The following is a 72,089-nucleotide window of genomic DNA, read 5'->3' as shown; positions in this document are numbered from 1 at the left end:
ACAGGTCTCCTACCTGGCATAGCCATACTCCCTGTGAGCCCCCCCCCCAAGAAATTTTTGGGGCTGACTCTCGGGCTTCCATCCGCTCTGCCGTGCTAGTTCCTCATAATGCCGCCTCTCTGCTTTTGCTGCCTCCAGCTCGGCCTTGGGGCGGCAATATTCTCCTGGCTCTGCCCAGGGTCCTTTACCGTCTAGAATCTCCTCCCAAGTCCATCTCTCCAAATAGTGCAGCCTCTCCCACTGCTGCTGCTCCTGCTGCTGCTGCCTCTGTTGCTTCTCCTGCTGCTGCTTTTGCCGTTGCCCGTTACCACGCCGCTTGGTCCTTGGTTGGTGGGTGATTCTGTAATGGTTCTCTTCATCTGAAGGAGAGGCGGACCAAAGCGCAGCGTGGTGGTTATTCATATTCTTTAATTGATAAAGAAACTACACATGAGATAACTAACAAAAAATGTGAGAAAACCTAAAACAGTCCCATCTGGTGCAAACACAAAGACACAGTGAAACCCAGGCTACCTAAGTATGATTCTCAATCAGAGACAACTAATGACACCTGCCTCTGATTGAGAACCATACTAGGCCGAAACATAGAAATACCCAAATGATAGAAAAACAAACATAGACTGCCCACCCAACTCACGCCCTGACCATACTAAATAAATACAAAACAAAGGAAATAAAGGTCAGAACGTGACACATTCAACCTTTCTAAGTTAACTTTTGAAAGCACAAGTGTGGTAATTCAACCAGGGTGATACACTGGCAGACAATCTATTATTGGTTTTAACTGGTGCCACTGAATCTAAAGTAGCCTGACATATGTCATTGGAACTGTTCAACAAATCATTGTTGTGAAGACAAAGAACAGGATCAGTGGTAGGGGATAGAAAAGCATTCATACATTTACTAGCAGTTGTCGAGTTAATGATGCGAGAGTGAGTGGGGACAGACACATTTTTAGGAGATAGAGGAAGGAGAAAGCATTTTAAAAACAATACTGAGATGGTCAGAGACACACGCGTCAATGATTTCCAAGTTATCAATATTCAGACTATAGGACAGCATGAGATCAAGAGTATGGTCTTTGTTGTGTGTAAGCCCTGTGGCATGTAGCACAAAGTTAAAGGATTCTAACAGGTTAATAAACTCCCCAGCTGGTAGCATTGTTTGGGCAACACATTGTTTAGATCTCCAAGAATAACAACCCTGTTATATTCAGGAGTAACCAAAGAAATCAGGTCAGAAAATTCTGCAAATAACAAAATATTAGGTTTAGGAGGGTGGAACACAACAATATACAATGTGGGCTGTTTCTTGTTCAAGCTAAACATAAGGCTCTCAAATTAGGAAAATTCACAACATGACACAGGGCCACATATAAACTTGTCTCTATGATTGACGGCTACCCCACCACCATGGCCAGACGGTCTGGATTCCTGTAGATAAGAAAAGGCTGGAGGGATAGTTTAATTTAGAGAACTAAAATCCTCGGTTTTAAGGCAAGTCTCATTTAGCATGAAAATATCAATGTCACTGGAAATAATAAAATCACTGCATATGAACAACTTATTTTTTATAGATCTTACATTCAATAAACCAAACTTGGATAGCTGCTGTATTTACAGAGGTATTCAGGGGAGGTAAAGGAACAGAAATTAACCGCACCACGGAAAACAAAATATGCATTCCATGTCCTCTGTTGCTAATTATGACAGGGAGGACTGGAACACTACCAGACCCAGGTTGTTTATGTCTTTCATTTCCCCCCAAAAACACCCTGTTTTGCTTTTTACTTTTAGATATTGATGAATGCAAGAACAGCCAAATCTGTGGACCATTTTCACGTTGCCACAATACAAATGGTTCTTTCTTTTGCAGCTGCCAAATATATTTTTATCTCTACTTGAGGCACTAAGAATGGAATGGAAGAATGGAATATATGTCAAAGTAAGCATCTGGATGCAAATCTGCATGAACTATCGGTGAATTGATAATGGGAGGATACAATATGCTAATTATTTGATGTTACCATATAATATAAAATATTTTCTGAGAGTTAATAAAAAATTGTGAGGAGTGTTATCATAATTATCTTTTAAAACTTAAATATGTAACAATTTTAGTATGTCCTGGTGATATAGGAAAAAAAACTGCAGTTTTGAGGTTACTCTGGTCGACTGTCAAATTAGTATGTTGATTCATATGTTTTCCAGAGCATCCCAGAAAAATTACCATGACAATATTGTGTGCATAACACAAAGTGTCAACAATATGTAGGTACTCCAAAACATGAACTAGGGAAGTCGTACCACTTATACAATTATTTATAGGAGGACACTGCCCTCTGATGGTCACTGTCAAGGCATAGATGTATTTTCTTTATAGATATGGTATTCAATTGGTACATAGGTTTGTCAATCAGGATTTCCAGGCATTGGCCTGAACATTTTGTGTGGGAAAATCTGTAATAAGCGTAATGCGCTTATTAAATTGTCAGCTTTGCCTTTAGAACACAATTTTAAATGGACCATCCTATTTCTCCTCTTAGGAGCTTACTAAAACTTGGTCTTCCAATTGTATATCAGCAACCTTACGGATCCTCAGAGCCTGCTGGTGGAGAATGAGACAGATGTCAGGGGAGCTGTCCTCAGTGGATGTGATCTCCTATCTGAAGGCCCTCTCTCTGGCCGTGATCAAAACAAGTCTCAGAGTAATCTTTATTTCCACTAGCATTGCTTATACTCTTTTATTAAACTTAATTACATTTGTTATAAAAAAAAGTCAAAAACGGGGAGCCGAACCTGCGATCCATCAGCCACCGGCACAAGCTCCCAACCTCCAGGCCACCAGCCCTCCAAGATCCCCCCCACAGTTCCCCAAAAGCTGCCCCTCAACTATCCAAGACCCCCCCACAGTGACCCCCCAGAAAAGATAAATAACTAAAATAATAATAATTCCCCACACCCAATACCCCCCCCCCCCAACCCAATGCACCAACAACCAACAAAAAACAATAATGCAAAAAACATCAAGGAGAACAAAAATCATAACAGCAAGTCCAACTGAGTATGTTTGAGTGCATGTATTGCACTATTTACACGTGTGTGTGTCCGTGTATGTGCACATCAAAATCAAATCAAACTTTAACCAACAGTGCAGTTCAAGACTAAAATGAAAAGTAATAATGAAAAGTTACTCAATAAGAATAACAATAACGAGACCATATACAGGGGGCACCGGTACCATGTCAGTGTACATGCTAGTTGAGGTAATCTGTACATGTAGGTGCAGCAGTGTACAAAAGGAAGGGGGGAGTCAATGTAAATTGTCCGGTTGCGAATGAATTGTTCAGCCGTTTTATGGCTTGGGGGTAGAAGCTGTTGAGAAACCTTTTGGTCCTGGATTTGGCACTCCAGTACCGCTTGCCGTGCGGTAGCAGAGAAAACAGTCTTTAACTTGGGTGACTGGAGAATCTGACAATTTTACGGGCTTTCCTCTGACACCGCCTATTATATAGGTCCTGCGCCATTCGCACTACCCTCTGTAGCGCCTTACGTTCAGATGCCGAGCAGTTGCCATACCAGGCGGTGATGCAACCAATGCTCTCGATGGTGCAGCTGTAGAACCTTTTGAGGATCTGGTGACCCAAATCTTTTCAGTCTCCTGAGGGGGGAAAGGTTTTGTCGTGCCCTCTTCACGACTGCCTTGGTATGTTTGGACCATGATAGTTCGTTGGTGATGTGGACACCAAGGAACTTGAAACTCTCGACCTGCTCCACTACAGCCCCGTCGATGTTAATAGGGGCCTGTTCGGCCCGCCTTTTCCTGTAGTCCATGATCAGCTCCTTCATCTTGCTCATGTTGAGGAAGAGGTTGTTGTCCTGGCACCAAATCAAATCAAATCAAATTTATTTATATAGCCCTTCGTACACCAGCTGATATCTCAAAGTGCTGTACAGAAACCCAGCCTAAAACCCAAAACAGCAAGCAATGCAGGTGTAGAAACACTGCCAGTACTCTGACCTCCTCCCTATAGGCCGTCTCATCATTGTCGGTGATCAGGCCTACCACTGTTCTGTTGTCAGCCTAATGTTTACAAACACCTGCACGGCCGCATCAGCCTCAGGCAAACCGGCATTAGCTGTAACAACAGTGCCCCTTAGTGTCATTCAAACGAACTTTCTATTATGTTTTATTTTTTATACTTTTATCTTTTACCATCATTCTATCCCCTCCCAGCAACTCTACTCTCCAATTCCACATCCCAACTCTCAGCTTCACTTCCCTCAGCTATTACTATTTTTAGGAGTAGGATACTAAATGTTCTAGGCCTAGGAGTATGTACAGTATATGTCATCATTGTCATCATCACAATATGCATTGTATTGTTCCCTCATAAATGATGTTGTTCTGCCTTCCTTTAGTTTCCACAGTCATTTTTAAATGTGGCAAACAATTTGATTGAGAAGGATGAGTTTGTGTCATTAAACATAATAAAAGTGGAGCACTGGGGCTACACAATCACCAAACTCTTATACACATTGGAGGAAAGTAATCTGACCTTGGCCAGGAATTATAGAATGACAACTGAGATTGAGATCAGAGAGAGTGAAATTGGTAAGAAGAGCGCAATCGTGTCTCTAACATCTGACTCCAACACCCAAAGCTATTCAATTACCCATTTTGATTTTATACAATATGTTTTGCAGATACTTCCTGTACACTGAATTGTTAGACAAGGTCAATTATTGATTTTGTAACGTATGACACTATATAGATTTATTATTTGTATTTTATTCTTCATTATGAAATTCCTCTGTCCACACTCTAAACTGCCCCAGGGACACAAAGGCATCTATGTGTACTGTTTTTTTTGGTGATTATTCCAAAGATATGGAGCAGAAAAAACAAGCATTTGATTTACCTAACTCTGAAGACACTAAAGGAGTCTCCAGAGTTAACAAACCCTGTGAACTGGTTTTGATAACTTGTCATTTCAAATCTTAATAGTGAAGTTAGGTAAGTAGGAAGCTTGTGGAGCAGAGCTTTGTAAAAAAAAGAGCGTAATGATGTGATCTACGTGACTTCAAAGAGGTCCAGCGACCTTTTGGTAAATAATACAGTGATGAGTAATAAAACTGTCTCCTGTCATAAAACGGAGGCCACTGTGTTCTAAGGGATCTTCAATGCTGCAGAAATGTTTTGATACCCTTCCCCAGATCTGTGCCTCGACACAATCCTGTCTCGGAGCTCTACGGACAATTCCTTTTTCCTTTTTGTTCTGACATGCACTGTCAACTGTGTGACTGGTGTGTGTCTTTCCAAATAGTGTTAGCACTGAGCACAAAACTTTTGACTTGTACTTGCTGGGATGGAAAATGACGGTCGGCAGTACAGTACTGGGCTATTTACGAGGATGGAGTAGGCTGTTCTTGTAAATAAGAATTTGTTCTTAACTGATTTGCCTAGTTAAATCAAGGTTACACTAAGAGCATAACATTTCTGCACTCTAATTTTCTAATTCTTGTCTAACCAATATCCAAATGGGGATTAAACATCGAATACATTTCAAGTTGAGGGATTTTCAAAACAGTAGCCGGGTACTAAAAAGTATATTGTGCCAATAATTACATTTAGAGGATTGGAGGACTCTATATTAATTTCTAAGGGGCATTTTCCGTTAGGATCTGTGAGAATATCTAACAGGCTTTTATATAATTCTAAATTCATTAATAATAATAATCGCTATGTTTAAAAAGTAACAATATTTTGGAGATTTCGTTTTCATTTAACCTAGAGTGAGAAAAAGAAAATTCTTGAACATGGGGTGAGACATTCTTACTAATTTGTAAATAAAGCCAGTTGTTCAGAATGCTTTATTTCTGGAGAAACCTAACTTTATTATATCACATTATATTCGTTAATCAAGAAGATTAACGAAAGCATAAAGATGTTGATGAAGAAATGCTGTTTTGAGTTAGAAATGTAACACTTTAGAGTACCTAAGCATCGAATACATTGCAAGTTGAGGGATTTTCACAACAGTAGCCGTCTGTAAAAAGTATATTGTCCTGCTAATAGGAATCATTTGCATGATGGGCTACATTCTTCATTGTAACACAGTGTCACACATTTGTATCTACCTTTCCAATTACATTTAGAGTATGGGAATTACAAATGTGCGCTTTCTTTTTAGTTACATTGTTTTAGTTCAAACGTGCACACTTTTTTCTTTGAATTATTGTTTTATGTGGGATGCTACATTTTTGACCAGTTGCAATTGTAAGTAGGGCTAATAAAAAAAATCATACTTCTATTAGGCTGTTAAGCCTCACAGCCTACTTCAGCCAGTTAAGTTATTTTATATAGGTCTAGGCTCCGAAGAAATAGACTCCAATTAAGCCCTGGCTGTTAAGCCTCACAGCCTACTTCAGCCAGTTAAGTTATTTTATATAGGTCTAGGCTCCGAAGAAATAGACTCCAATTAAGCCCTCTTTCAAAAGGCACTCGCACATCTGAGCTATATTCTTTGCAGGTGCATGGCAACAGCCGGATAAGATGAGGAAAAAGATGAAGGAACCCGAACACTGCCCTTGATCGTATCACTGATCTTTAATAAGCTTAATGTATCGGCATCACGGCCGTCAGAGCTTTTGTGAGTTTTTTTACTTCTTAGGGATAGGCCCCTTTTTTCTACACTTCCTGTCTGAATGACATGCCCAAAGTACACTGCCTGGCCCTAGCTCAGGCCCTGATGCCAGGATATGCATATAATTGGTACCATTGGAAAGAAAACACTCTGAAGTTTGTAGAAATGTTAAAATAATGTAGGAGAATATAACACAATAGATATGGTTGGAGACAATCTAAAGACAAAACAACCAGAATCTTTTTTTTGGAGAGACCATCCTCGTAGAAAGGCAAGTAAAAGGTCATATTGAAAATTAGCTCCCTGGATGCAATTCCTATGGTTTCCACAGGGTGTCAGCAGTCCATGTTCAAGGTTTCAGGCTTGTAACTTCAAAACCGAATAAGAAATAGTTTTAGCAGAAGGACACAGTCTTGGAAATTCGTGTTTGAGCACGCACTGAAGAAATTACGCACCTGCTAAAATCAGTTTCCTATTGAACATACTTATTTCCATAAGAAATATTATAGTTTGATTACATTATAGGGTATCTTAGGAGTGAATAAAAACGTATTTTGACTTGTTGAAACAAAGTTTAGAGGTAGATTTTTGGAACCCTTTCTCTGCATTTTGAACGAGTGGATTACTCAAATCGATAGCGCCAACTAAACTGACGTTTTGGTATATAAAGAAGGCTTTTATCTAACAAAACGACACTACATGTTATAGCTGGGACCTCTTGGTTGACAAATCAGAGGAAGATAAGTATGAAATATTTTGATGTGGGGCGCCGTCCTCAAACAATCGCATGGCATGTTTTTGCTGTAATAGCTACTGTAAATTGGACAGTGCAGTTATTTTAACAATAATTTAAGGTTTCATCCGATATACATATACATTAATATTTAAAATCCATATTATTTATGATTATTTATTTCAATTGTGCACCATCCAGTTTTACTGGAAGTTGTCCCGCTTGCGGGACCACTAGCCCATGGGGACCCTTATGTAGACTTAGCCACACTCACATTTGTTCCACGCATCGAAAGGGGTTGGAGGCGAAGGAAAAAAAAATCTGTGTTACCAAATATAATAATATGCATTTTTTTTTTTTTACCTCAGTCATGGGAAGCACAAATAAAACATCAATCAACCAGCAAAACGGATACATACCTCAAAAAATAAATCCCCAATAAATGCTTGAAATGACCCGAACGGCACAAGAACATCAAGAGGAAATACGTTTTGAATTTTGTTTGAGCAATACGGTGCATTAAAACTAAAAGTGTCACACCCTGATCTGTTTCACTTGTCCTTGTGGTTGTCTCCACCCTCCTCCAGGTGTCACCCATCTTCCCCATTATCCCCTGGGTATTTATACCTGTGATTCAGTCTGTGCCAGTTCGTCTTGTTTGCCAGGTCAACCAATGGTTTTCTCTTAGCTCCTGTTTTTTCCCGTCTCTCTTTTTCTCATCCTCCTGGTTTTGATCCTTGCCTGCCTGATCACTCTGCCTGCCACTGACCTCAAGCATGCCAGCCACCCTGTACCATTTTGGACTCTGCCCTGGTTATGAATTCTTGCCTGTCCCTGACCTGCCTTTTGTTTATCCCTTGGATTATAATAAATACCAGAGCTCAAACCATCTGACTCCTGTGTCTGCATCTGGGTCTCGCCTTGTGTCGTTATAAAAAGCAGATTTACCTAGCTCGGTGGAGACCCTAGGAACCTCACGAGTTAACCAATCCTGTGAATGGGTTAGGCAACTCAGATATCTATACGTCAACAGCAAAGTTAGATCAGATGGGAGTTTATAAACAAAAAGAGATTAATGTAGAGATCTACAGGTCCTTAGCAAATCCAGCCAACCTTTTGATACAGGATGCAGAGGTGGGTATCAAAACTGTTATCTGTAACAAAACAAAGTGCACTATGATAGATGGCATCCAAAGGTTTAAGAATAGTAGCAGCTGCTCTTTGATAAATAATATCACCATAATCAAGAACATATAAAAAAGTAGACTGAATAATCTGCTTCCTACTGCTTAGAGAGAGGCACGATCTGTTACTGTAGACAAATACAACTTTAAATCTTAGCTTCTTAACCATGGTTTTTAAATGCCAAATCCACATCAATCCAAATGCCTAAGACATACACTGTGTCTACAATACATTAGGAACACCTTCCTAATATTGAGTTGAACCCCCTTTTGCCATCAGACTCAATTTGTCGAGTATGGACTCTAAAAGGTGTCGAAAGCGTTCCACTGTGATACTGGCCCATGTTGAGTCCGATGCTTCCCACAGCCACAAATTGGCTGGTAGTGGGTCTCTAAGTTAGCTTGTTCCATCTCATCCCACAGATGCTCAATTGGATTGAGTAGGCCACTGCAGTAAGCTGAATTCACTGTCATGTTCATGGAACCATTCCTGGACAATCCTAGCCTTCTGGCATTATCCTGCTGAAAAAAGTATAAATTGCAGATGGATACACTGCTGCCATGATGGGATGCACCTGATTGGCAATGATGTTCAGATATCCTGTGGCATTCAAATGTTGCTCAACTTTTAACAAGGGGCCCAATGTGGCCTTGAAAACAAGGCATGATGGATGCATGTACTCATGGGGTTTTCTCCATACCCTAGTCCTCCCATCAGCGTGAAAAAGCAGGAACTGGGATTTATCAGACCAGTCAATGTTTTTCGAATTCTCCCGTGTCCACTGGTTTCATTCCTTAGCCCATTGTAACTGTTGTTTTTTGCTGAAAGAAGTGGAACACTGTAAGGTTGAATGCTGCCATACCCTATTCGTGTCAATGTGCGACTAGTTGTGCATTCTTTTATTGGTCTTTGGCCACCAATGTTGTACACAAAATGACGCCGGAGAGGATGGCTGACGTTTTACATGCTCCAAACCAACTGTGCTATTTTGTTAGGTTTTTTTTGCGTTGTTTGTAACTTATTTTGTACATAATGTTGCTGCTACCGTCTCTTATGACCGAAAGGAACTTCTGGATCAAAACAGCAATTACTCACCTCGAACTGGAAGAAGCTTTTTCCTTAACGAGTTTGACGCAAAGGATATACTGCTTTCACGGGAACAGGCCAACATCCTGTCATTACTTGAAGAAAATACGGAGAAAAAGAGGGCGGAGGTCGGGCTGCCTTCTGAGAATTTGTAGGAGAGCGAGTAAACTCCCACTGCCATCCGTTCTATTGGCCAATAAGCAATCATTGGAAAATAAAATTGATGACCTACGATCAAGATTATTAATCTTTATTAAAAACTGTAAGATCTTGTGTTTCACTGAGTCGTGGCTGGACGATGACATGGATAATATAGAGCTGGCGGGATTTTCCATGCACTGGCTGAACAGAGAAGCTAAGACGAGGGGTAAGACGAGGGGTGGGGGTGTGTTTATTTGTCGAATAACAGCTGGTGCGCAATGTCTAATATTAAAGAAGTCTTGAGGTATTGCTTGCCTGAGGTAGAGTACCTTACGATAAGCTGTAGACCACACTGTCTACCAAGAAAGTTCTCATCTATATTATTCATAGCCATCTATATACCAACTCAAACCGATGCTTGCACTAAGACCAACTCTATAAGGCCATAAGCAAACAAAAAAATGCTCATCTGAAAGCGGCGCTCTTAGTGGCCGGGGACTTTAATGCAGGCAAACTTAAAACAGTTTCACCTCACATTTCTACCAGCATGTTAAATGTGCAACCAGAGGAAAGAAAACTCTATACCACCATAACTCCACACACAGAGATGCATACAAAGCTCTCCCCGTTCTCATTTGGCAAATCTGACCATAATTCTAACCTCCTGATTCCTGCTTACAAGCAAAAACTAAAGCAGGAAGTACCAGTGACTCGCTCAATACGGAAATGGTCAGATGACCTGGATGCCATGCTACAAGACTGTTTTGCAAGCACAGACTGGAAAATGTTCCAGGATTCATCCAATGTCATAGAGGAGTATACCACCTCAGTCATTAGCTTCATCAATAAGTGCATCGACGACTTCGTCCCCACAGTGACCGTACGTACATATCCCAACTAGAAGCCATGGATTACAGGCAACGTCCGCATCGAGCTAAATGCTAGAACTGCCACTTTCAAGGAGCTGGACACTAATCCGGACGCATATAAGAAATCCCACTAGGCCCTCAGATGTACCATCAAACAAGCAAAGTGTCAATACACGATTGATATTGAATCTTACTACACCGGCTCTGACACTCGTCGGATGTGGCAGGGCTTAAAAACTATTATGGACTACAAAGGGAAACCCGGACGCAAGCTGCCCAGTGACGCGAGCCTACCTGCTAAATGCATTTTTTGCTCGCTTCGAGGAAAGCAACACTGAAGCATGCACGAGAGCACCAGCTGTTCTAGACGAGAGTGTGATAAGTCCTTTAACCTCTCTAGGGTACGTGAGACGGTAGCGTCCCATCTCTTCAACAGCCAGTGAACCTGCAGGGCGCCAAATTCAAAACAACCAAAATCCCATCATTAAAATTCCTCAAACATACATGTATTTTACCCCATTGTAAAGATACACTTGTTGTAAATCCAGCCACAGTTTTCGATTTCAAAAAGGCTTTACGACGAAAGCAAACCAAACTAAGTGAGTGCCTATTCACAGAATAACACAGCCATTTTTCCAGCCAAAGAGAGGATTCACAAAAAGCAGAAATATAGATAAAATGAATCACTAACCTTTGAGATCTTCATCAGATGACACTCATAAGACTTCATGTTACACAATATATGTATGTTTTGTTCGGTAAAGTTCATATTTATATCCAACAATCTGAGTTTACATTGGCGCCTTACGTTCAGAAGTTCCAAAACATCCTTTGATTTTGCAGCAAGCCACATCAATTTACAGAAATACTCATAATAAACATTGCTAAAAGATACAAGTGTTATGCATGGAATTTTAGATGCACTTCACCTTAATGCAACTGCTGTGTCAGATTTCAAAAAAGCTTTACAGAAAAATCAAACCATGCAATAATCTGAGTCGGCGCTCAGAGCCCAATCAAGACACAAATATATCTGCCATATTATGCAGTCAACAAAAGTCATAAATAGCATAATAAATATTCACTTACCTTTGCTGATCTTCATCGGAATGCACTCCCAGGACTCCCACTTCCACAAGAAATGTTGTTTTGTTCGGTAATGTCCATCATTTATGTCCAAATAGTTACTTTTGTTAGCGCATTTGGTAAACAAATCCAAAGTCACGAAGTGCGTTCACTAAAAGAAGACGAAATGTCAAAAAGTTTCGTAACAGTCAGTAGAAGCATGTCAAACAATGTATTAAATCAATCTTTAGGATGTTTTTAACATAAATCTTCAATAATATTCCAACCGGAGAATTCCATTGTCTTCAGAAGTGCGATGGAACAGAGCTCCCTCTCATGTGAACGCGCATGGTCAGAGCATGGTCAGCTCATGGCAGACCTTACTCATTCCCTTCTCCTTCGGCCCCACTTCACAGTAGAAGCATCAGACAAGGTTCTGAAGACTGTTGACATCTAGTGGAAGCCTTAGGAAGTGCAACATTAATATATCCCACTGTATCTTCAATTGGAGCTCAGTTGAAAATCAACCAACCTCAGATTTCCCAGATTTCCTGGTTGGATTTGTTTCTCAGGTTTTTGCCTGCCGTATGAGTTCTGTTATACTCACAGACATCATTCAAACAGTTTTAGAAACTTCAGAGTGTTTTCTATCCAAATCTACTTATAATATGCTTTATGACTTTGTAGCAGGCCATTTACTCTGGGCATGCTTTTCATCCGGACGTGAAAATACTGCCCCCTACCCCAAAGTTAAACAGGTCAACATCACAAAGCCGCGGGGCCAGACAGATTACCAGGACATGTACTCAAAGCATGTGCTGACCAACTGGCATGTGTATTCACTGACTTTTTTAACCTCTCTCTGACCGAGTCTGCAATACGTACAGGTTTAAGCAGACCACCATAGTCCCTGTGGCTAAGGAAGCGAAGGTAACCTACCAAAATAATTACCGCACCATAGCACTCACGTATGTAGCCATGAAGTGCTTTGAAAGGCTAATCATGGATCATATCAATACCATTATCCCAGAAACCCCAGACCCAGCGTTCAACACCATAGGGCCCACAAAGCTAGTCACTAAGCTAAGTACCATGGAACTAAACACCTCCTTCTGCAACTGGATCCTGGACTGGCTGACGGGCCACCCCCAGGGGGTAAGGGTAGGCAACAACATGTCTGCCACGCTGATCCTCAACTGTGGGGACATCAGGGGTGTGTACCTAGTCCCCTCCTGTACTCCCTGATCACCCATGACTGCGTAGCCAAACACGACTCCAACACCATCATTAAGTTGGTAAACCTGATCACCAACAATGATGAGACAGCTTATAGGGAGGAGGGCAGAGACCTGGCAGTGTGGTGCCAGGACAACAACCTCTTCCCCAATGTGAGCAAGACAAAGGAGCTTATTGTGGACTACAGGAAAAGGCGGGCTGAACATGCCCCCATTAACATCGACAGGGATGTAGTTTCAAGTTCATTGGTGTCCACATCTCCAACAGACGATCACAGTTGAAACACACTAAGACAGTCATGAAGAGAGCACGACACCACCACCTCAGGAGACTGAAAATATTTGACATAGGTTCCCAGATCCCCAAAACCTTCTACAGCTGCAACATCGAGAGCATCCTGATCGGTTGCATCACTGCCTGGTGTGGCAACTGCTCGGCATCTGACCATAAGGCGTTACAGAGGGTAGTGCGTATGGCTCTGCTACCACACAGCAAGTGGTACCAGAGCGCCAAGTCTTGGACCAAAAGGCTCCTTAACAGCTTCTACCCCCAAGCCATAAGACTGCTTAACAATTAAACAAATGGCCACTGGACTATTTACATTGACCCCCCTCCAATTGTTTTGTACACTGCTGCTACTCAATGTTTATTATCTATGCATAGTCACTTCACCCCCACCTACATGTATAAATTACCTCGACTAACCTGTACCCCCGCACATTGACTCGGTACCGGTACACCTTGTATATAGCCTCATTATTGTTATTTAATTTAGTTACTTTTTATTTATTTTTTACTTTAGTTTATTTGGTAAATATTTTCTTAACTCTTCTTCAACTGCACTGATGGTTAAGGGCTTGTGAGTAAGCATGTAAGGTCTACACTTGTTGTATTTGGTGCATGTGACAAATAGAGTTTGATTTGATTTGATTTTGACTGTCAGTTGAGTAACTGTAGCCCGTCTGTTGCTCTGCAAAACTTGTGTCAGTCTTTTATCCTCTTTCATCAATGACCCGTTTTCGACAACTGACCTGAAATTGTCTGGATGTCCTTTGGATGGTGGACCATTCTTGATACAAAGAGGAAACTGTTGAGCTTTGAAAAACGCTGCACCTGGTATCTACCAGCATATCCTGTTCAAATGCATATTAAATATTTAGTCATACCCATCCACCCTCTGAATTGCACACAACCACAATCCATGTCTCAATTTTATCAAGGCGTAAAAAGCCTTCTCCTTGCTGTCTCCTCCCCTTCATTACACTGATTGAAGTGGAATTAATATCAATAAGGGATCATAGCTTTCACCTGGTTAGTCTATGTCATGGACATGTTGTGTACATGTTGTGTACATCCTGTGAATATATTATTTGTGCAAGCAGCACACTTTGTGCATTCAAATAAGGTCAAAGATGTTGAATTTTAAACCATTCTTTGTAATATACAATATGTGAGTTTCACAAAGCACTGATTATTAGTGTCCATTTTAGATCACTGTTTATTTTTCCTGAAATGTCCTCCTTTTCCATGTCATACTGACCACTGTCAACGTCACTGGTTACACTCGTCTGACATACCTTTGCCCCCTTGTTACTTTATGCCCCTCATTGATGCCAAAGATGTGCTGTGCAGACACTGGGTCATGTACTCGTTTAGTCATTGAGAACACAGCATTGCATATAAAAGGAAACGTTGATCTGCAGGATCCCACTCCTGGATTTCACCATGTGGGGGTTCCTTCTTTGTCACCTTGTGGCCTTGGCCGGTAAGTGTGCAGAGAAACAAACATTTGGAAATAATTTTAATTAGCTACTTATGACAATTTTTGATTATTTTTTCATTTCTTCATTTCAGCATGTGCACATATCAGTTATGGTGAGTTCTTTATCAAGTGATTTGAAATGTATCATTTAAAACTAACCCTACATTCAAATGAGCATGTTTTCATGAATAATTATAATTCAATGATGTATTGTAGAGCCTGGCTTGAACCCTAAGAAAACCTATGAGTACAGATATGAGGGAATGGTGAATATTGGGCGTGGCATGCCAAACCTTGCAGAGTCTGGTGTGAGACTTGTGTGCAAAGTCAAGATCATTGGTGTGTCTGCACAAACATTCCTTCTCCGGGTATGCATTCAATACAAATTACCAATGCAATGTACTTCATAGACCTTTACCTAATTTTTCAGAAGAGAAATATACTGCATGTGTTATTTTAAGGATCTACGTTTCTTTTGATGAACATAAAATGTGTCAATATCCTGGGAATTTAAACAAACTCCTTTGAAAAACGTTTTTTAATCGTAACTAAGCAATTAATTCTACCTGGTGATCCAATTATATTTTCTTGTTTTAAGGTTTCAAACTTGAACTTCGAGGAGTTCAATGGCATCCCAGGGAAGAATGCATTTGATACCTCACCAAAGCTTACCAAACGGATTGCTGCCGAGCTCAGCAAACCCTTCATGTTCGAGTACGCCAAGGGACGGGTTGGTGACATTCGCACCTCTGCTGAAATATCTGACACCATCGTCAATATTGTGAGAGGCATACTTGGGTTCTTCCAAGTCACAGTCAAGACCACCCAAAGAGTGTATGAGCTTGAGGAGGTAACTAAAACAGGTTTTACATAAACAATGCTTACGTTATATTGCATTTTCATCTGTAAAGAAATTGCAGAGAGCACTGTTAATGTGAGGTTTATTCTATGTATTTGTTATCAGTTCGGGATCCATGGATTGTGCCAGAGTACGTATGCCAATGAGGAGGATGCCAACTCCCAAGAATTGTCGGTCACCCAAATTGTTGACATTAATAACTGCAAAAAAAAGGCAGCCATTTACAGAGGAATGGCACTTGCTGTCGACAACAAACTTTCCAAAGAGGTTTGTCTTTCCAATCCATAGACCTATATGTGAACATGCACAATTCTATTTAAACGAGTATACAGTGCCAATACTACAGAGACCATCGAGGTAAATAGTATACTTTAACAGTCACTCACTTTCAATAATTTTTGTATCTAGAGAGGTGACTCCGTCATTTCAACAGTGAGATATGTCTACACAGTGAAACCAACAGTTGACGGAGGCCTGATCAAGAAGGCTCACGCATTGGAGCGCCAGCATTTCTCCCCATTCAACGTGAAAGGGGGGAACTCCAAACTGCAAGCCACGTATGGCAAATCTCATTGTTTTCTTTCATTTCACTATATAAAATTGGGTGTCTGAAAATGAGAACCACCTTGTAGTTGGAGGACTTGAAAGAGATGACACGGTTAGAGGCGTAATGACTAAACACCAACATACAGAATAATAGGTGAATGTGGTTTATTTGCCATGTACACACTAAGGATGCGTTTACACAGGCAGCCCAACTCTGATAATTGATGAAATCCACTAATTGTTTTTTTGACCAATAAGATCTTTTGCCAATAATTGGGCTTCCGCAGTGAAAACACAGCCTAACACTAAATTATGTGAAGGAATGTCCAGGAGGAGATGTCCAGACATGAGTTATAGGGCTGCGATTACACAGGCAGCCCAATTCAGATTTCTTGCCCGATTATTGGCAAAACAGCTGATCTAATTGGTCAAAAGAAAAAATATTGATAAAAAAGATAAGAATTTGGCTCCCTGTAAACACAGTCTTAGATGAAGTGCAGCGAAGAGGTTCACTGAGAGGTTCTCAGCCCTGGGGCTATAGTGAGGCATACTCACCAGGATGCCAAAGTTTGTATGTGTTAGGTGCTATTCTTGTTGACTCTCCTTTAGGAAAGAGCTTGTGCTGCTCAGTGTAACTGACACAGTGGTGACCCCTGCTGTTGGTCCCATGATTAGCCGAGGGAATCTAGTTTACAAGTTTGTGAAAGTGTTGGCCCAAATCCCCATTTTGATGAAGAAGTTGGATGATCCAGTGCCCAAGGTAAAGAACATGGTATCAATAATACTCAAAACTTGCTCTAAAAATGTTTTTTTCCTCACCCTGTCATGAAGATGTTTATGGCTCATGATTATTTACTGCTAACGTGATATGCCACAAACAAATGCAACCACATTGTTGTTCACAGATTGCAGACATGATCAAACGTTTGGCCCAAGCGAACATCTACCAGACGGACAGTGCAACAAGTGAGGATGTTGTTGTTCTTTTCCAACTCCTGCGTGTGACATCGCTAGAAAACCACGAGGTTCTGTGGAAACAGCTCTCAGGGAATGATGAACACAGGTGCATATTCATGTTTATTTAATTTATAATCAAATGTATATGTTTTACTGTATGTACACAATCGTTCAAAAGTTTGGGGTTACCTAGAAATGTCCTTGTTTTTTGTCCATTAAAATTACATCAAATTGATCAGAATAACAGTGTAGACATTGTTATTGTTGTAAATGACTATTGTAGCTGGAACTCTGGGATGCTGGCCTTCTAGGCAGAATTCCTTTGTCCAGTGTCTGTGTTATTTTGCCTATCTTAATCTTTTATTTTTATTGGCGAGTCTGAGATATGGCGTTTTCTTTGCAACTCTGCCTAGAAGGCCAGCATCCCGGAGTCGCCTCTTCACTGTTGACGTTGAGACTGGTGTTTTGTGGGTACTATTTAATTACGCTGCCAGTTGAGGACTTGTGAGGTCTCTGTTTCTCAAACTAGACACCGTAATATACTTGTCCTCCCGCTCAGTTGTGCACCGGGGTCTCCCACTGCTCTTTCTGTTCTAGTTAGAGACAGTTTGCTTTGTTCTGTGAAGGGGGAGGTACACAGCGTTGTACGAGATCTTCAATTTCTTGGCAATTTCTCGCATGGAATAGCCTGACAAGTTTCAGAAGAAAGGTCTTTGTTTCTGGCCATTTTGAGCCTGTAATCAAACCCACAAATGCTGATGCTCCAGATACTCAACTAGTCTAAATAAGACCAGTTTAATTGCTTCTTTAATCAGAACAACAGTTTTTAGCTATGCTAACATAATAGCAAACGGGTTCTCTAATGATCAACTAGCCTTCTAAAATGATAATGGGCCTCTGTATGCCTATGTAGATATTCCATTAAAAATCTACCGTTCCCAGCTACAATAGTCAATTACAACATGAACAATGTCTACACTGTATTTCTGATGAATTTTATGTTATTTTAATGGACCAAAAAATGTGTTTTTCAAACAAGGACATTTCTAAGTTTGAACGGTAGTGTGTGTATATATAGGCATATTTTTATATTAATTTAAACATTCTATGGTTGCCATGGTAAACATTTCTATGTTTGCTACAAAGTTTTTTTTTATTGTCATCCTTCTCTCTTGTCAGACGGTGGCTTTTGGACACGATTGTTGAAGTTGCAGATGCAAGAGTCCTCAAATTCCTGAAGAACAGATTCAATGCCGGTGATGTATCAGCCAACGAGGCTGGACAAACACTTCTGATCGCATTTAATCATGTAGCAGCAGAGACTGACTTGATGGAGATGGCCAAGGTGATTGTCTTGGTTGGAGGTGTAACATACAGTTATTTAAATTGCATATGTTTATAAGAATTGTGGTTGGGGCGTTCGTATACTTTAGTTTAACTTTACTCAGAAGTAAATATGCTGGTATTACATAGTACACATGGCATATCACTCCCACTGTCTGGCTACTGTAAAACATGGAACTGGAATCCCACCGTACTAATACACAGACTGGATTTTGGCATAATGTTGACTACATTACAGGAGGTATTATTGTTATACAGTAGAAGGACAAAGAGTACATATTCCCTACATGGGCTTATGGGCCATTTAACATTATATTTTTTACGCTAGATGACAAAATCTTGTGGTCGATGTGATGTGTTCAGAGTGATTCATAATCAATCGTCCCTCTGTAGGAGTTTCTGTCCATGCCCTTCAGTAAGTCCCACCCAATGCTGTGGAACACTGTGGTGTTGTCCTATGGATCACTGGTCTACAGGTACTGTACCTATGAGTATGGTCGGTCTTGTCCGGTGGCAGTTGTTCAGGTAATTGGCTCAATTACCATTGCATTACTTACTGGTAAAGAAACCAAATGCATAATCTATGTTCCAGTTTATTCTGGTTATATGGCAGAAGATGGTATTGTGAATGGTATGACTACTGCTTTGATAATCTTGTGTAGTTTTGCTGTTGTTCAGACTCTTTCTGAATAGATATTAGCTGCAAATCACTGCAGATTACAGAATTCAAGATGTGACACGTCCGTCTCAAACAGCCCCTGTTGGACCTGGTGATCGATGGCCTGAAGAGAAACAATGAATTGGACATGGTGCTAGCCCTGAAGGCCATTGGGAATGCAGGCCACCCCTCCAGCATTAAGACCATCAGGCGCTTCCTCCCCGGAGTGTCTGCCACTCCTGTGACCCTCCCAGCCCGTGTGCTAAGTGCAGCCGTGCAGTCTCTGAGACACCTGGCAGTCAGAGACCCCCACAGCGTTAGTAGTAGTAGCAGTACTAGTAGTAGCAGTAGTTCAGTTTATTTCATTGTGTACACATTCACAACTAAAATCTGAATTCCAGAATACGAACCAAAAAATTAAAAAGGTGATAATATTTAGGAAGTCGGTCATAGATATTGTGGTTCTGGTGTCAGAGTTAAATTGGTGTCAATAACATTTCGACCCACTCACTTTATGATATCAAGTCAATTCCCCAAATGAAAATTAATTAAAGACCCCATTGAAAAATATGCAACTGAGTATCTATTGATTTACTAAATTGACTTTATATCAGACAAAATGATGACCAGTTGACATACAGTCGGATTTTGTATTAGTCCCAGTCTAATCTCTTTGATAATATGACTTTAGCTACTGTATGTCTTACGTATGTGTTTTCAGGTCCAGGACATCACAGTGAGCCTGTTTGTGCAGAGGCACCTTCCCACTGAGATCCGCATGCTGGCATGTATGATTCTGTTTGAAACTAAGCCACCTTTGGCTTTGGTGTCTACAGTGACTGCATTCCTACTGGAAGAGGCTGACATGCATGTGGCTAGCTTTTCTTACTCTCTCATTGGGAGCATTGCCAAATCAAGCACTCCGGACAACCACTTCCTGTGAGTGTTTCTGTCAGGGCAGAGTCAAATTTGTTGTGTCAATGCTTCTGATTTTGCATTTAAACTGTGGCTGTTTTGTTATCTTTGTTAAAGCTCAACAGCCTGCAGTGTCGCTGTGAAAATCCTGGCCCCTAAATTTGGTCGTGTCAGTTACCACTACAGCAAAGCCATGCACCTAGATTGGTTTAATGGTAAGTTCAAAACACCTGTAAGCGGCATGGGTTTACTTTGAGAACATACAGTATATGAAAGGCTGAGGAAACTGTTTTCTTCGCAAAAACATTGACTGACCACATATCTCTTGAATATCCAGACGACTTCTTGATTGGTACAGCCACTGAGATCTTCATGCTGAAAAATGCTGCAAGCTACATCCCAACAGAAATAGTGACTAAAGGGAAATTCCATTTCATTGGCAAAATATTACAACTTGTGGAGGTAATCGGTAATGTTCATATTAATTGTTTTGTACTTGTTCAGTTTCATGCTGAAGTAAAACATTATTTGACTATTGTTTCTGTCATAAAGCTTGGTTTCCGTGCTGACGGAATTAAGGAACTGTTTAGACAGAACATTCAAGTTTTTAACGGCCATCTCAGCTACGTTGACTTCGAGGCCATATTCAAAGTGGTGAGTTCATGACTTTTCAAAACGCATACTGCACAGTTGCGGGCATTAAGAAAGTACCCTCAAATGTACTGTACCATCCCTTCAAACTCAACTTTGTTCTATTGAATCATCTTCTTTCAGCTGCAAGATTGGAAGACATTGCCCGGGGATAAGCCTCTTTTGTCTGCCTATACACGAATCTTTGGTCAAGAGTTCTTCTTCGCGGATTTGAACAATGACTTAATTCAGAGTGTTATCAAGGTGAGATTTCTAGTCAATCAAGTATTGCATGTTACTCAGTATAACATCATGTCCCTCTCTATCCACTCTGGGCAATAACAAAACCTCATGATACACATTTCCTGTGGTCTCAATAAGCTGTTACACACTGTGCTCTTCTGCCACGGTATCTCCATGCAGACTGTCAGTCCATCTGCAGGCAAAGAGAGCCCAGTCTGGAGTATGATTGAAAATCTTCAGAATGGGATGTCATGGCACTGGACCAAGCCCTTCCTTATGTTTGAGACCCGTTACATCCAAGCCACCTCCCTTGGTCTCCCACTGGAAATCAGCAAATATTATAACACAGTAACAACCATTACCGTCAATGGTAAACATTGAATACCAAGGCCATTTGAATTACAATGCAGAATACCATTTTTTAAATAAATGTGTATATATATACAAAATCAATAAAATGCAAACATTTTCTCTTATGTAGCTAAGGCTGCAATCAGCCCACCACTGACTGATCGCCTGGGACAACTGTTGACCTCAGATGTTTCACTAGAGACTGATGGATTTGCTGGGTAAAATATGTATTTATGTTTTGGTAGCTGGGGCAGTCAAACTTGCATATTTGTATGTTTCTTGTAAAGGATAGTGAGAAAGAGAGGTAGTGCTAGAGCAATGGGTTGCTTGCAGAACTACCAAGTAAGTGTGATCTGGAGGCACTGAGGGCAGCGGCTTACACAGCTGGACCCCTCCAGGCCTCGGCAAGTATTTATTCAATATGTTGCATCATATTATAAGAAGAACAATACTATGAGGAACCCTCCCATATCAATGGCTTCATTTTACAGAGTGTTTTCATGGCTCAATTATTGTTCAATGCTAATATAACTGATTGTGTTCTATATGTAATTTTGCTGCAGTTTCTCAAAGGACCAATTTGTCTTCCATGGGATAAACACTGACATTTTCCAGTGTGGTGCGGAACTGAAGAGTAAAACAGTACTTGCCATACCATGGGAATTCAGCATGAAAATGAACGTCAAACAAAAAACATTTGAAATTGACCTTCCTGCTTGCAAAGAGGAGACTAAACTTTTCTCAGTCAAGTATGTTTCTCACATTTCATTAGACCTGTCAAAAACAATATTTTAAGTGTCGCAATGGATAGTAACTTAACAGATGCTAGTTTTCTTTTTGTTACAATAGGTTTGACGTATATGCGGTCTCAAGGAATATTGAGGAGCCATCACGTGCTAAAATGACCCCAATGATGCCTGACTCTGTTGAGGCTAATAAGGATATAGAGCCACCTAAGCAAAGATATTTGACCTCTGGACAAAAGGTACAATCACTCTCCAAGGCAAAGATTATTACACGCAAAGTAAGAGAGATATGTGTGCACTCCTAATATGCTTTCTTTTTTGCCAAATAGATTGTAAAATTTGACATTTACCATCCACAAGTAAAGGTGTGTGCAGAGGCTAACATCTATGGGGCAGATTTCTGTGTTGAGTTTGAGGCAACGAGATCACACTACATTGATGAATACCCCCTTTACTACTTCTTGGGATACACCAACTTTGCATGTACAATTCAACCAGGTATCAGCATATACAAGTATAAAGTATGACGTAATAGGCTTTTTCTTGTACATTGTTTTGGACCGTCATTTATTGAGCCTTATTGGATGTGCAAGGAACTGGTCCACCGTTTGTGCTGTCGACCCCAGACTGTACATCAGCCCTGTGGCAGGGTTCAGTCCTTGCTTACACCTTACTTAACTGGACCTATTATATACATTCCTCTAATCTATCTTCGCCTTTCATTCTTTCACAATAAAGCACCAACATTTGAAAGGGAAATGGAATTCTACAACAATAACAAGCCTCATTAGATTTCATATGTGTGACTATTAAAATCGAATTCCTCTCTTTCATTATCAGTCCAGTCCAACAAACCTGTTGACAAGATTCACATTGAGATGAACGCCAGCCCAACCAAGTACCCAGTTAGTGTCCGCAACCTGCTTGACACCCTGCAGAAGCTTCCCAAGGTACTTGGTCATGGTTGTACTGTCATGATCTGCACACATACATTGCTAAGTTCATACAGCATGTGACCATTTCTACTCTATTTTTGTGTTTGCAGTACGCAACCAAGAGTTGCCATCACTCCACTAGTTCCTCAAGCAGCAGAACATCTCATCAAGCAAGCTTCAAAGCCAAAGAAGCTTCTGCTTCTGAGGTAGGGCTATGGCTGAAGTGTACCACTGAATACTGTTACTTTTTGTTGTGGTTGTTGTTTTAAGGGGGATATATTCATATCAATCAATATTCAAAGACAGTGTTATCACTGTCTGAATTATTTCAGACATGACGAAAGTATTATGTTTTTCACTCTGAAACCTAGTTGTGTTTACAAAACAGTGATGGCAGTATAAGGACCTTTGTGCCTTCTTGTACTCCTCCTCAGGCTTGGAATGGCAATTCTGAACCAGTGTTCACCATCAAGGTTCTGGCCATGAGTGGCAACACAAATCCAGAGGGTTACGAAGCAGCTGCTTTCTACACCCCTGCTGCCCAGATGGACAACACCCAGCTGATCGTGTCTCAGATTGGGGCGGAGGCCAACTGGAAGTTGTGCACAGATGCAAATGTGGATAAGGTCCGGCAGGAGCAGCTAAAGGTAATCAGGGTTGGGTAGGTTACCTTCTAAATGTAGTCTGTTAATAGTTAACAGTCCAAAATTGTAATCAGTAATTTAACTTTTGGATTAGCCAAACTCGGTAACGTAATCTTATTACATTGAGTTAATTTGAGATTACTTTCCCCTTAAGAGGCATTAGAAGAAGACAAAAATGTATGTTACCAATTGAACAACATCTATTGCAGGACTAATCAATGTTAAAGTTTACATAGCTGGCCATATATGGATGTTCAATTTTACTTTATGGGTTGGTTATGTAGGCTTCTTCAAACCCATCGCGTTCTACTACATATAATAATACGATTAAATTATATCTTTACATGGAAAACCAAAGTCTATCACAATTCCAGTCAGTCCAATAAATTATATACTCCATGATCTTCAAGTATACGACTTGGAAATATGGAAGTATAGATTAGCCAAATTGTTAATATTTCTTTATTTCACATTTATTTAACCAGGTAAGCCAGTTGAGAACAAGTTCTCATTTGCAAATGCAACCTGGCCAAGATAAAGCAAAGCAGTGCGACAAAAACAACAACACAGAGTTACATATAAACAAACGTACAGTCAATAACACAATAGAAAAATATATGTATACATGTGCAAATGTAGAAGAGTAGGAAGATAGGGTAATAAATAGGCCATTGAGGCTAAATAATTACAATTTAGCATTAACACTGGAGTGATCGATGTGCAGATGATGATGTGCAAGTAGAGATACAGGGGTGCAAAAGAGCAAGAGGTTAAATAACAATATGGGGATGAGGTAGTTGGGTGTGCTATTTACAGATTGGCTGTGTACAGGTACAGTGATCGGTAAGCTGCTCTGACAGCCGATGCTTAAAGTTAGAGAGGGGGATATAAGACTCCAGCTTCACTGATTTTTGCAATTCGTTCCAGTCATTGGCAGCAGAGAACTGGAAGGAAAGGCTGCCAAAGTAAGTGTTGGCTTTGGGGATGACCAGTGAGAGTGAGTGAGTGAGTGAGATAACAGTGAGAGACTTGTTTCTGGAAAGGTTTTACCTGAGCATCACCCCAAAACTTCTTAGCTATCCCTACTCTGTTGTTAATTATTTTGTGGTCATGGTGGGCTCATTGAGTCGAGTTGAAAAATAAATGCTGCGCTCATGGAATTGCAGGCTTTGAGCGCTACTGAAAAGTGCTATTTACATGTGAATAATTAATGCCATGTGCTGCATTTGCAAAAGGCCTATTATTTACCTTTTTGTTGGTGAACCTTTGATATCTTGATAATATGCAGCTGTTTAAAGGACAAATCCACAGATGAAGCAATAACAAAACTGTTTCCCCGCCTCTGTTTTGGTAAAAAGCTGACGGAGGGGCCTTGAGAAATATAACCACTCTCAGATTAATAGACAGAGCTATGGATGCAAGGGCTGACCATCCATGATATCACAATTATTGTTTTTAGCATCTTATAAGTCTATACAGAATCCAAGATGGCGTACCAGTCAGGCATCTTTTTTCTTCGTCTTGTCGTGTCCCATGTGTATACATATACTGTATATATACAGTATACGTATATTTAAATATTTTTTCTTCAAATATATTTTTGATATTTTTCTTAAACCCAACTTCAACATACTCTCCTGCAACCCGCCTCACCCATAGTGGTATGGATCTGCTATTTTCCCTAATTGAGAACCAGAACCCCACACAGAAGCTAGCCAGCTCCTAGCTAGTAGTCAGCTAGCCACTGCTAGCAGTCATCAGCTAACCTTTAGCCCGGACAACTCCTGCCAGTCTGCACAGCACGATTCAACCCAGAGCTTATCTGACTTTTTCTCCATATCCCCGGATTCCTACCACAAGCTCTGAACCTCTTAACCTGGATAATTCCCGCTAGCTAGCTGCTATCCGATTGGCTTCTCCTGGAAAACGTCTCTGTCCCGAAGCAAGCACCAATTAGCCTGGAGCTCGCCTATGCTAGGCCCATCTCCCGGCGAGCTGAACAATTCCATCAGCCACTCCTTGGGCTACAATACCTATTTTTGCCAATTGGCCTGGACCCCAATTTATTGCCGATGCGGAGCCCCGCCAATCCATCACAACTGAACTACTGACGTAATCCGCCTGAGGGGATTTTTCAACAGGTTCCTCCGTCACGACGTCCCTGAATTTTCCATCTGCTAGCCATGGCCCGCTAGCTGTCTAGAGCATACCAGACTGTTAGCTGAAGAGGTCCTATTTTGCCAATTGGCCTGGACCCTTCTACTACATCGACCCCTGCTGATCCATCACGACTGGTCTGCCAACGTAACCGCACGAGCAGGCCCATCTGCTAGCCTGCCTGCCCATGCCCGCTAGCTGTCTGAATAGCTGTGTCTCCAGCCCGCCCAGCTACTCACTGGACCCCATGATCACTTGGCTACGCATGCCTCTCCCTAATGTCAAAATGCCTTGTCCATTGCTGTTTTGGTTAGTGATCATTGTCTTATTTCACTGTCGAGCCTCCAGCCCTGCTCAATATGCCTCAGCTAACCTTCTTGTCCCACCTTCCACACATGCGGTGACCACAGCTGGTTAAATTGATGTCTCTAGAGACAATACCTCTCTCATCATCACTCAATGCCTAGGTTTACCTCCACTGTACTCACATCCTACCATACCTTTGTCTGTAAATTATGCATTGAATCTATTCTACCGCACCCAGAAACCTGCTCCTTTTACTCTCTGTTCCAAATGTACTAGACGACCAGTTCTTATAGCCTTCAGCCGTACCCTTATCCTACTCCTCCTCTGCTCCTCTAGTGATGTAGAGGTTAATCCAGTGCCTATCTCCACTCCCATTCCCCTGGCGATCTCATTTGTTGACTTCTGTAACCGTAAAAAGCCTTTGTTTCATGCATGTTAACATGTATGTTAAGCCTCCACCCTAAGATTGTTTTATTCACTGCTGTAACACACTCTGCCAACCCGGATGTCCTAGTCGTGTCTGAATCCTGGCTTAGGAAGTCCACCAAAAACCTTGAAATTTCCATCCCTAGCTATAACATTTTCCGACAAGATAGAACTGCCAAAGGGGGCGGTGTTGCAATCTACTGCAGAGATAGGCTGCAGAGCTCTGTCTTATTATCCAGGTCAAAATCTACCTTTCCAGAAACAAGTCTCTCACCGTTGCCGCTTGCTATAGACCACCTTCTGCCCCCAACTGTGCCCTGGTCACCATATGTGAATTGATTGCCCTCCTCTATCTTCAGAGCTTGTGCTGTTAGGTGACCTAAACTGGGACATGCTTAACACCCCGACCATCCTACAATCTAAGCATGATGCTCTCAATCTCACACAAATTATCAATGAACCTACCAGGTACAACCCCAAATCCGTAAACACAGGCACCTTCATAGATATCATCCTAACCAACCAACCCTCCAAATTCACCTCTGCTGTCTTCAACCAATGTGTCTGCATGCAAACAACCACCCCTCATCGCTGTCAAACGCTCCCTGAAACACTTCAGCGAGCACGCCTTTCTATTCGACCTGGCCCGGGTATCCTAGAAGGATATTGACCTCATTCTGTCAGTAGAAGAAGCCTGGTAATTATTTAAAGGTGCTTTCCTCACAATCTTAAATAAGTACGCTTCATTCCCCAAAAAATTGAACCAGGAACAGATATAGCCCATGGTTCACTCCAGACCTGTCTGCCTTTGACCAGAACAAAAACATCCTTTGGCATACTGCATTAGCATCGAATAGCCCCCGCAACTTTTAAGGGAGGTCAGGAACCAATATAAACACGCAGTTAGTAAAGGAAAGAATGGCTTTTTCAAACAGAAATTTGCATCCTGCAGCACAAACTCCAAAAAAGTTCTGGGACACTGTAAAGTCCATGGAGAATAAGAGCACCTCCTCCCAGCTGCCCACTGCACTGAAGATAGGAAACACTGTCACCACTGATAAATCCACGATAATTGAACATTTCAAGAAGCATTTTTCTACGGCTGGCCATGCTTTCCACCTGGCTACCCCTACCCTGGTCAACTGCCCTGCACACCCCACAGAAACTTGCCCAAGCCTACCCCATTTCTCCTTCACCCAAATCCAGATAGCTGATGTTCTGATGACTCTTACAAATCAGCAGGGCTAGACAATCTGGACCCTCTCTTTCTAAAATTATCAGCCAAAAACATTGCAACCCCATTGCAACCCCTTTGCAACCCCCAACCCCAAGATCAAAAACAATGCAACCCCCAACCCCAAGATCCCCAAAGATAAGAAAGCGGGAGACACTCTAGACCCAGTCTAGACCCAAACTGCTACCAACCTATATCTATCCTACCCTGCCTTTCTAAGGTCTTCGAAAGCGAAGTTAACAAACAGATCACCGACTATTTCGAATCCAACCATACATTCTCCGCTATGTAATCTGACTTCCGAGCTGGTCATGGGTGCACCTCATCCATGCTCCAGGTCCTAAACGATATCACAATCACCATCAATACAAGACAGTACTGTGCAATTGTCTTCATTGACCTTGCCAAGGCTTTCGACTCTGTCAATCACCACATCCTTATCGGCATCTTGGTTTCTCAAATGACTGCCTCGCCTGGCTCACCAACTACTAGGTCGGACCTCTGGCATTCTCTATGGGGGTGCCACAGGGTTCCATTCTCGGGCCGACTCTTTTCTCTGTATACATCAATGATGTCTCTCTTGCTGCTGGTGATTCTATGATCCCACCTCTACACAGACGATACCATTCTGTGTACTTCTGGCCCTTCTTTGGACACTGTGTTAAAACTTCTTGTGGATCATTGGGACGCTACCGTCCCACCTGGCCAGCATCCTGTGAAATTCTAGAGCGCAAAATTCAAATTACAAAAATTCTAATATTAAACATTCATGAAAATACAAGTGTCAGTTAAAAGCTTAACTTCTTGTTAATCCAGCCGCTTTGTCAGATTTCAAAAAGGCTTTACGGCACCATGCGATTATCTGAGGACAGCGCACCGCACACAAAAGCATTACACTCATTTTCCAACCGAGCAGAGTAGTCAAGAAAGTCAGAAATAGGGATAAAATTTATAATTTACCTTTGAAGATCTTCATCTGGTTGCAATCACAAGGGTCCCAGCTGCATAACAAATGGTCATTTTGTTTGATAAATTCCTTCTTTATTTCCCCAAAAAGTCTGTTCCATTGGCGCGCTTGACTCCGTAATCCACTGGTTTCGCTCATTAACCTTGTGTGACTAGGAGGCAGTATTTTCATTTTTGGAAAAATAACATTCCCGTAGTAAACGGGATATTTTGTCAGGACAAGATGCTAGAATATGCATATAATTGACAGCTTAGGATAGAAAACACTCTAAAGTTTCCAAAACTGTAAAAATATGGTCTGTGAGTATAACAGAACTATATTGCAGGCGAAAGTCTGAGAAAAATCTAATTCGGAAGTGACTCATCTTTTGAAAGCTCTGCGTTCCAATTCGTCCCTATTGAGCAGTGAATGGGCTATCAACCAGATTACTTTTTCTCCGTATTCCCCAAGGTGTCTCCAGCATTGTGACGTAGTTTTACACATTTATGTTGAAGAATAACCGTAACCGGCTACATTGCGCAACTGGTCACCTGATGGCTCCAAGAGTGATTCTCGCATAAAATATAGAGGTAGCCATTATTCCAATCGGTCCTACTGAAAAACCAATTGTCCCGCTGGATATATTATCGAATAGATCTTTGAAAAAGACCTTGAGGATTGATTATAAACAATGTTTGCCATGTTTCTGTCGATATTATGGAGCTAATTTGGAATATTTTTCTGCGTTTTCGTGACTGCAATTTCCGGGCGATTTCTCAGCCTAACGTGAAGAACAAACGGAGCTATTTCGCCGACAAAAATAATATTTTTGGAAAAAAGGAACATTGGCTATCTAACTGGGAGTCTCGTGAGTGAAAACATCCGAAGCTCATCAAAGGTAAACTATTTAATTTGATTGCTTTTTTGATTTCCGTGACCAAGTTACCTGCTGCTAGCTGGACAAAATGCTATGCTAGGCTATCGATAAACTTACACAAATGCTTGTCTAGCTTTGGCTGAAAAGCATATTTTGAAAATCTGAGATGACAGGGTGATTAACAAAAGGCTAAGCTGTGTCTCAATATATTTCACTTGTGATTTTCATGAATACGAATATTTTCTTGGAATATTTATGTCCGTTGCGTTATGCTAATTAGTGTCAGTCGATGATTACGTTCCCGCACCCGGGATGGGGAGTTAATAGGGGTTAAAAATGCATACAAATGAATCCCAAACGTTACCAATAAACTTCTTCCAAAAATATCAAACAATGTTCCTAATCAATCCTCAGGTACCCTATTATGTAAATAAACAATAAACTTAAGACAGAGAATAACATTACCGGAGATAAATAACAAAGTGCATGCCCTCACTGGAACGCGCAACAAACAAGACAGCCAAAATGGGAGCCACTTAGAAAAACTACAAATTCTATCTCATTTTTCTAAAGACTGTTGACATCTAGTGGAAGCCCTAGGAACTGCAATCTGGGAGGTGTTCCATTTATATTCCCATTCCCAGCCATTATAATCAGTGGTGAGCTGAAAAACTATTTCTGGATAGATTGTCCTCGGGTTTTTGCCTGCCATATCAGTTCTGTTATACTCACAGACATTATTTTATCGGTTTTGGAAACTGTGGAGGGTTTTCTATCCAATACTACCAATTAGTTGCATATCATAGCATCTGGGCCTGAGTAAGAGGCAGTTTACTTTGGGCACCTCATTCATCCAAACCTCCTAATACTGCCCCCTAGCCCGAATAAGTTAACTAACCTTCAGATGAGCTTCAATGCCATACAACTTTCCTTCCATGGCCTCCAACTGCTCTTATATGCAGTTAAAACTAAATGCATGCTTTTCAACCGATCACTACCAGCACCTGCCCGCCCGTCCTGCATCACTACTCTCGTCGGTTCTGAGTTAGCATATGTGGACATCTACAAATGCCTACGTGTCTGGTTAGAGTGTAAACTCTCCTTCCAGACTCACATTAAGCATCTCCAATCCAAAATTAAATGTAGAATCGGCTTCCTATTTCGCAAAACAAAGACTCCTTCACTCATGCTGCCAAACATACCCTCGTAAAACTGACTATCCTACCGATCCTTGACTTCGGCGATGTCATTTACAAAATAGCCTCCAACACTCTACTCAGCAAATTGGTTGCAGTCTATCAGAGTGCCATCCGTTTTGTCACCAAAGCCCCATACACTACCCAGCACTGCAACCTCTATGCTCTCGTTGGCTGGCCCTCGCTTTATATTCATCGCCAAACCCACTGGCTCCAGGTCATCTATAAGTCTTTGCTAGGTAAAAACCCATCTTATCTCAGCTCACTGGTCACCATAGTAGCACCCACCCTTGGTACGTGATCCAGCAGGTATATTTCACTGGTCACCCCCAAAGCCACTTTCCTACTTTGGCCGCCTTTCCTTCCAGTTCTCTGCTGCCAGTGACTGGAACGAACTGCAAAAATCACTGAAGCTGGAGACCCATATCTCCCTCACTAGCTTTAAGCAGCAGCTGTCAGAGCAGCTCACAGATCACTGCACCTGTACATAGCCCATCTGTAAATAGCCCATCCAACTACCTCATCCCCATACTGTTATTTCTTTTTTTTTGCTCATTTGCACCCCAGTATCTCTACTTGCTCATTCATCTTCTGCACATCTATCACTCCAGTGTTTAATTGCTAAATTGTAATTATTTCAACGCTATGGCCTATTTATTGCTGTACCTCCCTTATCTTACCTCATTTGCACACACTGTTTATTGACTTTTTTCTCTATTGTGTTATTGACTGCATGTTTTATTCCATGTGTAACTCTGTGTTGTTGTTTGTATCGCACTGCTTTGCTTTATCTTGGCCAGGTCGCAGTTGTAAATAAGAACTTGTTCTCAACTAGCCTACCTGGTTAAAAAAAGGTGAAATAAAAATATATACAGTGGGAGGGAGTTATATCCCCACTGTATATATACCTTGTTTGTTTACATTTACAATGTTTACAAACAATGGAGAAAAACAAGCTTATATTTTGGTTTCTTATGGAGTGTGACAGTTAAACTAAGCTCATGAGGCATTTAAAAGTTTTATTAATCAAGAATCAATGGATTTATTAGTCCAAAAATGGATGTAGCAAATATATATTGCCCCTTTAAGTCTATCAAAAGTGTGTGAATTTGAGCATGTGGCCATTAGGCCTATGTATTTTCTTTTCTTATCAGCATGATTTATATTGAGCAATAAAACACGCATCAATGCGCTATGTAGATATTAATAATAATTGATATCCGTTTTGCCATAGACTACAAAACTGTTGTTATCCTTACCTCCAAGCATTTGTTCAAGTTGGATAATCTTTGTATGCCAGCAGTAGTCACACCATTGGATACATATCTTGGACTGTAGACTATACAGTGCCTTGCTCCTACATGGTGTAACAATACATCATGTAGATATACTGTATAAGCCTATTCCTGCTCTTTTCCCACGATCCATTCCCACATCCAACACATTTGGTGTGTCATCATAGTGGTCTCTGGCTTGTGGTCAGACACTCAGGTGGAACAAACTTACATTTGAGCATTTTTTCAATGCTGATTTGAATGTCATTTAAAAACAGAGAGTTGCCAAATATGTTTTTGCAAACATCCTTTCTGAATTTAAAAGTAATCCTCGAAGTAATCTAGTTTTTCAAAAGTGTCTGTAATATGATTAAAACATTTTTGCTGGTAACGTAACAGATCACAGTTACCAATTTGTGTAATCCCTTACATGTTACTTATTACATGTAATCTGTTTACCCCCCCAACCCTGAAGGTAATAGGCAGTACACTAAGAAAAGAAGGTACTAACTAGAACCTAAAAAGGTTCTTCGGCTGTCCCCATATGAGATCCAAAAGTGTTCTCGTATCAGGAGAGGGGCAGAACCCTTTTCAAACCTTTTTTTCTAAATAGTGTAGATACAAGGTGGGAAGAGATATCTCTCAATAGGGATTGGAGAAACAAGACATGTTATTCAATGTGATGGCTTCATAAGTGTTCTCCTTTTCATGTTAGATGCACCTTAGATGGGGAGCTGAGTGTCAGTCATATGAGATGTCAATGAAAACTGCCACTGCACATCTGCCTGGGTCCAGACCCACTCTGAAGGCCAAGATTCACTGGAAGACTGTTCCAGGGTATATGATAGAGCTTGGAAAAAGGTGAGACAAGCACACATTCAGTACACTGAAAACTATATTCAGTTTCCCAATCCTACTGCAATCAGAGTAATGTATTAGCAGGTCGTGTGACTATTCACATTGTATATAAATGCTATTGGTTATTTTATGCTGATGACACTGTGATGTACTGACTCCTCTGTGAACCAACTATAGCCGATCTACAGACTGCATGTAATGTCATACAAAAAGCACCCATTCCTGTCGATAGGAATAACACCAATTTTGTCTCCCATTGTGTAAAGACACTCACTATCAAAAAACAATTAACACTCACAACATAAAACTCTAGAGTATTTAAATTGTACAAAATGTCACCAAATTACTCATTCAAACTGTACCAACTATGATATATTATTTATATATACAGTAACAGTCAAAGGTTTGGACACACCTACTCATTCAAGGGTTTTTCGTTATTTGTACTATTTTCTACATTGTAGTGTTAAACAAATCAAAATACATTTTATATTTGAGATTCTTCAAATAGAAACACTTTGCCTTGATGACAGCTTTGCATTTTGGCCTTGGTCTGGAAGGTGACCAAGAACGTGATGGTCACACTGACAAAGCTCTTAAGTTCCTCTGTGGAGATGGGATAACCTTCCAGAAGAACAACCATCTCTGCAGCACTCCGCCAATCAGGCCTTTATGGTAGTGTGGCCAGACGGAAGCCACTCCTCAGTAAAAGTCACGACAGCCCGCTTCGTTTGCCAAAAAGGCACCTGAAGGACTCTCAGACCATGAGAAACAAGATTCTCTGGTCTGATGAAAACAAGATTGAACTCTTTGGCCTGAAAGCCAAGCATCACATCTGGAGGAAACCTGGCACCATCCCTACGGTGAAAGCAAGGTGGTGGCAGCATCCTGCTGTGTGGATGTTTTTTAGCAACAGGAACTGGGAGACTAGTCAGGATCCAGGCAAAGATGAACGGAGCAAAGTACAGAATGATCCTTGATGAAAACCTGCTCCAAACTACACAGGACCTCCGACTGGACCCTGAAAGGTTCAGAGCAAAGGTTCACCTTCCAACAGGACAACGACCCAAAGCATACAGCCAAGACAACACAGGAGTGGCTTTGGGACAAGTCTCTCAATGTCCTTGAGTGGCCCAGCCAGAGCCTGGACTTGAACTCGATCAATCATCTCTGTAGAGACCTTAAAATACCTGTGCAGCAACGCTCCCCATCCAATCTGACAGAATTTAGCCAAGAAGACTCAAAGCTGTAATCGCTGCCAAAGGTGCTTCAACAAAGTACTGAATAAAGGATTGGTCTGAATACTTAGTATGTAAATGTGATATTTCTGTTTTTAATACATTTTCACAAAATATATTTTTTCCTTTGTCATTATGGGGTATTGTGTGTAGCTAGATGAGGAAAAACAATTTAATCAATTTTAGAATAAAGCTGTAATGTAATAAATTGTGAAAAAATGCAAGGTTTATGAATACTTTCTGAATTTTTCCAACTCGTTTAGTAGCCAACTATCACATACTACAGAGCTGGCCCAAAATTCACAACGACTTCTGTTCAAACCATAATAAAAATGTAAAACACGTAGTTACGTTCTAGCTGCGGGTCCAGTTCTGATGTTATGTGTAGGGTTAGCATGAGGCGACCCCGAATCCCAAGTTTCGGCTCAATAGGTCATTTGGTGCCCGAGCAACGGGGTCCTTGAATGAGCAATCGGACAGAAACGTTGGGGTCCGTCTATATGGGCCGAGGCGGTCGCAATGCACCTAGTCTTGCGTCTCTGAGACTTTTCTAAATGTCGTCATTTTCGTAATGGTCAAAATGAATTGAAGTCATTGCAAATGTACGAGGCTGTTTCTCGGTCCGAGAACCTTCTAGAGCCAAGTAACTCACCACGCACTATCGACCTGAGGTCTAGAACAGGTTTCTAAAGTTTCAGAACTCTAGGTCTGACGGTTCTTTTTTAGATCGAACAAAGCAAACTATTGCAGGCACTGTCTGTGTCTACGCACCCCAATATGTCCCTCCTTCCAAGCTGTGTGTGTGTGTGATTTAGTTTTTCTTTGAAATTTTGTGGGAAAAATGACTGATTTACAGTTCATGGGGGTTGCCTAATCACACATATGAAGTTTTGGAAAGATCTGACTTTTTTTAACCCTTCGAAACAGCCCCTGTGACACCAATTATGGCACTTCCGGTTGGCACAGGAAGCTATAAGTAAACACATATCCTCATTGGGGTATGCCTTTACAGAATCCTGAGTTTTAAGTGTTTACGTTAAGAACTGACTGATTTACACAGGGTTGAATTCACTATTTATTACAAACTGCTGGTTGGGTATGGAAAAACACATTTAGGGAATCTACACAGGTAGACCTCATAGTGTCCTGATGGACTGTCATTGAAGACAGGTTCATAAGGCATTCATAACCCACATAGGCTTCAGGTTGACTTTTGAGGAGCAGGCAATGTATTCCTATGGGGAGAGATGTCATTGTAATCTGTGAGATCAAAAAACCCTGATTTACTGTTAAGGGTTAATGCCACACGGTCAAGGTTAGGCTTGCACAGATCGGGAGGACCTCAGGATCGTACCTGGGGTCGAATTGTGCTTCTCACCCTAACGGTTCTCTCACTGTCACCCAAAAGCAAATGACATTTAGGGCCAGGCTTCATTTTGGGCCTACTTTTTTTTGCGGTCGCTGCACTCAGAGCGAGCTACGGTCAAGCGGGGCATCTCGTTGAACTCGGCACGGCCTAGAGAATATGGAAATGCCATTGCAGGCTCTGTGTGTCTTTAAGCACCACACTTTGTCACTCCATGCTTGCTGTGTGTGTGAGAGCTTTTCTTTGATATCTGTTTGGAGAAATGACTGACTTACAGTTCATGGGGGTTGCCTAATCACACACATGAAGTTGCACTTCCGGTTTACACAGGAAGCTGAAAGTGAACACATATCCTCCTTGGGGTAGGCAATTATAGAATTTTGAGTTTTAAGTCTTTATGTTAAGATCTGACTTATTTACGGAGTGTTTAGTGAGTGTGTGTTATTTCAGAAAATCACAGAAAATCACAGAAATCTCGCAGAGCTCCGAAGCACACTTTAAAAAGATTCGTATGAACACGCTGCAACTGGATCTGTAACTGTTTAAAAATCACCAATTTGACATTGAATGATTTCTCTTAAATGACGATAGATAAATGGCTGGTTCTTTTTTTATTGACACCGGAGGCTCCTTGACTTTGACGTGAAGCGAAAAAATTATTGCTCTATTTTCATTTTGGACCTTTAATCCCAGAAAAATGGCCATAACTCAAAAACCGTTGAGGCCTAGACGCCATCTTGTTCGGAGCCAACTGCCCATTATGCCAAACCTACGCTCACCAAGTTTCGTCTTCAAAGTCTTTTCCGTTTTGGAGATAAGGCCACGTCGTGATTCGTGATGTTTTGTACATTTGCAATATGATTCCATTCGCCCTCTTGTGGGATTTATCGGGACAGCGGAAAAATGACCAAAATTGGATTATTTTATAAAACGGAAACAGAATGTCAGAGAGAGTTCGTTTGATGACTTCAAGGTAGATCCGGCCCTGCCGCATGGCCCCGACGCCGTCCGCGAATTTTACAAACGTATTTGGACGTCTGGTAAGGGACCGTACATTTGCAATATGGACTTTCTCACTAACCATATGGCGAATGTCAAAATGTTCCCTTAAGGTATGTTATGGACAAATTATATTTTACTTCAGTTATCTTCTTTTTTTGTCCTTCATTTACCCATATCCGCTTCCATCTATCACTGAACACCTTCCAGTTTCTATTTGCCATACATTTTTCAACTGTGTTGTGATGTTTCACTAAAGATCTGAACCTTTCTATTCTTATAGTTTTTAAAAATGATATTTTTTTTGGTGCTATTTTTGCAATTTTTTGCAATTATATTATTGATTGTGTTGTGACTTTACTTTCATTAATCTGAAGACTGTTATTTATCTAATCAACCTAAATATGTTTTATTGTTACTGATTAAGTGAATGATGTGACAATTAACTCATTAGGATCTGGGGAACCATGAGAGCGGTTCTTTATAGAGTTATCATCTCACAAATTAAACTCTAAAGGTCATTAACTATTACATTCATAAACAGTCAACTTATTAAATCATAACCTCGTATCATATCATAATTCAGAACAGTCGTAACCACCTTGCATCTGCAAAAACCCGAGCCTTACTTATGATTTAGTACAACACAAATTGGAATAAATATTTATTTACTAGCTAACTAGTAAACAGACAGAGACACTTCACGTTGTTACATTTAGAAACTACTCTCAATTATAGCACTCCTGTACTTTGCACACAAACCGCCGCGCACTTGGAGTAAGAAATCATTAATTTATTTACGTGAAATGACATATCTGTTGGAACCGGGACACATTGGAAAGGGGATTGGGCCTTTTCGTGGCATGCTTGTAAGGCTCTGATTGTCCAAAATGGTTCCGACAAGTCCTGAACAGAACTACAGAGTTAATTGTACTTCCATTTGCTCTGGAAGATGCTTCTTTGAAGATATGCTAGCCGGTCATGTCAATGGTTCCCAGTGGGGTGATGAGAGTAGCGTACTACGATGGTTTAAAAAGAGTAGTAGAATAGTCCCACTTAAGTTCACTTTTCCAGATACTTTACTTAGGACAGCTAATCAGCTGTACCAGTGATTGTCCGAGAGGTGACATTATCGTCTCTACCTCATGTTGAGATTCAGAGTTCAAACCACCACATGAGCTGCAGCTCTACGTCTATCTGGTCTGATATGTTAATTTCGTTACCCATCATTTATGCAGTTTGTTCGAGAGGGGCGGTTCCGTCAGACTGACACGCTCTCTGACCTCACTCAGGGGCTTGACTTGTTACTTGTACAAAGTTATGTACAACTATTATCTCTTATGGCTCCTAAATTCATGTCCCACTCTTAACAAAAACACTTTCATAATGTTTCATGTTTAATGCTCAACGCATGGGATGGACACTTTCCAAGTTATAGTATTTCCTGTATAATATATTTTTTTTACATCACAAAATAACAACCAAAATGTCATTAGTGTTCTTTAGATCGCCTCTGACCATTCCCCATGTTCAATGTTAGAAATATTTAGTCGGGAAAAGTATGTGAAACAAAGTCACATTCCTCTGGTGAACATTGGAGAGAGATGCTAACTGTTGATTTACAACAGGGTGTGAGGTGTTAACCCCTACCAGTCCCTCCTCCCCCCCTCTGCGGGTGAAAGGGGGTTTGGTTGAAGTTATTTATTGAAAAGCTGATCTGACCTACAGTGGGGCAAAAAAGTATTTAGTCAGCCACCACTTGTGCAAGTTCTCCCACTTAAAAAGATGAGAGAAGCATGTAATGTTCATCATAGGTACACTTCAACTATGACAGACAAAATGAGAAACAAAATCCAGAAAATCACATTGTAGGAATTTTTATGAATTTATTTGCAAATTATGGTGGAAAATAATTATTTGGTCACCTACAAACAAGCAAGATTTCCGGCTCTCACAGACCTGTAACTTCTTCTTTAAGAGGCTCCTCTGTCCTCTGAATCTGCAATAGGTAAGCAGCTTGGTTTGAAGAAATCAACTGTGGGAGCTATTATTAGGAAATGGAAGACATACAAGACCACTGATAATCTCCCTCGATCTGGGGCTCCACGCAAGATCTCACCCCGTGGGGTCAAAATGATCACAAGAACGGTGGACCTAGTGAATGACCTGCAGAGAGCTGGGACCAAAGTAACAAAGCCTACCATCAGCAAGGGCATTGAAGATGAATTGTGGCTGGGTCTTTCAGCATGACAATGATCCCAAACACACCGCCCGGGCAACAAAGGAGTGGCTTCATAAGAAAGAAACATTTCAAGGTCCTGGAGTGGCCTAGCCAGTCTCCAGATCTCAACCCCATAGAAAATCTTTGGAGGGAGTTGAAAGTCCTTGTTGCCCAGCAACAGCCCCCAAACACCACTGCTCTAGAGGAGATCTGCATGGAGGAATGGGCCAAAATACCAGCAACAGTGTGTGAAAACCTTGTGAGACTTACATAAAACGTTTGACCTTTGTCATTGTCAACAAAGGGTATATAACAAAATATTGAGGTAAACCTTTGTTTTTGACCAAATACTTATTTCCCACCATAATTTGCAAATAAATTCAATAAAAATCCTTTTTAGTAGATTGGCTATGACGTTTCAACCAAATCTCCTAGTGTTTCAGGATTTTTTTTTTCATTTTGTCTGTCATAGTTGAAGTGTACCTACGGTTATTCTACTTAGTGGTGTTTTTCTTACGGCGCTATCCTAAGTTGATAACTACATGATAAGGTATTACCAGCATGCGTGTTAACCATCAGAAGAGTGTTTTAGAGATTCCCTTCCACTGAGTGACTACTAACTGCTCTGTCGCTGTTATCAAGGGCTATTCAAATTGTTAGGTCTCAAACTTTCTTACTGACTGTGGCTGGACTGGCCGTTGCTGGCATTGATACTAGTATCCAAGGAGACCAGCTAAGCTACCAATTTATTCCATAATGTTAACCTACACATGATTAGAGCATTTAAATAGTTGCAATGTAGTTGAGACTATGCATGGCAAGGAAGGGTTATTGTAATTTTTTTTTGGGGGGGGCGCAAAGTCCACTGGACTTCTTTTATGACCTGTGTGGGACACCTCAGTGATATGTCAGATGTATCCTAAGGTTATCCCCATTGAGGGGCTTGTCCACTCCTCTCTGTTCTCGTGGGGAAGTTTACAACTTGACTTGTTTCCTGATCAGGCAGCCTCGCACAGCGCTGCATGTAGCCTCGATCCACCCCCCACTGGCCTTGATGAGGCATATCATGAGGGGACCTCCCCACCAGCAGTTGGTGTTGGTGTCCGTGGCACAAATGAAAAGATTGTGCCCTTTGTACGAGATGTCAGCAGCTGCATTTTTAGTAGATTGCCTATAACGTTTCAACCAAATCTCCTAGTGTTTGTGCTTCAAAACGCCCAGTGGCTGTCGTGGCCTGCCATTCACCACAACATCTGCATGTGGCAACCGTTCCAGTACCTGCGAACCGAGACAAGGATATCTTTCGGCAATATTGCAGTGTTTCACCAGCTGGAGTCACCAGGTCACTGGTGGGACTGACACCGTTAGTTTTATTGTAGGGGGTTTCAGTCCCCCTCCTAGCAGAAAGCGTATCATCGGAAGCAGAGTCCACTCTGAAAGTTGATGCTTTGTTTCCTGATACGCTTGTGGAAGTGTTTGAAGAACAAGATAAGTTAATCTTAGCTATGGTATCGCATGATTCCAAGGAGGAGCGAAGTTGCTCACTCACATAGACTATTGTTTTCAAGATTGTGAGCCAACATTCTATCTGGTTTGCTGATTTAATGTGACGAGATATCGTCATATCTGCTTGAGTCAGATTCTGCACCAAGCGGTTGCGAAATGTCTTTTTCCCAAAGGGTCCTCTCAACAGATGCTCCCTGTGTATGACTGTGTTGCAGCCAGCGTTAGGAGAGGACAGTGTGGTCAGTGGAGACAGCACGGTTACCTGTGACCACAATTGGTTGTTTTTCCAATCCATCAGAGAAACCAAACGATCCATCAAGTGTGCTCCAAGTAGCATGTGTTCAGTGTTGAGGCTGGTAACATACACAGGGTGAATAAGCGAAACATCTTGGAAGTATAGTTTTAGAGTTAGTCGGATTGTGAAAGGCGATGTAGTCTGAGTTAACCCTCAAAGTTTGTCTTATCGTTCTGTCCTTAACCAACGTTTAGCTGGATTCACAGCACTTTTGAGATCATTGTCAAGCCCGAATCAATTAGCGCATCATGGGTTAAGCAGTCTTTGAGTTGCGTTTTGTGGTCATATTCCCCACAAAGTGGAGTGATTGTTCGCAATGGCGTAATGTATCATTTTTCTTCATGGTGAAAACAGATTGACTTATCAGAGTTTGAGTGGAGTTGGCTATTGCGATGTTGTTTACATTGTGCGTAGCAACATTTGTATCTGAGTCTATAGTCAAAGCCTGTGGGCTTGTTTCTTGATCGAGCGGGCCCTGGATAGAGTGTTGAGTGAGAGCGGGGTAATTTAATAGTTTTGGTCCTCGCTAGTCATGGTGACTTATGTTTTTCGTCTTTCTCAAATGTTGCTGCTTCTGTATTTCTCTTAGCAGAACGTCTTGAGAGCATCGGTCTACAATTTGTTCGTCATTGAAGCCTTTTGACCCTTGTGCCCTGACACCTTGTGTGGGTTGGGTGCAGGAAAGTAGCTGTTTTGTCATCTGACTTGGTCATTGTGTTCATTAACTGATCGTCTTTGGTCTGCAGCATTTGGACTGGAACATTATTGCTTGGACTGTTGTTCATCAAAACAGCATACATGTTATCAATTTGCCCGCCCCTGTTTCTAGCGAACTCGCCCAATTTATATAGATTTGCTTGTCATATTTATTTTTGGCTAAATCAGTTGTTCCTGTAAAATACAATTTTGTTCCTGTAGAAGATGATTTTGTTCAAGAGTTTGTGCTTGTTCGTCATCATAAGTTTTTGCCATTTCTTTACATTTTTCAGTTCCAAAATGCAGTTCCTCATCAAGCAGTATCTTTTCCTTTTCTGCTTTTGGCATTAGTTTCCTGGTTCTCTCCACCTGTCCCTTCATCTCAACCGTTTCCTGCTCGTGCTTCTGCTGTGCACTGTGGAACTTGACCGATGTCAGTCTCTTCTGGTGGCCATACCTCAGGGCTAAATTCGAGAGAACCTTACAAGGCCTGCGCCTGTTGTTTTTTTTTGGCGTCTGTTTTTGGCATTTCTACAGTTTTTTTCAGTTATTGCATTGTGATCTAACATTCTCAGCTCTTTGGCAAAATGTGGTGATTTCAGCAATCATCCTTTCCATGGGTGAGGGTTCACTAATTAGCAGGGGAATGGGGGCCAACACCTCTGATAGCTTGCTCATCATTATTATTCTTCTTAGCGATTTGATTAGCTGTTCAGCATTCTTATGGCTTGGGGACATTTTGGTCCTAGACTTGGCGCTCTGGTACCGCTTGCCATGCGGTAGCAGAGAGAACAGTCTATGACTGGGGTGGCTGGAGTCTGATAATTTTTAGGGCCTTTCTCTGACACAGCCTGGTATAGAGGTCCTGGATGGCAGGCAGCTTAGCCCCAGTGATGTACTGGGCCGTATGCACTACCTTCCGTAGTGTCTTGCGGTCGGAGGCTGAGCAGTTGCCGTACCAGGCAGTGATGCAACCCATCAGGATCTTTTTAGTTTCCTGTGGGGGAATAGGCTTTGTCGTGCCCTCTTCACGACTGTCTTGGTGTGTTTGGGCCATTCTAGTTTGTTGGTGATGTGGACACCAAGGAACGTGAAGCTCTCAATCTGCTCCACTGAGAATGGGGGCATGCTTGGTCCTCCTTTTCCTGTAGTCCAAAATCATCTCCTTTGTCTTGATTACGTTGAGGGATAGGTTGTTGACTATATCTCTCTCACTATTACTCAATGCCTAGGTTTACCTCCAATGTACTCACATCCTAGCTTACCTTTGTCTGTACACTATGCCTTTAATCTATGCTATCGTGCCCAGAAACCTGCTCCTTTTACTCTCTGTTCTGAACGTGCTAGACGGCCAGTTCGTATAGCATTTAGCCGTACCCTTATCCTACTTCTCCTCTATTCTTCTGGTGATGTAGAGGTTAATCCAGGTCCTGCAGTGCCTAGCTCCACTCCCACTCCCCAGGTGCTCTCATTTGTTGACTTCTGTAACCGTAAAAGCCTTGGTTTCATGCATGTTAACATTAGAAGCCTACTCGCTAAGTTCGTTTTACTCACTGCTTTAGCACACTCTGCCAACCCGGATGTCGTAGTCGTGTCTGAATCCTGGCTTAGGAAAACCACAAAAACCCTTAATCTCCATTGCTAACTATAGCATTTTCCGTCAAGATAGAACTGCCAAAGGGGGCGGTCTTGCAATCTACTGCAAAGACAGCCTGCAGAGTTCTGTATTACTATCCAAGTCTGTACCCAAACAATTCGAGCTTCTACTTCTAAAAATTCACTTTTCCAGAAACAAGTCTCTCACTGTTGCCGCTTGCTATAGACCTCCCTCTGCCCCCAGCTGTGCCCTCGATACCATATATGAATTGATTGCCCCCCATCTATCTTCTGAGCTCGTGCTACTAGGTGACCTAAACTGGGACATGCTTAACACCCCGGCCATCCTGCAATCCAAGCTTGATGCCCTCAATCTCACACAAATTATCAATGAACCTAAGAGGTACAACTCCAAATCCGTAAACACGGGCCGGGGTATCCTGGAATGACATTGACCTCATCCCGTCAGCAGATGATGCCTGGCTTAAATAAGCACGCCCCATCCAGACCTGTCTGCCCTTGAGAAGCACAAAAACATCCTGTGGCGTTCTGCATTAGCATCGAATAGCCCCCGTGATATGCAACTTTATTTCCCACCATAATTTGCAAATAAATTCAATAAAAATCCTTTTTAGTAGATTGGCTATGACGTTTCAACCAAATCTCCTAGTGTTTCAGGATTTTTTTTTTCATTTTGTCTGTCATAGTTGAAGTGTACCTACGGTTATTCTACTTAGTGGTGTTTTTCTTACGGCGCTATCCTAAGTTGATAACTACATGATAAGGTATTACCAGCATGCGTGTTAACCATCAGAAGAGTGTTTTAGAGATTCCCTTCCACTGAGTGACTACTAACTGCTCTGTCGCTGTTATCAAGGGCTATTCAAATTGTTAGGTCTCAAACTTTCTTACTGACTGTGGCTGGACTGGCCGTTGCTGGCATTGATACTAGTATCCAAGGAGACCAGCTAAGCTACCAATTTATTCCATAATGTTAACCTACACATGATTAGAGCATTTAAATAGTTGCAATGTAGTTGAGACTATGCATGGCAAGGAAGGGTTATTGTAATTTTTTTTTGGGGGGGGCGCAAAGTCCACTGGACTTCTTTTATGACCTGTGTGGGACACCTCAGTGATATGTCAGATGTATCCTAAGGTTATCCCCATTGAGGGGCTTGTCCACTCCTCTCTGTTCTCGTGGGGAAGTTTACAACTTGACTTGTTTCCTGATCAGGCAGCCTCGCACAGCGCTGCATGTAGCCTCGATCCACCCCCCACTGGCCTTGATGAGGCATATCATGAGGGGACCTCCCCACCAGCAGTTGGTGTTGGTGTCCGTGGCACAAATGAAAAGATTGTGCCCTTTGTACGAGATGTCAGCAGCTGCATTTTTAGTAGATTGCCTATAACGTTTCAACCAAATCTCCTAGTGTTTGTGCTTCAAAACGCCCAGTGGCTGTCGTGGCCTGCCATTCACCACAACATCTGCATGTGGCAACCGTTCCAGTACCTGCGAACCGAGACAAGGATATCTTTCGGCAATATTGCAGTGTTTCACCAGCTGGAGTCACCAGGTCACTGGTGGGACTGACACCGTTAGTTTTATTGTAGGGGGTTTCAGTCCCCCTCCTAGCAGAAAGCGTATCATCGGAAGCAGAGTCCACTCTGAAAGTTGATGCTTTGTTTCCTGATACGCTTGTGGAAGTGTTTGAAGAACAAGATAAGTTAATCTTAGCTATGGTATCGCATGATTCCAAGGAGGAGCGAAGTTGCTCACTCACATAGACTATTGTTTTCAAGATTGTGAGCCAACATTCTATCTGGTTTGCTGATTTAATGTGACGAGATATCGTCATATCTGCTTGAGTCAGATTCTGCACCAAGCGGTTGCGAAATGTCTTTTTCCCAAAGGGTCCTCTCAACAGATGCTCCCTGTGTATGACTGTGTTGCAGCCAGCGTTAGGAGAGGACAGTGTGGTCAGTGGAGACAGCACGGTTACCTGTGACCACAATTGGTTGTTTTTCCAATCCATCAGAGAAACCAAACGATCCATCAAGTGTGCTCCAAGTAGCATGTGTTCAGTGTTGAGGCTGGTAACATACACAGGGTGAATAAGCGAAACATCTTGGAAGTATAGTTTTAGAGTTAGTCGGATTGTGAAAGGCGATGTAGTCTGAGTTAACCCTCAAAGTTTGTCTTATCGTTCTGTCCTTAACCAACGTTTAGCTGGATTCACAGCACTTTTGAGATCATTGTCAAGCCCGAATCAATTAGCGCATCATGGGTTAAGCAGTCTTTGAGTTGCGTTTTGTGGTCATATTCCCCACAAAGTGGAGTGATTGTTCGCAATGGCGTAATGTATCATTTTTCTTCATGGTGAAAACAGATTGACTTATCAGAGTTTGAGTGGAGTTGGCTATTGCGATGTTGTTTACATTGTGCGTAGCAACATTTGTATCTGAGTCTATAGTCAAAGCCTGTGGGCTTGTTTCTTGATCGAGCGGGCCCTGGATAGAGTGTTGAGTGAGAGCGGGGTAATTTAATAGTTTTGGTCCTCGCTAGTCATGGTGACTTATGTTTTTCGTCTTTCTCAAATGTTGCTGCTTCTGTATTTCTCTTAGCAGAACGTCTTGAGAGCATCGGTCTACAATTTGTTCGTCATTGAAGCCTTTTGACCCTTGTGCCCTGACACCTTGTGTGGGTTGGGTGCAGGAAAGTAGCTGTTTTGTCATCTGACTTGGTCATTGTGTTCATTAACTGATCGTCTTTGGTCTGCAGCATTTGGACTGGAACATTATTGCTTGGACTGTTGTTCATCAAAACAGCATACATGTTATCAATTTGCCCGCCCCTGTTTCTAGCGAACTCGCCCAATTTATATAGATTTGCTTGTCATATTTATTTTTGGCTAAATCAGTTGTTCCTGTAAAATACAATTTTGTTCCTGTAGAAGATGATTTTGTTCAAGAGTTTGTGCTTGTTCGTCATCATAAGTTTTTGCCATTTCTTTACATTTTTCAGTTCCAAAATGCAGTTCCTCATCAAGCAGTATCTTTTCCTTTTCTGCTTTTGGCATTAGTTTCCTGGTTCTCTCCACCTGTCCCTTCATCTCAACCGTTTCCTGCTCGTGCTTCTGCTGTGCACTGTGGAACTTGACCGATGTCAGTCTCTTCTGGTGGCCATACCTCAGGGCTAAATTCGAGAGAACCTTACAAGGCCTGCGCCTGTTGTTTTTTTTTGGCGTCTGTTTTTGGCATTTCTACAGTTTTTTTCAGTTATTGCATTGTGATCTAACATTCTCAGCTCTTTGGCAAAATGTGGTGATTTCAGCAATCATCCTTTCCATGGGTGAGGGTTCACTAATTAGCAGGGGAATGGGGGCCAACACCTCTGATAGCTTGCTCATCATTATTATTCTTCTTAGCGATTTGATTAGCTGTTCAGCATTCTTATGGCTTGGGGACATTTTGGTCCTAGACTTGGCGCTCTGGTACCGCTTGCCATGCGGTAGCAGAGAGAACAGTCTATGACTGGGGTGGCTGGAGTCTGATAATTTTTAGGGCCTTTCTCTGACACAGCCTGGTATAGAGGTCCTGGATGGCAGGCAGCTTAGCCCCAGTGATGTACTGGGCCGTATGCACTACCTTCCGTAGTGTCTTGCGGTCGGAGGCTGAGCAGTTGCCGTACCAGGCAGTGATGCAACCCATCAGGATCTTTTTAGTTTCCTGTGGGGGAATAGGCTTTGTCGTGCCCTCTTCACGACTGTCTTGGTGTGTTTGGGCCATTCTAGTTTGTTGGTGATGTGGACACCAAGGAACGTGAAGCTCTCAATCTGCTCCACTGAGAATGGGGGCATGCTTGGTCCTCCTTTTCCTGTAGTCCAAAATCATCTCCTTTGTCTTGATTACGTTGAGGGATAGGTTGTTGACTATATCTCTCTCACTATTACTCAATGCCTAGGTTTACCTCCAATGTACTCACATCCTAGCTTACCTTTGTCTGTACACTATGCCTTTAATCTATGCTATCGTGCCCAGAAACCTGCTCCTTTTACTCTCTGTTCTGAACGTGCTAGACGGCCAGTTCGTATAGCATTTAGCCGTACCCTTATCCTACTTCTCCTCTATTCTTCTGGTGATGTAGAGGTTAATCCAGGTCCTGCAGTGCCTAGCTCCACTCCCACTCCCCAGGTGCTCTCATTTGTTGACTTCTGTAACCGTAAAAGCCTTGGTTTCATGCATGTTAACATTAGAAGCCTACTCGCTAAGTTCGTTTTACTCACTGCTTTAGCACACTCTGCCAACCCGGATGTCGTAGTCGTGTCTGAATCCTGGCTTAGGAAAACCACAAAAACCCTTAATCTCCATTGCTAACTATAGCATTTTCCGTCAAGATAGAACTGCCAAAGGGGGCGGTCTTGCAATCTACTGCAAAGACAGCCTGCAGAGTTCTGTATTACTATCCAAGTCTGTACCCAAACAATTCGAGCTTCTACTTCTAAAAATTCACTTTTCCAGAAACAAGTCTCTCACTGTTGCCGCTTGCTATAGACCTCCCTCTGCCCCCAGCTGTGCCCTCGATACCATATATGAATTGATTGCCCCCCATCTATCTTCTGAGCTCGTGCTACTAGGTGACCTAAACTGGGACATGCTTAACACCCCGGCCATCCTGCAATCCAAGCTTGATGCCCTCAATCTCACACAAATTATCAATGAACCTAAGAGGTACAACTCCAAATCCGTAAACACGGGCCGGGGTATCCTGGAATGACATTGACCTCATCCCGTCAGCAGATGATGCCTGGCTTAAATAAGCACGCCCCATCCAGACCTGTCTGCCCTTGAGAAGCACAAAAACATCCTGTGGCGTTCTGCATTAGCATCGAATAGCCCCCGTGATATGCAACTTTTCAGGGAAGTTAGGAACAAATATACACAGGCAGTTGGGAAAGCTAAGGCTAGCTTTTTCAAACAGAAATTTGCATCCTGTAGTACTAACTCAAAAAGTTCTGGGACACTGTAAAGTCCATGGAGAATAAGAGCACCTCCTCCCAGCTGCCCACTGCTCTGAAGCTAGGAAACACTGTCACCGACGATAAATCCACTATAATTGAGAATTTCAATAAGCCATGCTTTCCACCTGGCTACCCCTACCCCAGTCAATTGCCCGGTACCCTCCACAGCAACTCGCCAAAGCCCCCACCATTTCTCCTTTACCCAAATCCAGATAGCTGATGTTCTGAAAGAGCTGCAAAATCTGGACCCCTACAAATCAGCCGGGCTAGACAATCTGGACCGTCTCTTTCTAAAATTATCTGCAGAAATTGTTGCAACTCCTATTACTAGCCTGTTCAACCTCTCTTTCGTATCGTCTGAGATTCCCAAAGATTGGAAAGCTACCGCGGTCATCCACCTCTTCAAAGGGTGTGACACTCTAGACCCAAACTGCTACAGACCTATATCTATCCTACCCTGTCTTTCTAAGGTCTTCAAAAGCCAAGTTAACAAACAGATTACCGAGAATGTTCGAATCCCACCTGACCTTCTCCTCTATGCAATCTGGTTTCAGAGCTGGTCATGGGTGCACCTCAGTGACGCTCAAGGTCCTAAACAACATCATAACCACCATCGATAAGAGACATTACTGTGCAGCCGTATACAGCTGTCAATCACCACATTCTTATTGGCAGAATCACCAGCCTTGGTTTCTCAAATGATTGCCTCGCCTGGTTTACCAACTACTTCTCTGATAGAGTCCAGCGTGTCAAATCGGAGGGCCTGTTGTCCGGACCTCTGGCTGTCTCTATGGGGGTGCCACAGATTTCAATCCTCGGGCCGACTCTCTTCTCTGTATACATCAATGATGTTGCTCTTGCTGCTGGTGGTTCTCTGGTACACCTCTACGCAGACGACACCATTCTGTATACTTCTGGACCCTCTTTGGACACTGTGTTAACAAACCTCCAGACGAGCTTCAATGCCATACAACTCTCCTTCCATGGCCTCCAGCTGCTCTTAAACGCAGGGAAAACTAAATGCATGCTATTCAACCGATCACCTGCTCGCCTGTCCAGCATCACTACTCTGGACGGCTCTGACTTAGAATACGTGGACAACTAAAAATACCTTGGTGTCTGGTTAGACTGTAAACTCTCCTTCCAGACTCACATTAAGCATCTCCAATCCAAAATTCAATCTAGAATTGGCTTCCTATATCGCAACAAAGCATCCTTCACTCATGCTGCCAAACATAACCTCGTAAAACTGACTTCGGTGATGTCATCTATAAAATAGCCTCCAACACTCTACTCAACAAACTGGATACAGTCTATCACAGTGCCATCCGTTTTGTCACCAAAGCATCAAAGCATCCTTCACTCATGCTGCCAAACATAACCTCGTAAAACTGACTTCGGTGATGTCATCTATAAAATAGCCTCCAACACTCTACTCAACATACACTACCCACCATTACGACCTGTGCTTTCTCGTTGGTTGGCCCTCGCTTCATACGCGTCGACAAACTCACTGGCTAGAGGTTATCTACAAGTCTCTGCTAGGTAAAGCCCCGCCTTTTCTCAGCTCACTCGTCACCATAGCAGCACACTCTCGTAGCATGCGCTCCAGCAGGTATACTTCACTGGTCACCCCCAAAGCCAATTCCTCCTTTGGTCATCTTTCCTTCCAGTTCTCTGCTGCCAATGACTGGAAAGAACTGCAAAAATCACTAAAGCTGGAGACTCATATCTCCCTCACTAGCTTTAAGCACCAGCTGTCAGAGCAGCTCACAGATCACTTCACCTGTACATAGCCCATCTATCTACCTACCTCATCCCCATACAGTATTTATTTATTTATTTATCTTGCTCCTTTGCACCCCAGTATCTCTACTTGCACATTCATCTTCTGCACATCTACCATTCCAGTGTTTAATTGCTATATTGTAATTACTTCGCCACCCTGGCCTATTTAGTGCCTTAACTCCCTTATCTTACCTTATTTGCACTCACTGTATATATACTTTTTGTTTTATTTTGTTCTACTGTATTATTGACTATGTTTTGTTTATTCCATGTGTAACTCTGTGTTGTTGTATGTATCGATTTGCTATGCTTTATCTTGGCCAGGTCGCAGTTGCAAATGAGAACTTGTTCTCAACTAGCCTACCTGGTTAAATAAAGGTGAAATAAAAAAATACAACCGGCTGGTATAGAGATTCTGGATGGCAGGGCCTCAAGGATGTACTGGCTATACGCACTTCCCTCTGTAGTGTCTTGCGGTCAGATGCCGAACAGTTGCCATTCCAAGCAGTGATTCAGCCAGTCAATATGCTCCTAATGGTGCAGCTGTAGAACCTTTTGAGGATCGATATAGGAAGCCAATTCTAGATTGAATTTTGGATTGGAGGGCCCGGTTCTTGTACCCTCTTCATGGCTGTTTTGGTGTGTGTTGACCATGAAATATCTTTAGTGATTTGGACACAGAGGGACTTGAACCTCTCAACCTGCTTCACTACAGCCCCGTCAATGTGAATTGGAGCATGCTTGGCCCTCCGTTTACTGTAGTCCACGATCAGCTTCTTAGTCTTGCTGAAGTTGAGGGAGAGGTTGTTGTTCTGGCACCACACTGCCAAGTCTCTGACCTCCTCCCTAGAGGCTGTCTTATCGTTGCTAATGATTAGGCCTACCACTGTTGCGTTATCATCAAACTTAATGATGGTGTTGGAGTCTAAATGGTGCTGGCCGTTTTATGGGCTCCGTTCTGCGATGATCTTAAAAACATTTTTTAATAATGTTTCCCCCATCATTCTCTATGACCAAAAATGTCTTCTGGACATCAGAACAGTGATCACGAACCTCAATTTGGATGAAGAATTCTACTTCAATGACAGGACATACTGCTCACATGGGACCAGGCCATTATCCCCGACACTCAGAAGCGGAAAATATGGTAATGTAAGGCCGACGTGGGGGCAGCCTGATAAAACTATGTGTAACGGCGTTCTTCGTTTGTCGAAAGAGAGTCGGACCGAAATGCAGCGTGGTGGTTACTCATGTCTTTAATGAAGAAAAAAGTGATACATGAAATAACTTATAAACACAAAAACAACCAAACGGAACGTGAAACTTATTACAGCCTATCTGGTGAACACTACACAGAGACAGGAACAATCACCCACGAAATACAAAGTGAAACTCAGGCTACCTAAATACGGTTCCCAATCAGAGGCAACGAGAATCACCTGACTCCAGATTGAGAACCGCCTCAGGCAGCCAAGCCTAACTAGACACACCCCTAAACAAGCAATCCCAAATCCTATAAAACCCCAATACGAAACCAAACACATAAACCCATGTCACACCCTGGCCTGACCAAAATATATAACGAAAACACAAAACACTATGACCAAGGCGTGACACTATGGTGGTGTTCTATTGGCAAATGTACACTTACTGGAGAACGAACTAGACAAACCCCTTTCCAGACTATCCTATCAACGGGACCTGAAAAACTGTAATATCCTATGCGTCAAGGACAGCAGTTGCGCAATCTCTAATTTTAAGTAACTATCGAGATTCTGCTTGCCTGAGTTAGAATACCTCCTGATAAGCTGTAGAACATACTATTTACCAATAAAGTTTATATCTATATTTTTCGTAGCTGTATACTGACCACCACAAACCGATGCTGGCAGTAAGACCAGACTCCTAATGGCTGGTGATTTTAATACAGGAAAACTGAAATTTCTATTCCATTTATCATAATATGTGTATTGTGCATGTCTTCTTGTTTTTGTATTTTCGTGTTTGCTGTGCTCCCGCCTTGATTGATGTATCGTGTCACTAACGCCTTGCTGCTTTTGTAATGCAGGGCTCCCTTGTATAAGAGACATTTCCCCCTGCTTAAATAACAGTTAAATATCTAAAATAACTACATTATCTCTTTCTCCTTTAGTATTGAGAAGTACATTCCAGGCATGGCATTCCTTTTGGGGTTTTACCAGAAACATGCCACAAATGCCAAACATGAAGTTTCTGCATCAGTTGTTGCAGCAACAGCAGGCAGCATTGCTACAACGATCAAGCTTCCTGATGTGGGTAATACACTAACATTGGTTATAAATCTGTTTTTTATCCATAGTATAATTTCTAAGACTCACTTTATAAAATGTTATAATGGCTTATAGAAAAAGATACGTTCATAAATGCTTTATGAATTGTTATAAATGTTAACCATTTAAATGTAATTCTAATTGTTATCCATTGTAATAAGGGTTACACGATTAATACAATTGTTGCATGCTCAATATCCATATAGTAAGAAGCTGCGATATTTTGAAACACCCCTTCTGTAACATTTTTTTTTTATTTTGATTTATTGTTCATCTTTTGGCCACTTCCCAGTCCCAATCCCACACACACCAAACCCCACTCGAGCAAATAGTTCCTTGTGCTCGAGATTCACTCTGCATGCATGGACTAAAAAACAGCACACACTCAACACATTTTTCCAAACAAGCTTACCACTTTGCTTCTTAATATAAAATCCAAATGTTTTTTATATTATTACAGTGGCTTGCGAAAGTATTCACCCCCCCTTGGCATGTTTACTATTTTGTTGCCTTACAACCTAGAAATAAAATTGAGTTTTGGGAGGGATTAGTATCATTTGATCTACACAACAAGCCTACCACTTTGAAGATGCTAAATATTTTTTACTGTGAAACAATTAAGATTAAAAAAACAGAAAACTTGAGTATTCATAACTAAAGTCAATACTTTGTAGAGCCACCTTTTGCAGCAATTACAGCTGCAAGTATCTTGGGGTATGTCTATATGCTTGGCACATCTAGCCACTGGGATTTTTGCCCATTCTTCTAGGCAAAACTGCTCCAGCTCCTTCAAGTTGGATGGGTTGCACTGGTGTACAGCAGTCATAAAGTCATACCACAGATTCTCAATTGGATTGAAGTCGGGGCTTTGACATGGCCATTCCAAGACATTTAATTTTTATGGCTTGGGGGCAGTATTTCAACGTCTGGATGAGAAGCATGCCCAAAGTAAACTGCCTGTAACTCAGGCCCAGAAGCTATGATATGCATATAATTGGTATATTTGGATAGAAAACAGTCTAAGGTTTCCACAACTGTTAAAGTAATGTCTGTGAGTATAACATAACTGATATGGCAGGCGAAAACCTGAGGTAAATCCATCCAGGAAGTGGGATTTTTTACCTAATGGGATAGGACCCAGATTGCAGTTCCTATGGCTTCCACTAATGTCTTTAGACATTGTTTCAGGCTTGTTTTTTTTAAATGAAGAAGAATGAGAGCTGGTTAGTGAACTGAGTCAGTGGACTGAGGAAGAATGCAGAGTTGGTTTGTGCCGGTTACTGAGTAAGCACCCTTTGTTGTTTTTCCTTTCTATTGAATACGCTATTGTCCGGTTGAAATATTATCAATTATTTAGACAATTGACAACCTGAGGATTAATTATAAACATCGTTTGACATGTGTCGACAAACTTTTTCCGGTACTATTAGGATGTATTTGTCTGCATTTTTTGACCGCCTTTGAGCCAGTGGATTACTGAATAAAACGTGCAACAAAACTGAGTTTTGGGACATAAAGATGTACTTTATTGAACAAAACAAACATTTGTGTAGCTGGGACTCTGTTGACTGCAACCATATGAAGAACTTCAAAGGTAAGTGATACATTTTTTCGACATTTCTGACTTTTGTAATTCCTTTACTTGGTTGTAAAATGTTTGTATGGTTTTGTATACGGGGCGCTGTCCTCAGATAATCACATGGTATGCTTTCGCAGTAAAGCCTTTTTGAAATCTGATAAAGCGGCTGGATTAACAAGAAGTTCATCTTTAAGCCGGTGTATAACACTTGTATTCTTTTATGAATGTATATGACTAGTTCTGTATTTTGAATTTGGAGCTCTGCAATTTCACCGGATGTTGTTGAGGTGGGTTGCTAGAGGAACGGCTGCACCAGAAAGGTTAAATGTTTCCCCTTAAACCACTTGAGTGTTGCTTTAGCAGTATGCTTAGGATCATTGTATTGCTGGAAGGTGAATCTCCCTCGCAGTTTTAAATCTCTTGAAGACTGAAACATGGTTCCCTCAAGAATTTCCCTGAATTTAGCTCCATCCATCATTCCTTCAATTCTGACTAGTTTCCCTGTCCCTGCCGATGAAAATCATCCCCACAGCATGATGCTGCCACTACCATGGGATGGTTTTCGTGGGGTGATGAGAGATGTTGGGTGTGCGCCAGACATAGCCAGCAGAATACCAGACATTTGCCAGCAGCACACCACCCTGCTGGCTTGCTTCTGAAGCTAAGCAGGGTTGGTCCTGGTCAGGCCCTGGATGGGAGAACAGATGCTGCTGGAAGTGGTGATGGAGGGCCAGTAGGAGGCACTCTTTCCTCTGGTTTAAAAACAAATGTCCCAATCCCCCAGGGCATTGATTGGGGACACTACCCTGTGTAGGGTGCCGTCTTTCGGATAGGACGTTAAACGGGTGTCCTGACTTTCTGAGGTCATTAAAGATCCCATGGCACTTATCGTAAGAGTAGGGGTGTTAACCCTGGTGTCCTGGCTAAATTCCCAATCTGGCCCTCAACCCATCACAGTCACCTAATAATTCCCCTGTCATGCCCTGGCCTTAGTATGTTGTGTTTTCTTTATTATTTTGGTCAGGCCAGGGTGTGACATGGGTGATTTATGTGTCTTGTCTTGTCTAGGGGTTTATTAGATTTATGGGGTTGTGTTTAGTAGAGTTGTCTAGGAAAGTCTATGATTGCCTAGAGTAGTTCTCAATCAGAGGCAGGTGTTTATCGTTGTCTCTGATTGGGAACCATATTTAGGCAGCCATATTCTTTGGGTATTTTGTGGGTGATTGTTTCCTGTCTTTGTGTTTGTTGCACCAGATAGGGCTGGTTCGTTTTTTTCACGTTTCTTGTTTTGTATATTGTTCTATTTCCATCTTTCATTAAAGATGTATAAAGATAACCACGCTACGTTTTGGTCCTCCTCTCTTTCACTATTCCCCAGGTTGTTGCTGCAAATGAGAACGTGTTCTCAGTCAACTTACCTGGTAAAATGAAGGATAAAAAAAAATTGCATTTTTCTTTGATGGCCAAAAAGCTAAATTTGAGTCTCATCTGACCAGAGTACCGTCTTTCATATGTTTTTGAAGTCTCCCACATGCCTTTAGGTGAACACCAAACATGTTTGCTTATGTTTTTTCTTTAATAACCTGTTTGGGCAGGGGGCAGTATTTTAGGTTATACATCAGTTAAAAGCTGAAATTATTTTTCATCTAACTGCTTTGTCCGATTTACAATAGGCTTTACTGCAAAAGCATGCCATGCGATTGTTTGAGGACGGCGCCCCACATCAAAATATTTTTCAACCAGCACAGGCTTCATAAAATCAGGGGGCAGCATTTTCACTTTTGGATAAATGGCGTGCCCAATTTCAACTTCAACTTATTATTAGTAGATCTGGATAGAAAACACTCTGAAGTTTCTAAAACTGTTTGAATCATGTCTGTGAGTATAACAGAACTTATGTAGCAGGCAAAAACAAATTGAGGTCTCTGTCTGTTCAGTGAATTCTCATTGGGAAACGATATTTCTTAGGCACTTGTTTGCAGTTGCTACCGCTTCCACTGGATGTCACCAGTCTTTGGAATTTGGTTGAGGTTATTATTTTGTGCAATGAAGACGTACGGCCATCTAGGAAATGGGTAACACTGTTGAGAGTTGCGTAAGACTTGAAAAGTAGTGTTGGTTTGTTGTGTTCCTGTATTGAACACAGACCCGTCTTCAATTTGATAGATTATTAATGTTGAAAAATACCTAAAGTTGTATTACAAAAGTAGTTTGAAATGTTTTGGCAAAGTTTACAGACAACTTTTGAGATATTTTGTAGTGATGTTGCGCAAATTGGAAGCTGTTTTTTTCTGGATCAAACGCGCCAAATAAACTGACATTTTGGATATATATGGACGGAATTAATTGAACAAAAGGACCAATTGTGATGTTTATGGGACATATTGGAGTACCAATAAAAGAAGCTTGTCAAAGGTAAAGCATGATTTCTATTTGATTTCTGCATTTTCTGTAGCGCCTGCAGGGTTGAAATATGCTACTCTCTTTGTTCACTGTTGTGCTATCATCAGATAATAGCTTCTTATGCTTTCGCCGAAAGCCTTTTTAAAATCTGACATTTTGCCTGGATTCACAACGAGTGTAGCTTTAATTTAGTATCTTACATGTGTGATTTAATGAAAGTTAGATTTTTATATCATTTTATTTGAATTAGCCGCGCTGCATTTTCCCTGGCTTTTGGCCAAGTGGGACACTAGCGTCCCCTATCCTAGAGAGGTTATTAACCAACTCTGACTCCCAGTACCAAAACTCAAAATTTGTCCTCGTTTGGGAAGAAACAAGCCTGAAACCTTGAACAAAGACTGTTGACATCTAGTGGAAGCCATAGGAATTGCAATCTGGGAGCTGGAATTGCATATGCCCTATAGCTTTCCATTGTAAGAGCATGGGCTATCAAAAAGAAAATGTTCGGGTTGGTTTTTCTTTGGATTTTCTGCTACCATATCAATTGTGTTATATACAGGCCAGTACCAGCGGTGGAGTATATCAGCATTGTTAGTTCAACAGCGTGTTTTTAACCAGAGAGAAAAAGGATATATTCTACAATAATTGGTGAATGTACCATTTCAATTTGTTCCTACTCTGTCCCAACCATCTCCTCCCTTACTTCGGCTGTCATGCCAAAGAAAACAGAATTCCAAGTGCTCGCTGTTTTGCAACAATGCAATTAGAATGATCAATCAATCAAATGTATTAATAAAGCCCTTCTTACATCAGTTTGTCACAAAGTGCTGTACTGAAACCAAGCCTAAAACCCCAAACAGCAAGCAATGCAGGTGGAGAATCACGGTGCCTTGGAAAAACTCCCTAGATAGGCCGGAACCTAGGAAGAAACTTAGAGAGGAACGAAGCTATGAAGGGTGACCAGTCCTCTTCTGGCTGTGCCGGGTGGAGATTATAGCAGAACATGGCCAAGATGTTCAAATGTTCATAGATGACCAGCAGGGTCAAATAATAATAACAACAATGGTTGTAGAGGGTGCAACAGGTCAGCACCTCAGGAGTAAATGTTAGTTGGCTTTTCATAGCCGATCATTCAGAGTATCTTTACTGCTGTCTTTAGAGAGTTGAAAACAGCAGGTCTAGGACAAGGTAGCACCTCCAGTGAAAAGGTCAGGGTTCCATAGCAGCAGGCAGAACAGTTGAAACTGGAGCAGCAGCACGACCAGGTGGACTGGGGACAGCAAGGAGTCATCAAGCCAGGTAGTCCTGAGGCATGGTCCTAGGGCGCAGGTCCTCCGAGAGTGAGGGAGAGAGAGAGAGAAAGAAAGAGAAAAAGTGAGAGTATACTTAAATTCACACAGGACACTGGATAAGAGGATAAATACTTCAGATATAACAGACTGACCCTAGCCCCCGACACAAACTATTGCAGCACAAATACTGGAGGCTGAGACAAGAGGGGTTGGGAGACACTGTGGCCCTCCGACGATACCCCCGGACAGGACCAAACAGGCAGATAGAACCCCACCCACTTTGCCAAAGCACAGCCCCCACAACCCTAGAGGGATATCTTCAACCACCAACTTACTATCCTGAGACAAGGCCGAGTATAGCCCACGAAGATCTCCCCCATGGCCCGACCCCAAGGGGGGACGCCAACCCATACAGGAAGATCACGTCAGTGACTCAACCCACTCAAGTGAAGTGGCATGGAAGAGCACAAGTAAGCCAGTGACTCAGCCCCTGTAACAGGGTTTGAGGCAGAGAATCCCAGTGGAGAGAGGGAAACCGACCAGGCAGAGACAGCAAAGGTTGCTCCAGTGCCTTTCCATTCACCTTCACACTCCTAGGCCAGACTACGCTCAATCATAGGACCTATTGAAGATATGAGACTTCAATAAAGACTTAAAGGTGGAGACCGAGTCTGCGTCTCTCACATGGATAGGCAGACCATTCCATAAAAATGGATCTCTACAGGAGATAGCCCTGCCTCCAGCTGTTTGTTTATAAATTCTAGGGACAGTAAGGAGGCCTGCGTCTTCTGACTGTAGCGTAATGGGAGGTATGTACGGCAGGACCAAAATCAGAAAGATAGGTAAGGAGCAAGCCCATGTAATGCTTGTGGGTTAGCAGTAAAACCTTGAAATCAGCCCTAACCTGAAGTTAATTTAGTTCTTTATCCGGGTAGCTGGAAAGTAGAGCATTGCTGTAGTCTAACCTAGAATTGACAAAACCTTGGATACATTTTTCAGGATAATCTTTGGGCAAAAATATTGAAATTTTTGCAATGTTACGTAGATGGAAAAAGCTGTCCTTGAAACAGTCTTGATATGTTAGTCAAAAGAGAGATTAGGGTCCAGAGTAACGCTGAGGTCCTTCACAGTTTTATTTGAGAGAACTGTAGAACCATCAAGATTAATTGTCAGATTCAACAGAAGATCTCTTTGTTTCTTGGGACCTAGAATTAGCATCTCTGTTTTGTCCGAGTTTCAAAGTAGAAGATTTGCCGCCATCCACTTCCTTATGTCTGAAACACAGGCTTCCAGGGAGGTCAATTTTTGGGCTTCACCATGATCATTATAATGATCATCCATTTCTATGATTCCAAAAGTTTACTGAAGTGTTTTGATCTACACTGAACAAAAATATAAACGCAACATGTAAAGTAAAATAAAAGATCCAAGAATGTTCTATATGCACAAAAAGCATATTTCTCTCAAATGTGTTTACATCCCTGTTAGTGAGCATTTCTCCTTTGCCAAGATAATAAATCCACCTGACAAGTGTGGCATGTCAAGAAGCTAATTAAACAGCATGATCATTACACATTAACATTGTGCTGGTGACAAATAAAGGCCACTTTAAAATGTGAAGTTATATCACACAACAAAATGCCACAGATATTTCAAGTTTTAGTCACAGATACCTTAAAAAATTTCCCTCACAATGGGCCTCAGGATCTTGTCACAGTATTTTGGTGGATTCAAATTGCTATCGATAAAATCCAATTGTGTTTGTTGTCCATAGCTTATGGAGCGTGCAATTGGCATGCTGACTGCAGGAATGTCCCCAGAGCTGTTGCTAGAGAATGTAATGTTAAATTCTCTATCATATACCGTCTCCAACGTTGTTTTAGAGAATTTGGCAGTACATCCAACCGGCCTCACAACCGCAGATAATGTGTATGACATCGTGTGGGTGAACGGTTTGCTGATGTCTGCCAAATTTTCATTGTGAACAGAGTGCCCCATGGTGGCGGTGGGATTATGGTGTGGGCAGGCATAAACTACAGACAATGAACACAATTACTTTTTGTCAATAGCAATTTGAATGCACAAAAATACCGTGACGAGATTCAGAGGTCCATTGTGAGGCCCATGTTTTTAAGGTATCTGTGATCAACAGATGCATATCTGTATTCCCAGTCATGCGAAATCGATAGATTCATTAGACACTAATCTATTTCAATTGACTGATTTCTTCATTTTCAGTAAAGTCTTTGGAATTGTTGTGTTAATATTTTTGTTCTGTATATAATCCCAAAGTAAAATTGCAATTCGATTTGTTGCCAATATTGTGCTGCCCTAATTGTAATACAAAATACATGCTTACTATTTATTAATATTCTTTATGCATGCTCATGGCCTTTATTATAAAGTGTTTCTAGCTGTTGTTGGTGCTTTTCTAATAGTATGTTTTTGTCATTACATCAGTTGACAGTATATCATCAGGCGATCGCTATTCCAATCCAAGTGACCGATTTTGAGGACGGTCAACAGTTCATGGGAAACTCAACATTGGAGATGCATAAAGAACTATAAGGTAAATTACAATAATTGTTTTTGGGTTGAAAAAAAGGTATACTGAGCTCAATTTATAAATGTGCAGGTGACATTTATATACTTGATATGGATTGTTCTTAACGCCCCATTATTCCCCCGTATTACTTCATTGGTGTTGTGCTCAAAACATCAGGGGCCTTTGTTTTTTAGCATAAAGGTTATGAATCATGTTGATTGTTTTACTAGTCTTACCATTGCCATTGTGTACTGCAGAAGGACAACTAAAGGAACAGAAATCCATGACCATGCAGTGAATCTTTTCATCAGCAATGAGGCTAATGGCATACATAGACATTTCTAAAAAGTGAAGATCTGGAGAAGGCAGACCATAAGTCTTATTTGTACAATACGTGTTTTTGTGTTAAACTTTAATTTGGATATCATATCTGAAATCAATATTTTCAAAAATCTACCTTCTTTCACTTGAAAGTTTGCCTATTGATGTGAAATAAAATGGTAATCTGCATCATTCAAATTCTTTGAACATTCATTATTTGAAAGAATGTCGGTTTCATGAATATGTAAACATTCCCAAAATGTTGAATCAAAATGAGATCCCAAAATATAACTAGAATATTTGAATCCATTTTATGAAATGACACATATGGAATCATGTAGTAACCAAAGAAGTGTTAAATAAATCTAAATATATTTTAGGATCTTAGATTCTTCAAAGTAGTCACCCTTTTCCGGGTGGCAGCGTAGCCTAGTGGTTAGAGCGTTGGACTAGTAACCGGAAGGTTGCAAGTTCTAACCCCTGAGCTGACAAGATACAAATCTGTCATTTTGCCCCTGAACAGGCAGTTAACCCACTGTCCCTAGGCCGTCATTGAAAATAAGAATTTGTTCCTAACTGACTTGCCTAGTTAAATAAAGGTTAAAAAAGACAGCTTTGCACACTCTTGGCATTCTCTCAACTAGCTTCACCTGGAGTGCTTTTCCAAAAGTCTTGAAGGAGTTCTAAAAAAAATTGCTGAACACTTGTTGGCTGCTTTTCCTTCACTCTGCGGGCCAACTCATCCCAAACCATCTCAGCAGCAAACCAGATGGGATGGCGTATAGCCGTAGAATGCTCTTGTAGCCGTGCTGGTTAAGTGTGCCCTAAATTCGAAATAAATCACAGACAGTGCACTCCCACACCATTACACTTCCTCCTCCATGCCTCACGGTGGGAACCACACATGCGGAGGACATCCGTTCACCTATGCTGCATCTCACGAAGACACGGCGGTTCGAATCAAAAATCTCAAATTTGGACACGTCAGTCCAAAGAACAGATTTCCACCGGTGTAATGTCCATTGCTCGTGTTTCTTGGTCCAAGCAAGTCTCTTATTTTATTGGTTTCCTTTAGTAGGGGTTTCTTTGAAGCAATTCAACCACGAAGACCTGATTCACGCAGTCTCCTCTGAATAGTTGATTTTGAGATGTATCTGTTACTTGAACTCTGTGAATTATTTATTTGGGCTGCCATTTCTGAGGCTGGTAGCTCTAATGAACTTATTCTCTGCACCAGAGGCAACTCTGGGTCTTCCTTTCCTGTGGCGGTCCTCATGAGAACCAGTTTCATCATAGCGCATGATGTTTTTTGCGACTGCACTTAAAACTTTCAAAGTTAATGAAATTTTCCGAATTGACTGACCTTCATGTCTTAAAGTAGTACTGTCATTTCTCTTTGCTTATTTGAGCTGTTCTTGCCATAATATCAACTTGGTATTTTACCAAATAAGGCTATCTTCTGTATACTACCCTTATCTTGTCACAACACAACTGACTGACTCAAACGCAGAAGGAAAGAAATTCCACAAATTAACTTTTAACAAGGCACACCTGTTATTTGAAATGTCGTCCAGGTAACTAATTCATGATTAATTTGGTTGAGAGAATGCCAGGAGTGTGCAAAGCTGTCATCAAGGCAAAGTGTTGATACTTTGAAGAATTTCAAATATAAAATACATTTATATTTGTTCAACCCTTTATTTGGTTACTACATGATTAGTCTGGGTATCCATTTGATTAGCTGTGAAGCAGTTTTATGGCTTGAGGGTAGAAGCCTTTTGGACCTAGACTTGCTGCTCCGGTACTGGTTGCCATGCTGTAGCAGAGAGAACATTTTATGACTAGGGTGTCAAATCAAATCAAATTGTATTAGTCACGTGTGCCGAATACAATAGGTGTACCTGTTGTACCTGACAGTGAAATGCTTACTTACGAGCCCCTAACCAACAATGCAGTTAAAACAAATATGGATGAGAATAAGAAATTAAAGTAACAAGTAATTAAAGAGCAGCAGAAAAATAACAATAGTGAGAATATATACAGGGGGGAACCGGTTCAAAGTCAATGTGCGGGGGGCACCAGTTAGTTGAAGTAATGTGTACATGTAGGTAGAGTTTTTAAAGTGACTATGCATAGATGATAACAACAGAGAGCAGCAGCGGTGTGAAGAGGGGGAGAGGGTGGCAATGCAAATAGTCTGGGTAGCCAATGGTTAGGTGCTCAGAAGTCTTATGGCTTGGGGGTAGAAGCTGTTTAGTCCCAGGGTCCTTAGCTTATTGATGAGCTTTGAGGGCACTATGGTGTTGAACGCTGAGCTGTAGTCAATGAATAGCATTCTCACATAGATGTTTCTTTTGTCCAGGTGGGAAGGGGCAGTGTGGAGTGCAATAGAGATTTCATCATCTGTGGATCTGTTTGAGAGGTGCGCAAATTGGAGTGGGTCTAGGGTTTCTGGGATAATGGTATTGATGTGATCCATGACCAGCCTTTCAAAGCACTTCATGGTTAACGATGGGAGTGCTACGGGTCGTTATTCATTTAGGCAGGTTACCTTAGTGTTCTTGGGCACAGGCACTGTGGTGGTCTGCTTAAAACATGTTGGAATTACAGACTTGGTCGGACAGGGAGAGGTTGAACATTTCAGTGAAGACACTTGCCAGTTGGTAAGCGCATGCTCGCAGTACACATCCTGGTAATCCGTCTGGCCCTGCAACCTTGCAAATGTTGACCTGTTCAAAGGTCTTGCTCACAACGGCTAAGGCGAGTGTGATCACACAGTCATCCGGAACACCTGGTGCCATCATGCATGTTTCAGTGTTGCTTTGCCTCAAAGCACGCATAGAAGTAATTTGGCTCGTTTGGTAGGCTTTTGTAACTGACCAGCTCGCGGCTGGGCTTCCCTTTGTAGTCTGTAATAGTTTGCAAGCCCTGCCACATCCGACGAGTGTCTGACGAGCCGGTGTAGTACGATTCAACTACTCATTCATTGCAGCTGCAGTGCTGGCTGTGAAGTACAATTCAATCTTAGTCCTGTATTTACGCTTTGCCTGTTTTGATGGTTCATCTGAGGGCACAACAGGATTTCTTATAAGCGTCCGGGTTAGAGTCCAGCTCCTTGAAAGCAGCAGCTCTACCCTTTAGCTCAGTTCAGTGCAGATGTTTCCTGTAATCCATGGCTTCTGGTTGGGTTATGTAAGTACGGTCACTGTGGTAACTACGTCATCGATGCACTTATTGATGAAGTCTGTGACTGATGTGGTATACTCCTCAATGCCATCGGATGAGTCCCGGAACATATTCCAGTCTGTGCTAGTAAAACAGTCCTGTAGCTTAGCATCTGGGGAGGCAAGTATCCTAGTGGTTAGAGCATTGGACTAGTAACTGGAAGGTTGCAAGATCAAATCGGCCGTTCTGCCCCTGAACAAGGTAGTTAACCCACTGTTCCTAGCCCATCATTGAAAATAAGAATTTGTTCTTAATTAACTGACTTGCCTAGCTATTCAGTAAAAATATCTGAGTCATTTGTCAACTTCTGTATTAAGCGAATCACTGAGCAATGCTATTCCAATATTCCTCATCCTAATATTTACACTACCATTCAAAAGTTTGGGGTCACTTAGAAATGTGCTTTTCTTTCAAAAACAAGGACATTTTTTGTCTGTTAAACCATGATCAGAAATACAGTGTAGACATTGTTAATGTTGTAAATGACTGTTGTAGCTGGAATGGCAGATTATTTTAGGGAATATCTACATAGGTGTACAGAGGCCCATGATCAACAACCATCACTCCTGTGTTTCAATGGCACGTTGTGTTAGCTAATCCAAGTTTATCATTTTAAAAGCCTAATTGATCATTAGAAAACCCTTTTGCAATTACAGTATGTTAGCACAGCTGAAAACTGTTGTACTGATTAAAGAAGCAATAAAATGGTCCTTCTTTAGACTAGTTGAGTATCTGGAGCATCAGCATTTGTGGGTTTCGATAACAGGCTCAAAATGACCAGAAACAAAGATCTTTCTTCTGAAACTTGTCAGTCTATTCTTGTTCTGAGAAATTGAGGCTATTCAATGCGAGAAGTTGCCAAGAAACTGAAGAGCTCGTATAACGCTGCGTTGTACTCCCTTCACAGAACAGCGCAAACTGTCTCTAACCAGAATAGAAAGAGGAGTGGGAGGTCCCGGTGTACAACTGAGCAAGAGGACAAGTACATTAGAGTGTCTAGTAGTTTGAGAAACAGACGCCTCACAAGTCCTCAACTGGCAGCTTCATTTAAATAGTACCCACAAAACACCAGTCTCAATGTCAACAGTGAAGAGGTGATGCTTGCCTTCTAGGCAGAGTTCCTCTGTCCAGTGTCTGTGTTCTTTTGTCCATCTTAATCTTTTATTTTTATTGGCCCATCTGGGATATGGCTTTTTATTTGCAACTCTGCCTAGAAGGCCAGCATCACGGAGTCGCATCTTTACTGTTGGCGTTGAGACTGGAGGTCTTCAGTGCTGATGAAATCCCTGGCAATTCTCTCATTCTAGTGAGGGGACATTCTGGGATTTCAATAACAACATAAGGCTGAGGTATACAGCTGAGGGATGGTGCAAGGGAAATGTAACCCTGTTTACAGAACATTTGAAGCTATGAATTGTTTGTTTACATTCTTGTTTTTTGTAATCAACTGATAACTAAAACCTTACCTTCTGAGTTATGATAGAGAAAGACGCTTGCTAAGCTCATGAGACATTTATAACTTACATTCTTCAAGAATCAATGAGTAAATATCAATAATTCAAATGACCATTGAACAGATTCCCAGATCCCAGACTTTGTCTTTAACCTCTCTGCGCACGGAACCCGCTAGGGGGCTGAAGTTCCACAACATACGGTGGTTGCTACATAAATAGTCATATTAAACATTCATGAAAATACAAGTGTCTCACCTGTATCGAAGCCTAGAATCTTGCTAATCCAACTGTGTTGTCAGGTTCAAAAAAATGATTTACTGCGAAATAATATGATGTGATTATCTGAGCATAGAGCCCCATAAAAAACAACTATTTCAACCAGCACAGGCGCAATATAATCACAAACTGCAATAAAATAAATAGTTTACCTTTGATGATCTTCGTCTGTTTGCAATTCCAATGCTCATTTTGTGAACTGTTTGTGTCGTGAATTCCGTCTCATTCCATTTTCGACGACACATTCCAGGTAAATAACCCACACAGAACGTGACTTTTCCAGTCATGTTGGGTTTCACTGCAATCAACTGGTTTGTTTGTAACACAATCAAACCTGATAGGCCATTTCGCGGGACGTATTGACTGAAAGAAACCGATTTGAAGACAACAAGTCATGACATCATTGTGCTCCAATGATTTGCCCTCTGTTTCGTTGATTGGCTTGAGCTAAACGGCAATACGCCATGTTTATGTGTTGCAAGACCAACCCATGTAGTAAGCTCCAGCGTAAAGAGAGTCATGCACTATTGAATTTTCATACCGGAAGAAGCTATGCATTTACGCACTGTATTGTTTGGTGAATGCGCAGATTCAGCTGTTTATATATCAATCATTATGGCGACTAAGTCATGGAAAGCTAAATCTAAGTCTAGATATACAGATGTACACACAACTTTAGAATACATTGATTGGGAAGGTGAGACAGAGATTGTTGTAGGACGCTTCAGTTAGCGATTGTGGAGGAATATTTTTTTGAACGGGAGAGGACATCGTTTTGGACTGGTAAGTTCTTATCATGCTAATGCCCTTAGCAAGTGCATTAAACACACAAATGTATTGAGTAACTGGAGCCCACAGATTTCCATCATCAACCTGGCGTACAGCCTGAAACCATGAAGTTCATCTTACCTGGTCCTTGGGCAGTTGATTAAACTTGATTTGGTAGTGTTTTCTCCGACTTTAGCTTTTCAGCACCTTAGCTATAAAAGTAGGGTTAGTTAGTTAGCTAGCTGAAGAAAGTCCATTAGAATTGTCTCTTTGGCTGATAATGGTGACGTACATTCCATGCAACAGTCTCTGTTCATGCAAACATTTTTTTATATAGAATCAAAGGGTTTTTAGGTATGATGTAGTTTGTGGAGTACATGGAAGTATGTTAAAAACAACCAACCAAGGATATCCAAAATGTTTATAAGATTATATTTAAAAAATGATCCAGCCATTATTGTGTTATAAGAACATTGCAGTGCAGTTTCATTTTTTCATGGGAACGGGCGGTCAGACAGCATTAGGATGAAAATGTTTTGTTGTCCCTCAGATTATTTAAATGTTTGTCTTTCTGCTTTGTATGCGTCAGCCTAGGCCTACCTATTGTATTAAAAACACATCTTTGTCGCATTATTCACAGACTCTCAGAATTTGCTGCTTCAAGTTCAGTAGCCTACATCTCCTCCTAGTTGGGCGTGGGAGATCAACTGTGCCCAGTATACAGGAGGTGTGGTCTGAATGAAATAGAGTAGGCTGCCTAAACATGGGTGGAGAATCAAGGCAGAGACTCATGTGGCAGTTATCTTTACAAGGAAATGTAATTAAATATGATTAGACTATAGTTTACTACAGTGTCTGTAAATAAATATTGGTAATGGAAAGAAGTGGAGTGCGCTCAACCAATGTGAGTCGAGGTGCAATCCCCAAAAATTGATCACCATTGACCAGGTTTCCAACCAACCTTTTATGAGCATAAAGTACATGTCCTATAAAAATGTCATGATAGGCCTGATGGAAACAGTTAATTTGTCAGTAAACTTTAAGAATGTTGACAAAAACAAAATACGCTAGACAAGGAGGGATCTTTTTGTGGCGGTAAAATGTATTACAACAGAAATGGCAGTGGAAACACTTTTATCCGCAAATATTGATATAATAAACATCCCATCGAAGTAAACATGGAGTAGAACGATGACATGTTGTGTAGTCCTCCCACAATGACTCTGGAAGATATTCAGTTTATTAGGCTACCGATTAAATCAATTATGATGAAATTCAACAGGGTGGTGAAAGTGCAACGTGCAACGTCATTTTCAATAAATATCGAGGGTATTAGCTCTTTTGTCCATAATAATCTACTCATATAGTGTCACACCCTGACCATAGTTTGCTTTGTATGTTTCTATGTTTTGGTTGGTCAGGGTGTGATCTGAGTGGGCATTCTATGTTGGATGTCTTGTTTGTCTATTTCTATGTCTGGCCTGATATGGTTCTCAATCAGAGGCAGGTGTTAGTCATTGTCTCTGATTGGGAACCATATTTAGGTAGCCTGGGTTTCACTGTGTGTTTGTGGGTGATTGTTCCTGTCTCTGTGTTTTGCACCAGACAGGGCTGTTGTTTGGTTTTCCACGTTTATTGTTTTGTAGTGTTCGTGTTTATCTTTGTTTATTAAACATGAATCAATATAATCATGCTGCGTTTTGGTCCGCCTCTACTTCACCCCAAGAGAACCGTTACAGAATCACCCACCACAACAGGACCAAATGGCGTGGTAACAGGCAACAGCAACAGCGGCGCAAAGAGGAATGGACATGGGACGATGTATTGGACGGCAAGGGTTGCTACACCTGGGAGGAGATCCTGGCGGGAAAGGATCATCTTCCATGGGAACAGGTGGAGGCAGCTAGGAGAGCAGAGGCAGCCGGAGAGAGGAGCTGGCGATATGAGGGAACACGGCTGGCAAGGAAGCCCGAGAGTCAGCCCCAAAAATTTATTGGGGGGAGGCACACAGGAAGTGTGGCGATGCCAAGTAGGAGACCTGCGCCAACTGGCAGGGCGACCGGGCCCATTCAACCGGGTAAGGTTGGGCTGGCTCGGGGCTCAAGAGCTCCAGTGCGCCTGCATGGTCCGGTCTATCCGTCACCACCTCCACGCACCAGCCCTCCGGTGGCAGCCCCCCGCACCAGGCTGTCTCTCCTGGAGTCTCCCGCCTGTCCGGCGCTGCTGCCGGAGTCTCCCGCCTGTCCGGCGCTGCTGCCGGAGTCTCCCGTGTTTTGCACCAGACAGGGCTGTTTTTTGGTTTTCCACATTTTATTGTTTTGTAGTGTTCGTGTTTATCTTTGTTTATTAAACATGAATCAATATAATCACGCTGCGTTTTGGTCCGCCTCTACTTCACCCCAAGAGAACCGTTACATATAGGCTATACCGGCACTACATCTGCAAACTATTGGCTAGAGCGCAAGTGCCAACACCAGAATGGGGACATTTGCTATTTAACACACAACATTTTTTATTTGATACTTGGAAATTTAACCACAAAATAAATGTCATCATGCACAGACTTTTATCCGTAACAGGTTAATTTGATGGTGGGGAAAATGTGCATGTTTTATTTATGGAGATTTTCAAATATTCTCAAATCTGTCGCCAATTGGATGGAAACCTAGCTTTTGAAAAGAAGGTGCAATGCATGGTGAGCGAGCGTTGCGCCTTTTCATTTTCAATAAATATTGATTACCCATTTATTTGTTCCCGCCTGAAAACGTTGTCCGCAAAGGTCAGCTATATTTTATATGCAAAATGTAGCTCAAGAGAAAGTGCAAGTGTCCACTCATCATTCTTGCAGCTTCATGTTCAGTACATATGTGCAAGATCAGGTGTGTGTTTGGTCTCAATTAAATAGAGCAGACTATGCATGGGCGGAGAAGCACGGGGCAGTTATCTTTCCAAGGAAATGTACTTCCTAAATATGATCATGCTATAGTTTAGGCGATATAATGTGCCACTTGAATGTGAGAAACTCCGGTAAATTAACCTATTTCGTAGGTCATTTTTTATATTGGCTATATGGTGCAACATTGCTGGGACCATGGCTGACAATTGAGCTGCTTCACATACAGTCTAAAATAACATTGCAGGACTGCAGTTCGGTTCAGGGCCAGTTCTTGCAGTAGTAGGTGGGAGTTGGACAGAACGTCAGGGTGTGGGAGTGTGAGGTATGAAAAGCTGATGGCAAGAGAGGGATGAATAAATCAGTCCCGCCCAGACCTGTACCTTCCTGTCTATTTGACATGTTATGGTTATTTTGCTCACTGCTCACTGCAGATTGTTGCCCAAAATGTTGCATGACATGTCAAGCATTGCCAATGGTCCATCTTCAAGTGATGACAAACATGATTTTCTACACCATATAAATTCTTCTCCCAATGTGACCAGGAGAACCCATTAAGCACCCAACACTCCACCAGAAGACAGTGTAAAAGGGATGGTTCAAACAAATTTAGAGCATGCTAACATTCCCTCAGTTGTGTAGCCTGCTCAAATCAAAGTTTATTTGTCACGTGCGCCGAATACAGCGGGTATCGAACCTTACAGTGAAATGCTTACTTGCAGGCTCTAAGCAATAGTGCAAAACAATGTATTAGGTGAACAATAGGTATGTAAAGAAATAAAAATAGTAAAAATACAGTGAAAAATAACAGTAGCGAGGCTATAAAAGTAGCGCGGCTACATACAGACACTGGTTAGTCGGGCTGATTGAGGTAGTATGTACATGTAGATATGGTTAAAGTGACTATACATATATGATGAACAGAGAGTAGCAGTAGTGTAAAAGCGGGGATTGGCGGGTGGTGGGTGGCGGGACACAACGCAGATAGCCTGGTTAGCCAATGTGCGGGAGCACTGGTTAGTCGGGCCAATTAAGATAGTATGTACATGAATGTATAGTTAAAGTGACTATGCATATATGATAAACAGACAGTAGCAGCGGCTTAAAAGAGGGGTTTGGGGTGGCACACAATGCAGATAGTCCGGGTAGCCATTTGATTACCTGTTCAGGAGTCTTATGGCTTGGGGGTAAAAATTGTTGAGAAGCCTTTTTGTCCTAGACTTGGCACTCCAGTACCACTTGCCATGCGGTAGTAGAGAGAACAGTCTATGACTGGCATGGCTGGGGTCTTTTTTGGGCCTTCATCTGACACCGCCTGGTGTAGAGGTCATGGATAGCAGGCGGCTTAGCCCCAGTGATGTACTGGGCCGTACGCACTACTCTTTAGGTATGGTATCTGAATTTAGGAATAAAGAATCAGTAAAAACATAGTTCGGGAAGAATGGGTGCTACAATTAACAAATAATTAAGATTTTGTAAGGATTTTTTTCCCCCCCACAAAATTTGTGCATATGGCCTTTATTACTGCTGTTTGAGTGTCAACAGAACCTTTCCGCAGCACCCCAACCCCAATTAATTTCACAATCTCACACGCAGACATACACACACACCCATGGATTGAAAATACATAAAATGGTACAGCAATCAAAGGCTTCTAACAACAGAGGGAGTGAACAACTGCACACTTCTTCTGGGAGTCAAGGTTGGAGAAGCTGAGCTCTCTTACAGTGGGGCAAAAAAGTATTTAGTCAGCCACCAGTTGTGCATATACCCTTTGTTGGCAATGACAGAGGTCAAACGTTTTCACAAGGTTTTCACACACTGTTGCTGGTATTTTGGCCCATTCCTCCATGCAGATCTCCTCTAGAGCAGTGATGTTTTGGGGCTGTTGCTGCACAACACAGACTTTCAACTCCCTACAAAGATTTTCTATAGGGTTGAGATCTGGAGCCTGGCTAGGCCACTCCAGGACCTTGAAATGCTTCTTACAAAGCCACTCCTTCGTTGCCCGGGCGGTGTGTTTGGGATCATTGTCATGCTGAGAGACCCAGCCACGTTTCATGTTCAATGCCCTTGCTGATGGAAGGAGGTTTTCACTCAAAATCTCACGATACATGGCCCCATTCATTCTTTCCTTTACACGGATCAGTCGTCCTGGTCCCTTTGCAGAAAAACAGCCCCAAAGCATGATGTTTCCACCCCCATGCTTCACAGTAGGTATGGTGTTCTTTGGATGCAACTCAGCATTCTTTGTCCTCCAAACACGACGAGTTCAGTTTTTACCAAAAAGTTATATTTTGGTTTCATCTGACCATATGACATTCTCCCAATCTTCTTCTGGATCATCCAAATGCTCTAGCAAACTTCAGACGGGCCTGGACATACTGGCTTAAGCAGGGGGACACATCTGGCACTGCAGGATTTGAGTCCCTGGCGGCGTAGTGTGTTACTGATGGTAGGCTTTGTTACTTTGGTCCCAGCTCCCTGCAGGTCATTCACTAGGTCCCCCCGTGTGGTTCTGTGATTTTTGCTCACCGTTCTTGTGATAATTTTAACCCACGGGGTGAGATCTTGCTTGGAGTCCCAGATCAAGGGAGTTTATCAGTGGTCTTGTATGTCTTCCATTTCCTAATAATTGCTCCCACAGTTAATTTCTTCAAACCAAGCTGCTTACCTATTGCAGATTCAGTCTCGCCAGCCTGGTGCAGGTCTACAATTTTGTTTCTGGTGTCCTTTGACAGCTCTTTGGTCTTGGCCATAGTGGAGTTTGGAGTGTGACTGTTTGAGGTTGTGGACAGGTGTCTTTTATACTGATAACAAGTTCAAGCAGGTGCCATTAATACATGTAACGAGTGGAGGACAGAGGAGCCTCTTAAAGAAGAAGTTACAGGTCTGTGAGAGCCAGAAATCTTGCTTGTTTGTAGGTGACCAAATACTTATTTTCCACCATAATTTGCAAATATATTCATAAAAAATCCTACAATGTGATTTTCTGGATTTTTTTTCTCATTTTGTCTCTCATAGTTGAAGTGTACTACCTATGATGAAAATTACAGGCGTCTCTTATCTTTTTAAGTGGGAGAACTTTCACAATTGGTGGCTGACTAAATACTTTTTTGCCCCACTGTAATTATACAAAAATGTGTTCTGAACATGTGCTTTGATAAACGCATGAAACAAAACCTGTGCAACATTTAACACATGAATGCATGTCCAAAACTGTACCAAAGTCAGCATTTTACAATCTCTCACACACAGACACACACACACACACAGGTACACTGTGGTCCAATCCCAAATATTTCCCTAAACCCTATGCCCTATGCACTTGTGGAGATCTGAGATGATTTGACAGGTGTAATCAATCTGGTAATAGCTCAACATTGCTTATACCAATCAAAACCTCTCAGATCTTCATAAATGCATAGGGTGTAGGGAAGGGTGGGCAACTCCAGTCCTCGATGGCCTAATTG

General features: G+C 41.7%; 1 protein-coding gene across 2 annotated transcripts; it reads left to right on the top strand.

Moving 5' to 3' along the window:
- Nucleotides 1-14,624: 14,624 nt before the first annotated feature.
- On the top strand, nt 14,625-60,198 carry vtg3 (vitellogenin 3, phosvitinless). Of its 2 annotated transcripts, none has more exons than XR_004204735.1 (28): nt 14,625-14,726; nt 14,816-14,836; nt 14,940-15,091; nt 15,322-15,573; nt 15,688-15,849; nt 15,991-16,139; nt 16,738-16,888; nt 17,034-17,191; nt 18,265-18,430; nt 18,823-18,954; nt 19,185-19,403; nt 19,809-20,026; nt 20,120-20,217; nt 20,340-20,464; nt 20,555-20,656; nt 20,777-20,896; nt 21,056-21,245; nt 21,357-21,444; nt 21,790-21,975; nt 22,076-22,211; nt 22,302-22,470; nt 22,813-22,922; nt 23,018-23,113; nt 23,342-23,554; nt 32,683-32,828; nt 51,704-51,846; nt 59,595-59,703; nt 59,937-60,198. XR_004204735.1 is itself a non-coding variant. In XM_020455451.2 (28 exons), the coding sequence occupies exons 1-27, from the start codon at nt 14,687-14,689 to the stop codon at nt 59,700-59,702; spliced, it is 3,846 nt and encodes a 1,281-aa protein (XP_020311040.2). In that variant the 5' UTR covers nt 14,625-14,686; the 3' UTR covers nt 59,703; nt 59,937-60,198. The 2 variants fall into 2 exon arrangements, 1 of the variants encoding a protein (XP_020311040.2); XM_020455451.2 differs by having other exon boundaries at nt 51,704-51,842.
- The last annotated feature ends 11,891 nt before the right edge of the window (nt 60,199-72,089 follow it).

Source organism: Oncorhynchus kisutch, linkage group LG21, assembly GCF_002021735.2.
Source record: "Oncorhynchus kisutch isolate 150728-3 linkage group LG21, Okis_V2, whole genome shotgun sequence".
NCBI lineage: Eukaryota > Metazoa > Chordata > Actinopteri > Salmoniformes > Salmonidae > Oncorhynchus > Oncorhynchus kisutch.
This window is presented reverse-complemented; position numbering and strand designations above follow the sequence as displayed.

Bases quoted from the DNA above. Each gene is read 5' to 3' on its own strand.
- vtg3 (XM_020455451.2), top strand. From the start codon at position 14,687: ATGTGGGGGTTCCTTCTTTGTCACCTTGTGGCCTTGGCCG. The intron at 14,727-14,815 runs GTAAGTGTGCAG...TCTTCATTTCAG, and splicing joins TCACCTTGTGGCCTTGGCCG to CATGTGCACATATCAGTTAT. The intron at 32,829-51,703 runs GTGAGACAAGCA...TTTCTCCTTTAG, and splicing joins ATGATAGAGCTTGGAAAAAG to TATTGAGAAGTACATTCCAG.